At 40.4% G+C, this 69,222-nt stretch overlaps 1 protein-coding gene across 1 annotated transcript; it reads left to right on the top strand.

Moving 5' to 3' along the window:
* Positions 1 to 10,011: 10,011 nt before the first annotated feature.
* Positions 10,012 to 33,349, top strand: TMEM167A (transmembrane protein 167A). The gene is made up of 4 exons (XM_075726296.1): positions 10,012 to 10,057; positions 24,314 to 24,423; positions 29,769 to 29,803; positions 33,245 to 33,349. Exons 1-4 carry the CDS (start codon positions 10,055 to 10,057, stop codon positions 33,313 to 33,315), a joined length of 219 nt encoding a protein of 72 aa, XP_075582411.1. The 5' UTR covers positions 10,012 to 10,054; the 3' UTR covers positions 33,316 to 33,349.
* The last annotated feature ends 35,873 nt before the right edge of the window (positions 33,350 to 69,222 follow it).

The raw sequence follows: 69,222 nt of genomic DNA, 5'->3' as shown, positions 1-69,222 counted from the left end.
CTATATACTTCCCTGACTAAGGCAGAGGGAAAAAACCCTTCTCTCTAATACTGCCTTCAGAAGATTATGAAACCTAAGTCAAGTAGGTCTATTACCAAGACACACACAAGAATGCTTCAGCTAGTTCCTTGCCTCTTATCTCCAAAAATAATTATCTTCTATGACAGCAATGCCTAGCTTTCAGTGAAATTAACATTTCTGCCCAATATCCGTTATGCCTATGGCCACTGTGTGCTGTACACTGTAGATTAATGCTAAATTTCACAGCTGGAGAAATTTAATATAAGCCCATACAATACAGTTTGCTGCCTCCAACTACCATCTTAAGCTTCCCTCATTGGCTCAGTCAACACAAATCTCTCCTCAGGTTTTTGTGAAGTTTCCACCATAAGCTTGACACAGATGACAGCACTTGGAAAGCCCCATGCTCCCTCTTTCCTGTCCAGCTACTGTGCTGAAAAGGGTGGCCTCTAAGATCCTTTTGTAGACCTGTAAACAAACAATCCCTTTCATAATCATCTGAATCATTTTTAAAAACAAATGCAGCCTGTGATAGGATATATAGCCTCACTCTTCCTCCAATTGCATTAATTTTTCCATCCCAAGATCCCAAGCAATTTGGCTGACGTCTAGATCAAGAACACAAAAGTTCTCAGTCTCTGCATGCTTAAAATTACATGAGATCAGTGTCCCTTTTTTACTATTTATTTTACAGTCTCTGCTCTATCTGTCTGCTCTGTTGGAGGACACCCCTTCCCACAAAACTCACCAAGAAGTTTGCAAAGCAGATGCAGAAATATTCCAATAATTTTCCAAACTTTGGAAATTTGGACTATTTAATCAAAAATCTTTTCGTGAAATTACTAGTATGCCTCAGAAGACAGTAACACCAGAGGCCCCTGCTTAGGCACATGCACAATGAAATTTTTTTCAACTTGGAACTTTTCCTGTAAGATATGTTCTTTATGCTGATCAGATTTGACTGTGTTAGATTAGCAAACAACAATAATTTGTTTAGTAATTTTCTTCCAAATTTTGCTTTAGCTTGTGTCAACATGGTACCATACATAATCCAGTCTTTTATATCATGACATATCTTGGACAGCAATCCTTATTATTACATTATCTGATACTAAGTTCCACTAATAATCTTCAAATTCACAGCAGCCTTTTGCCACCTTTCCTTTTTTTATCTCATGTATAGAGACAAAGGAGGTGGGGAAGACTAAAATCCACAAAGACATCCCAATTACAATCAGTAGGAGGTGAAGGACACTGTTTTAACCCGGGAAAGGGACACAGCTCAGGTCAGCAGAGGCACCGGGGATGGAACTAGAGCAAACCCTACTTTCGGTGAAAAAAATTTCATTTCATGAACAATTTAATGGTATTTTACAATAGCCTTCTAAATTGGATTCTTTCTTGTTTATTGAAGTTAGTCCAGATCATAATTAAATGTGTATGCACATTATTGTATATGTTCCCCACAATAACAGCAAGCCCTACACACTTTTTGCCACATATAACAGTGAAGAAATCACAGCTGCATCCTACTAACCCGGGAGACATAAATAATGGTTTGAGAGCTTGAAAACCTCACCCTAAACTCCTAGTAATTCCCCCTACTCTTCAAGGATGTGTGGTGCTTTTTCATTTGGGACTCCAGAGCTCTGACATAACCCCTTAAAAACATTCTCCACCTACTGCTAAGCCCTAGGCGACAAGAGGTAAGGATTAAAATTTCTCATCTTCAAGTGGCAGTGAAAGATAGCACGGACATCAGAAATAGGCATTGAGACAAAACAGCAAGTGACCCTGTAAGGTTCGTTGCACATACATACGCATGTAATGTAATAAGGTGAAGCCAACATGCAGTATAGTAAACCATTTTAAATTATCTCATCCATACTGAAATGGAAGTTTATTGATCAAAACAGACCACTGTAAGCTACCCAGCATTCTTGCAAACCTGCTGGCAAGACAAGACACCAGCAGCAGCAACACTGGGACTGCGTATGTCAGAAGAGGGTCTAAGGTCACCTGTGTCACGTACAGCATAACTATTTCTACAGCAAGGCCATGACACTGGGTTTTTTTGTTTGTCTTTTTTGGTTTTTTACAACAAGCTGGAGTGCCTTGCTCAGTTGTGCAGTAACCCTGGTATCAGCCCATCAGTTGTATATGACTTCATCTTTTCTTTTTTTTTCTTTTTAAATAATACTTAATTGGAAAGCTTTGTTTTGCAAGTTGTAAGTGATGACTTAGATGTACTGGTTTTAGTCTAGATAAACTCTTGAAATCAATGGAATTTAAATACTGAGGCAATTAAGAAAATCCTTTATGCACCTTTGTATACCACAATAGTGTTTAAACTTGGCAGGTTCAGTTAAGTACTTCACCAACAGATACTTTACAATCATGCTGTAGATTCAAGATGCTCATTTTTTTTTCTGTTCATTTCACTATCAATGTCAAAATAACTCCTGAAGTGCTTGTAATGCCATAGCTTCGTATAGCAAGTCATTCTAAACACTGTATAACAGCAGACAAAAACGCTGAGCATATAAAGTAAAAGGCAAGTGCTTTCTCTCTACAGTCTGGACAATGTAGCCACCATCATCTGATCCAACAAATAAAGCCATCCCAGACTACAAACTCAGTATCTGTGTATCCCGCATCAAGTACAGCATAATAGCTGGCATATTCATTCCTCACAGTCTTTCAAGACTTTAGTCAACTCCTATAAAACAACAGCCTACACAATTCACAGAGTTTTATCATACTGATAGAGGACAGCAATTCACATGAAATCTGCCACGAAAAGCAGAAATTTTACGGTACAGGAATTCCCACTGTTATATGAACATTCCTTAACATACATCACCTGACACAGTAAGTTTCTGTAAAATGCATGGTTACAATACTAGGTTAAAGCAACCCTCCCAAGCACCTCTGATGTGGAGACTGAGGACTGAGTATTTATTCTTCCTCAGAATAGCTGCCATCTCCAAGCATTGTACAGCTATTGTGGTTCATCCTACTATAGTGAATATAGTGTGCACTTTTGCTAGGTGACAGAGAGAGGCAGGAAATGGAAAAAAGAAGGAGCCACACCTAAGTGTAGATAGCTTTTTTGCAAAACGGTATTAGCAAACAAAATGCAATGTTCTAATATCATCACCAGCATACAGAACACTACCTACTCACTGCATGTTTGCCTGAATAATGCATATCCCTCATGTTCCACCACCTCCTTATTCCAGTGGGAAAGCTAAATGAATTTGTAGCTGTAGCAACTATGCAAATACGTTTTTATGTATCCATGCTTGTAGTTGAAGATACTAGAAACAGAAGTGGATATGACATAAAAGCAAAAAAAGAGCATTATGAGCTTTTGCCAATCATTCAAACTACCACACCTCAGAAAAAAGCCCTGCATTTATATCTTATTTGCAAATGTTTTTTTCACCTCATATATACACATGCACTTTTGTTATGCACAAAACCTTGTTTATACAGATGTACCTGTCATGTCAGTCACCCACCTGTGATATTTTTTAACTATCTCCTCCAATCCTCCTACTTCCTAAGAAAGCTAAGAGACACAAGAGAAGCTAGATACCTAGTCTCCCATATGCCATGTTGACATTGTTTTTTTATATTCATCCTGCATTTGAAAACAACCTAGAAGCTTAATCTCTGAAGCCACATTTTTTACCTTTCATTATACACACAAATTCTTTGGTGTGCTCTTCTGCTTAAACACTCAATGGAACAGCATGCAATCTCCTCACTGGCAAATCACACTAGCAGAACATTTCTTAATACGTATGTACTACAAAGCACAGCCAATACCATTAAACCTCCTTAAAAAAAACCCAACAACACAGAAAACGAGATTCCTCATATGGTTTTATTTAGCTATTTGAATATTGCTATATAGATGAATAGCATTGTTTAAACTAATTTATTTTGAGATTTCAACAGACAAGAATGCATAACCAACCAATTCCTGTAGACACTACCAACCGAGCTATCTCAGCCACTTGTAGTTGGTTCTCCATGACAATATATTAATTAAGAGAAAAAAATACAATGGAAACTGGAGTACCACCATCAGAAATCTTACATTTCAATCAATATCCCACATGGATCACAGCTGCATCCCAAAAGACATTGTCATGCTAGGTACACTATCTTTTAAATGATGACACGAAAAGGCTCCCACAAGATCATTAATGACCAAATGGCATTTTCCCACAAAAGCGAAATGCATCTGAAAGCATTTTAATACAGCATGTAATCAATGAAAATTCTTCTTCTAATAGTTGAGACTGTTGGAAACTTCACTTGAAAATTAAATTGCTAGGGTAAAGAAAAAGCATTTTTGCAAAAATCTGTAATGGATTTCATATGTAAGCTTAACAGAAACTGTCGAAGTAGATAAAAGTATATAAAACTTATCATGTAGGGTATGTTTGCAAACAAACTACTGAACTAGAGAAAGCTAGCTGACCACCTGGAAGCAGGCTTGACTACAGCATGACTGAGAACTGACAGCTGCAGTCACAGAAATAGTTTTTTCAATTGCACTAACTAACCCACATTGAGAAACCAAAACTGAAACACAAAAGGAAAAGCAAATCACTTTTCTTTTTCCATCTCAGACGCACATAAACAAGTTAAAAAGTATTACTGCCTCTAAAATCTAGGGTCACAGTAACCGTTAGAGGTTGAACTGTTAGCTGGGTACTTATAACTTCTTTCACTTTAGAAATCTACCTTAATGTGACATCAAGCACTTTGACATCAGGTTATACTAGATAATAAGGCTGTTTTTAGAACTGTCTTTCTGCATTTTAATTGAATTCCATTTTTCATCTAAAACCTCAACACCTGAATAAAAGAAATTCATCCAGTGAATGTAATTCACTAACAAAATAGTAAGAAGTATCAACACGTTACGACAAAATGACCATGCATGTTGCTGATTACCTGTTAAATCAACAGATAAATTTGCAAATTAATGAACTTTCTTAGTTACTAGACTTACACAATCTCAAGAAAAATAAGAACAAATCTAAAGTCAATGTAACGTCTGCAATACACAGGCCAGAAAAACTAGTTATACAAGAAAACCCATCTTAAATTCTACATCTGCTTATGCTCAAAAACATTCAAGTCATTTTGGTGATTACGAATCTGAAACAATGATTTTACAGAGAACTCAAAATTATAGTTACCAAAGTTACTACTGCAGATGAAGTTGCTCTTTAGAAGATACTAACAGCATTATCTCCATCCTTTACTGGATGCAGGGGGAAACATAATGACAAATGCCAAGGAAAAGGCTTAAGTACTTAATGCCGCCTTTGCCTCAGTCTTTAATAGTCAGACCAGTTGTTCTCAGGGTACCCTGCCCCTTGAGATGGAAGACAGGGATGGGGAACAGAATGAAGCCCCCATAATCCAAGGGGAAATGGTTAGGGACCTGCTACACCACTCAGACACACATGAGCCTATGGGGCCGGATGGGATCCACCCAAGGGTGCTGAGGGAGATGGCGCAAGTGCTCACCAAGCCACTTTTGATCATTTACCAGCAGTCCTACCTAACCAGGAAGGTCCCAGTTGACTGGAGGTAAGCAAATGCGACACCCATTCACAGGAAGGACTGGAAGGAGGATCTGGGGAACTACAGGCCTGTCCGTCTGACCTCAGTGCCAGGGAAGGTTATGGAGGAGATCATCTTGAATGCCATGTGCAGGACAACCAGGTGATCGGGCCCAGGCAGCAAGGGGCCTATGCCTTTATGAAAGGCAGGTCCTGCTTGACCATCTGTGGTGGTACATCCCCCCCGCCCCCGGTTTTCTGTTCTGTTTTTTTCCCTTCAGTTCAGCTGCTTTACAATCTCAGGAATTCCAGGCCACAGCTTTTGTGTAGCGAGTTGGTCAGTCAAGCGCCCCTTAATTGTACCAGAAACTCCTCCATGGCTGGAGCAGAGAGCGGCCCTGTTCTTATCAAGATTCATATTATGGCTAACGAGGGGAACGAGAACAAACAGCTACCCCGGACAGCCTTGAAACAGGGCGGTATCATCGCTGCTGGAATTCCAGCAACAAGCCGACCCAAATTGTGGCTCGGATGGAAATTTCCTGGTGATTAAAGTCAATCATCTCACAATCCTATAAACGGCAGTCCTAAGTGAGGCCCTTTGAGCTCTCCTGGACTGCCGCGGGCCGCAGCAGCATCTCCCTCTGATCGAAATGTCTCTCGCAGTCAGCGAAACTTAGCAGATTCCGAAAGTCTGCTGCCACCAGAACTCCATTGCCGGAGATCGACAACGGAGCCTGGGCTGCTGATATTCTTCACTCCTCGAGACTCTGCTCTCGCCCATTGAGAAATGCCAAGGCATTAGATGTATTTCACTAAACCCGAGGGGAATTTTTAACAGGTATACTATTTTCATATATGCATTTATATTTGTGAGTGTGCATGCATGAATCAATTTAAGTAGCTTGTAGATGTATGATTTAATTTTAAAGGGAGTTTTATACTGCTGTATTATTCTTATAGCATTACTCTCCTAAACCGTTGACCAAGTCTGAGACTGAGAGTGGGCCCAGCCACACCCGGGCTCCTCTCTGAGAAGGCGTTTAGAGAGCAAGGGGGGCCATTCTGAACCTCGCGACTCAACGGGAGGGTACTCCTTATCCCCTACATACGATTTCTCTCTCTCTCTCTCATATAATCCAATTTCCTTTATATACTTTTCCTATGTACTAGATATACATATATGCATATATATACATTATCCTTACCCATATAAACCGTTGACCAAGTCTGAGACTAAGACTAGAACTAGCCGCACCTAGGCTCCTCTCTGAGAAGGAGCTAAGAAAGCAAAGGAGTCTAGTCTAAACCTCATGACTCAATGGGAGGGTCCCCCTTATTCCATATATACGCAATCCTTTTATGAATCATTCTAACTCAGTGTGATTTAATTCTCTTTTATGTGCTTCTATGTAGTAGTAGAGTGAACCTTGCCATCTTCGAATCTGTAACTAAGTCACTGTTTTGATCAATTTTGTCTAATCACCTTATTAATCATTGATGATTGAGTGCTATTAAAAATATTATAATCAAATTCTGCGATTTGCTACAAGTAAATTCTAACTGTTACTAAATCAAACTGTAAAGTCACTCATTCATAGTGAATTGACATAATCAGCAGGATTCACAAACCTGCATTCATGACACCATCCTGATCTCCTCCTATGACAAGGTGACCCGCTTAGTGGATGAGGGAAAGGCTGTGGATGTCATCTACCTGGACTTTAGTAAAGCCTTTGACACTGTCTCCCGCAGCATGCTCCTGGAGAAACTCGCTGCTCATGGGCATGCACTTTGTTGGGTACAAAAACTGGCTGGATGGCCAGACCCAAAGTATTGTGGTGAATGGAGTTAAATCCAGTTGGTGACCAGTCACAAGCAGTGTTCCCCAGAGCTGTTCTGGGGCCAGTTCTCTTTAATATCTTTATCAATGATCTGGACAAGGGGATCGAGTGCACCCTCAGTAAGTTTGCAGATGACACCAAGTTGGGTGGGAGCGTCGATCTGCTCGATGGTAGGATGGCCCTGCAGAGGGATCTGGACAGGCTGGATCGATGGGCCGAGGCCAACTGTATGAGGTTCAACAAGGCCAAGTGCCAGGTCCTGCACTTCGGGCAAAACAACCCCATGCAATGCTACAGGCTTGGGGAAGAGTCGCTGCAAAGCTGCCTGGGCAAAAAGGACCTGGGGGTGTTGGTAGACAGCTGGCTGAACATGAGCCAGCAGTGTGCCCAGGTGGCCAAGAAGGCCAACAGCATCCTGGCTTGTATCAGGAATGGTGTGGCCAGCAGAAGCAGGGAAGTGATTGTCCTCCTGTACTCAGCACTGGTGAGGCCGCACCTGGAATACTGTGTCCAGTTTTGGGCCCCTCACTACAAGAAAGACATTGAGGTGCTGGAGTGTGTTCAGAGAAAGGCAACAAAGCTGGTGAACGGTCTGGAGCACAGGTCTTATGAGGAGAGGCTGAGGGAACTGGGGTTGTTTAGTGTGGAGAAGAGGAAGCTGAGGGGAGACCTTACTGCTCTCTACAGCTACCTGAAAGGAGGTTGTAGTGAGGTGGGTGTTGGTCTCTTTTCCCAAGCAACAGGACAAGAGGAAATGGCCTCAAGTTGCGCCAGGATATTAGGAAAAATTTCTTCATGGAAAGGGTTGTCAAACACAGGAACAAGCTGCCCAGGGAAGTGGTTGAGTCCCCATCCATGGAGGTATTTAAAAGACATGTAGATGTGGTGCTTAGGGTCATGGTTTAGTGGTGGACTTGGCACTGTTAGGTTCATGGTTGGACTCGATCTTAAAGGTTTTTTTTCCAGCCTAAACAATTCTATAAGTGGCTTGCATATGTTTGTTTCAGTTGCCTTAAAGTACTTGGCTTTAGTAGAATACTGCCTTGATTCCACTATACAAACACGTTTTATACACACACTTATTGCACTGCAGCCTCCTACAGCAACTTCTGGAGGTGTGTCAAATGTTATCCCAGCTTCTTCTGGTAGGATGAAAAATTTGTTTCCCTTTACCAATGGAAAAAGCAAAACCTGTCCCACACGCAACAGACAAGCAAAACCAATTTGCCCCCAGTACTGAAAGATACAGAATGACAGAGACCTCAAAACAAAGCCATCATCTTTGAAAGGGTTAACATTTTTCAAGTTCTGTAAGATAAAGTGCACTTATAAAAGGAGGAACAGATTGTTCACAGAACTTCAGAACAGAGGTTTGTCACGACAGCAGCACCTAGACACCTTACTCTAAATACAAAATAATCATGATGAAGTTCTTCCACAGAAGCGGTCGGAATGCATGTAGTCTTCCCTTCCCTGAAGTCCCTCACAGGATCAAATGTAATTCCTTAAAAAAAAATTAATCTCCCGGTTTAAAAAACAAATGCCAAATCTTTTTCACGGCAAGCCAAAATGAAGGCCTATCACTCTCGTATGGCTTGATGGTAGAGCAGGCACTGTCAAAAGCAGCTGCCAAGTGCAAGAGTCACTGCAGATTTTAGTTGTACAGGGTTCTTTTATATGCAAGTATAATAGGCCAGCCACGTAGAACATTTAGCTCTTTTAATAATTTTGTGTCATTAGTTACAGGCCCTTGACTTTACAATAAAACGCAGCTTATTAAAAAATAGCCTCATTAAGCCGTTCTTTCCGTTTCCCGAGCAAGCGCCTCACCCCCGTGCCTCCGCAGGGACCGGAGGGCAAAGCTCCGCCCGGAGCGGCACCCCCGCGCCCTTCGGAAAACCGGCCCGCTCCCTGCCCCGCAGGCAAACCGAATTAAAAAACAACAACAACAACAACAACAACACCAAAACCACCGCTTTTCGCGGACAGGCAAGGCCTGTCCCGGGCCTGGCGCCGGCGGCAGCGTGGCCGCTGGGTGCCCGGGGAGCGGGGCCAGGCCCCACCACCCGCCCCGCGGGGCCTGCGGCTCACGCCGGCTCCGCTAAGGGCTCCGGCCCGCTCGCCCTCGCCTCCGCCGCACCGGGGCACGGGTAGCGGCTGACGGTCTCGCCCACTCCGGCCCCGCCGGCCGCCGCCCCGCTCACGGCGGAGGGGCGGGGCGGGGCGGGACGTGCTGACTGACTGACTGACCGACTGACCGACCGACCGACCGACCGACCGACAGACGGACAGACGGACAGACGGACGGACGGACGGACGGACCGACCTACCTACCTACCTACCTACCTCCTCCTGCACCGCCGCGCGCCGCTTCCGCCTGCCCGAAAAGGCCGCGCTCCCGGCGGCCGCGCGGCAGCCAATGAGAGTCGCGCTCGCCCTTCCGTCCCGCCTTCCTCCCGCCGCTCCTACCAATCGCGAGCCCCCGCATCGGAAGCTGGCGGTGCCGGCCGCGGTCCCGCCCATGCCCCCGAAGGCGGTGCCCCGCTTCCGCCCCGGCCCGGCCTGCCGGAAGTGTGATGTGGCCGGGAGCGGGTCGCCATGGTAAGCGGGGAGCGCCGGGCGGGTGGGGGGCCTCTCTCGCCGGCCCTGCTGGCCTCCGCGCCGCCCGGCCGTCCGCGCCTCTGCCGAGCGACGCTTCCCGGGCCCGCTAGCGCCTCAGAGCCGTCTCGCATCCCGTCCGGGCCTTTGAACCCCTTCAGAGGCCGAGGCTCTCGCCCCGCCGTGGGGCAGCGGGCCCGCGGGAACGGAGCCGTCTCAGTTCTACCGTAAGGCCGTGCTTAGCGGTTGGCTTCGCCGTGGCGCAAACCTGTCGTGCCTGCGCCCCCTCGGCGCCCTTCCGCCCTCAGCCCGGCACGTGTGCCCTCCGTGCCCGCGTGTTCCCGTGGGGCAGCAGGCCCCGCTCTGACCTGCGGCGCACTGCCTGTCAGCATAGCGTTTCTGTCTCTTCTCAGCTTCCGATTTAATGGGTGCGTTTTTTGACGTCTTGCTTCTTGAGCAGTAAGCTGAATCCTGACACTAACTGCTCTTCTCGTTTCCTAGAAATAGCGTCAGAGGCCTAGGTCTGTTTGCTAATGGATGTGTATGAATGGTGTATATAGAGTCGACCTAGAGGCTCATTAGCATTGCCATGTATGTTTTCTATGGGTTTTGCCTTTGTTTTCATACTATGTACAGAGAATATAAATGAAAGATTTGTATTTGGATTAGACTTAAAGCTGTGTTGTGAAATAATCTTTCCCAGCTAGGGTGAAGGTCTTTGTATGAGCATGACATGATTTTGAAATTAAAAGGAAAAACAAAGGAATAGCTAAGATAAGAAAAGGTTTCCCTGGACAAGTAAAGGTTTGTATGTAACTTTTACTTCAATACAGAATTATTTTAAGATGAGCATTTTCAAAATTTTTCTTAGAATCACAGAATGGTTTCAGTTGGAAGGGACCTATAAAGATCACCTGGTCTAACCCCCTGCCTTGGGCAGGGACATCTTCCACTGGATCAGATTGCTCAAAGCCCCATCCAACCTGATGTTGACAGGTTATCCATCACCAGTGATGTACACAATGCAACTTCCACTGAATCTTTTGGTATTTCCCACATATTTATTAAAAGATTAATGTCTCTTGAACTTTCGTATGGTTTAGTTCAAAAAAAGTTCCTAGGCTCCAGATCTTGTTACCAGAAGGAAATTGCTGGAACTTCCTCATCTGAGCATTCCTTGGCAGACCTTTTAGATGAACCTGTTCTAATGTGGCTTCAAGCAGGGAACAAAGGGTTTTGCTGATAAGAGGCATAAATTATCTCAGAAGATCTAAAACACACATAGAGAAGACAAGAGACGAATACCCCACCTCTAATCAGTGCCTTGAAAAGGTAGATAATGTGGAAATACAATGTCACCTTGCTGTTCTTCATAGTACTTAAAAGGACTTGAGCTTGTAGAAAAAAAAGCAAGAGAACCTTGATCAGTGAGAGATTTACATTGCTCAGTTTAGCACTGTTTATATCTTAGCAAAAAGGTTATGGGAAACGTAACAAGATCTTGTGGGAATTTTTTTTTCTACTTGTCTGTGTTGCTTGTTAGAGGTTACTCTGTATTCTTCAAGGAACCTGAAGTAAGATAGAATCTTTTAATGAGATTTTTCTCGTGATTTTATGTCAGAGGAGGTGAAAATAAGATTCCTCAGTCTTGTGGTGTTTGAATTTCCTCGGGGCAAACAATAACTCCCATGGCATCTCCAAGACTTTGAATTCTCCATGATGCTACCTCTGGTGTCATGGCTCTTTAGAAAAAATTGTTGTCTTGTGGGATGAGCAGTGATGGGCTATCGTTAATGACACTTTCTTTTGAGCTCATGCTTGACTGGGAGATAGGAAACAGCTGCTGTCTGTGTGTCCTCAAATGGAAGAGAGTAGAGCTACACCTCCAGTTTGTTCTCTTTTTCCAAAGAAAATGAACTGCAGCTGCAGCAAGCCACTAGCTCTGTGAATGGCATAGTTTTTGAAGCATGATTTCCAAAGGACTTTAGCCCTTGGAACTTTCCACCCCATTGTCTCCCTGGCTTCCTTACCACATCCTTACTAAGCAAGTCAAAACTTGTGCTGGGTGAATGGCCAGCTGCTGCCAAACAGAATACATACAAGCTGGCTTCTACCTGTCTTTTCCTTTATATGAAAGCACAACTTGTGTTTATTTTTTTCCTGTTCACTGCCAGTGGGTAGAAGAAAAAATACCATTCTAACTTAAACCAAATTTGAAAGTGGGTAGAAGCTGCTCAATGGATTAAAAAGTTACTGCAAACAGAAGGGATACAATATAATGACACAGCTGCTTAATTTACTTAGAAGCAGAATATGTATTGCTCACATATTTGTGACTTTCACAAATCATTGTATCAGTTTATGCTGTCAACTTCTGAAGTTATATATTTGAAAACTCAACAAAACTTTTCCTAGTGGGTTTAAAAAATTTGCCATATGCATGTGGTGTGGTGGGTGGAAAGAGTGAAGAAGCCTAATATAACATTAAAATTAATGATGAGCCTCTCACCTGCTGAAGGGTGGTCTTTCCTTTGTAGCAAAAATGTGCAACTGCAGCCAAATGTGAGTACACGCACAAAAAAATCTTGGTAGATATGTTTTGTGTCTGTAATTGCAATTTGGTGGTGAAGAAAATAAAGAATTGCAGAAAACTTCACAAAGATGGCTTTTCTCCTTCACCCTCTGGTTAGGACTGACCTCGAGCCCCAAATTACTGCTGAAAAATTGATTTGGGAACTTACTGTAAAGACAAACATTTCTGTCACAGTTTTTGTTGCTGCCTTAGAATGGTGTTTATAGAAGGAAGGGGAATTGCTCATATAACCAATTGTAGAAACATTTATTAGTAAATATTGATCCACACCAAGCTCTCAGATATAAACATACCAGAATCTGAGACACTGTTCTGCAGAACAGCTTTCAGGAGTCTTCAAGTACAAAGTTTTGTGTTTGGCTTATTCAAAGTTACAAGGAGGAATCACTCCTGATTAGAATTTGCTAATAGATCTGTTTTTATCATGGCCTAAAGGTAGATAGGATTAAAAACATCTCCTGGTTCATCTTTACAGTCTTAAGGTGTCTTTGTATTGCGAATTTATTTTGGAATAATGATGGACAGCTTTTTGCATGTCAGTATTACAATGCCATCAGGCACTGAATTTTTTGAATAAGAAACAATTAGAATTTCAGGGAGTTACAGCTGCAAATTTGTCATCTGGTAAAGCCTGTGCTAGCCAGGTAATCTGACTTTGCTGGGAATCTGAGGATTTTACGCTTACGCCAAAGCTGTAATGCAAGAAGGTGCTAGGACCTCCTTTGCCACCAATCGTGCAACAGCTCGTGTCCCTGCACTCAGTAGTGGTTGACCCCCATAGCAGCTCTGGGATGCCCCCAGCAGTGGGAGCAAACACTGCTAATTGGGGAGAAAGCAAGAAGGATCTGCTCTGTATGTACCTTTCCTCCCATCAGAATAACAAGCTTGTCAGAGCATGGAAAAGGAGAGAGGAAAGGAGGAATAGGAGACGCAGTGTGGCTAGGTAGGGAGAGCGAACTATGTAGTTTACTACACTAATATTGGTGCTTAGTAAATCTCATACTATCTCTAACTGCACTTGTAGATAGTAATGCTACTGTGGCGTAGGCATGTTGTGAGTTCAGTATAGATGCTTCTGTGTCAGTTTACAAGGAGATGTGAAAATATATCATCAGTATTTTGCTTCTGTGATTATAGAACAGAGGAAACTATTTCTTCTGCCTGCCATTGTAAGATGCACCTCTTGATCTGATTTGGGAAGAGTAGGATGCAATGAGTCTACTTTTACAAATTTTACCACATACCTGAACAGTCCAAGAATGACACCAGTTGTGAGAAGCCATTTCTTTGCTGAGTGTTGAGCAGTTCTTACTAAACATCTTTGGCATTCTGTCTACTATTAAACATCTTAATTTTATTCAGTAATAGCATGAGAAATGGGGATCATTTTTCCACAGGCCATTTGAGGTTAATAATCAGGTGATTATACATTGTAGATTTTCCACTCATGATCCAGACTCTTACGTTGAACAAACAAGGATGTTATAAAATAGTCAATGTCACAATTTAATTTTTTATTGGCTGCGGCATTAGACACTGTGCACATTCACTGTAATAACTACAGTGTTGAATATGGTTATGTGCTGATACACAGAGACTGGTGTTCAAACTCACCAGAAGTTTTCATTTTCAACTTTGTGACCAGGTAAAGAAGGTGGAAACAGCTGGCATCTTGCTAAAAGTGGTACCTGTCTTACAAATCCTAAGAATCCAAACCACACACCTGAACTCTGCCAAAACAAGAGACCTACAGAGGTGCTGTAGGCCAGCCCAGTGCCATGGGATATCAGAGACTTAGAGCTTTTCATTATTTCTTGAGTATGTTTTTTCCTGGTAGAGAAGTATTTATTTTTCATGTTTTAAAGAGATGATTCTACTATTAATGAACCAAAAAAAGAGGTATATAAACAGTATACATAAAATGTTTTTGTTGATTTTTTTTTTTTTTTTTTTTAATTCTTAGGTAAATTAACATGCAAGCTTTTTGTGCAGCCTTTAAAACGGGAAGAACATACTATCCCTTTATTGCATGCAGCAACTTCTTAGGCTTTTTGTAAGGTTGTTCAGGAATGTAGTTCAGCATTGAATTGCACAGGATTTATGTGGGGATAAGAGACATTCAGAGAAACAGAAGGCATGCGTTTTTTTCCTGTTGTGCTATGGAGCCAATCGCTAATTAGTTTTTGATTCTTGCTTGTGATTTTGGTATGACAGTAGAACTTTCACCAAAACATTATTTTCTTAAATTTATCAAACACCAGCAGATAGAATATTAGCAGTATCACAAATGTCAAAGTATTCAATACAACAAAGCAAAAATATTTCAGTGTCTTCATTTTGAAGAACTTTGACTTTCTTCCATGTCTATGTTCAAATTCCTGTAGCACCTTCTGGTACAAACTCAGGCTTTTTCCACGCTGCTTTTATTAGACTAAGGATGTCATATGATTCAAAATGTGCTGGCATGTTAGAATGACGCTTACCTCTTCCATTCACACACACAGTTTTTACTGTTTCTTATGATTCTCTGGTAAATTTGAGGTAAACAAAATGAGCGTTGTGGTGTGCAGCTTCAGAAGGGAGAGTTAGCTAATTTGGCAGGAACTATGCTGCCCAGTTATCAAAAACACAAGAATGGTACAAGTTTATGATTAGGCATACTTCTTTGATGAACAGCAAGAGAAGCCAGAACTTGCTCATTATGGGAGAAGATGTCTTTTTCTTTACATGGATAATTTTTCTCTTTCTGTTTGACTACACTCTAGAAATCTCTAATGTACAGATTTTTAGGCACAAGAGAGTGTCGTGGTGTAGCCCCAGCCAGCAACTAAGCACCACGCAGCCGCTCATTCACTCCCCCTACCCCGATGGGATGGGGGAGAGGATCAGAGGAGTAAGAGTGAGAAACACTCCTGGGTTGCGATAAGAACAGTTTAATAATTGAAATAAAGTAAAATAGTAATGATAATAATAACAATATAATAATGATGATAATAATAATAATAATGATATACAAAGTAAGTGATGCACAATGCAATTGCTCACCACCTGCCGACCGATACCCAGACAGTTCCCGAGCAGCGATCACTGCTCCCTGGCCAACCCCCTCCCCCCCCCAGTTTCTATACTGAGCATGATGCCATATGGTATAGAATAGACCTTTGGTCAGTTTGGATCAACTCTTCCGGCTGTGCCCCCTCCCAGTTTCTTGTGCACCTGGCAGAGCATGGGAAGCTGAAAAGTCCTTGACTAGCATAAGCAGTACTCAGCAACAACTAACAACATCAGTGTGTTATCAGCATTCTTCTCATCCTAAATCCAAAACACAGCACTGTGCCTGCTACTAGGAAGAAAATTAACTCTATCCCAGCCGACACCAGGACAGAGAGGCAAAAGAGCTACACATCAAGATTTATGTCCTTTTAGAGAGCTCTGTGGCAATGGCTGAATATCACCCACTCTGTTCATAGTTCCAGAAACTACCATTAGGTTCCCTGTTACTCTGGAGAACGTACTTAGCTTCAGCATCCAAAAAAGGATTATAGAAATTATTCCTATTATCCAATGGGGAAAGAGGAGAGAAAAAAAAAGAGAAAAAAAAAAAAAAGAGGAAAAAAAGTCTGTAAAATTGCAAACTATGGTATCTGCAAAGAAGACATGGAGGAAAAGATATCTGAAGCTTTTACTGCCACATCTAACATGTTTGTTGAGTAAATATATGGACATATACACCTATGTGTTACAGTAACCCTGATAAAAAAAGGTTTAATATCATAAATTTCACTTTGTGTTTTACTGTAAAATTTTTTTGGTGAAATGCTGCATCTGCTAGCTGCTTACACCAAAAGTTCGATTTTGAAACTATTGTCTAGGTTTTGGGGCAAAGAAGGAATTGAACTGAGCATAGAATTTCAACATCGTCATCTTGAGGTGTCATTTCAGTGTTGGTCTGTGGATTTGAATTGCAGTAAAAAACCAAAACCTGTTAAAGTCAGGAGAGCTTTTGTAGGAGAGGATGACTGTTTCCATCTGTTAATTCATTGTCTAATTGTTCAGAGAGATTGGTTATGTTTTAAGCAGATGTCTTAGTCTTCAGGTGACGGAAAAGCCTGCACGTTAGTTCCTGGGTGCTGTACTTGCCATTTAAATTAGACAACATACTTCTTCAAGAAAAGTCTAGGGGAAAGATTCCCTATTACTCTAACAGAGCCTTGGCCTAAATTTTATGAATGCAAAAATATATATTGTAGACAGAAATGTGAATGAGCATTAAATATTGTACTTAAATGTCTTGGAAGCTAAATACTGGGGTGAATGTGCAGTAAACTTAAAGTAAAAAACGTATTCATGTTGGAGCAACCAGTAGCTGCTAACTGGATGGTATTTGGATACTTATTTGTCCAAACTACTTTTGTCTCAACACCTCTTCCTTAGTTCTTCAGTGTAGTTTTGCCAATAATCACATCAAGCTTAACTGATTTGACAGTTCTGTATTTTTCTTACAGTTCTAATTAGCATACCTCTTTTACAAATGCTTATTTTCCATTCATTTTGATCAGATTACATTTGGCAGCAGTGGGAAAACATTATTTTGGAATAGGTTGGAAAATAATATAATTATATGTATGTTTTAATTTTTAGAAATTGCTGTGACCTTCAGGTTGGGAGTAGTCCTACATGTCTTAATTCCTATTATGTTTTTCAATATTATACTCCTAAAACCTAGATTTAGACCAGGAAAATAAGAATCGTGGTATCTAATGGAAGCCTTAGATAATAAGTATTTTCTCTTTCAGCTCTTTAAGGACCTCTTCATTAAAATCTCATAGATTGATTTCACTTTTCTGTGATAGGATTTGGAGCCTACATTACTATTTTAATGCAGGCTTTTACATTTCTATCAGCTCTTGCTTAACCACAGTTTAACTACAGTGTAAGCTCTTGCTCACATTTTAATATGAGAAAGGCAGCTAAACGATCAGATATTAGCATTTGTTTCTTTGGTTCCAGAGAACATAATCATCCATCAATTTTATAATATTGAGGAGGAAAAAAGAAAATAAAACTGTTCTAGAAAGACTGCCTATTTTGCAGCACATTACACAAATGTGATTGTCATTTCTTTAGAATATTGCAATAATTTATCTTTGCTCATATAAATTGATTATTATAACAGTAACTGTGGGGCAAAGTTTAACAACTTGCTGGCGCTACGGTGGGCTCTCTGTATAGCACACACAGATGAAATCATAGTCACGCTGCAATCAGAGATAGAGTAATCATTTTGTAGATACTGAAAGTCTAGGGAAGATTAAGCTTTGGTTTCGGTGTTAAGTCTGTTGAGATAAACTGCAAGAGCTTTTGTTTTAGGCTTTCTACCAACTCAGGGGGACAACAGTATGGGGTTTATGTTCTCCTGCATGTCTTTTTTCCCCTAGAACCGTGATATCAAGTGGTTTATTTTAAATGAAAGTATATGAGGCGAGGGGAAATTCATGAGGTCCTTCTATGACACATATAGTTGCATGAAAACTTAATGATGTAGTTTATTATAGTGCTACCCAAGGGTTGCATCATTAAATGGTTCATAATTCTGTGGTGCTGTCTGCAAAGACATGGAACAAAACAGTATCTGACTCACAGAATGTAAGAGTGGTGGAGCGAAGAAAAAGTACAGACATAGATACAAAGTCTTAGCTATGCCTGTTATTTTCACTGTAGAAAAAAGTTTAGGATCAGTGCATTTATTATGGCTATGTCTGCTGAGGCTGAATATACATTTACCAGTGATCACTAAAAATATAGGCAATCATCTGAGTGTGCCCTTCCTTTCAGCACATTGAATTAAATACTCTTACGAAGTGCAAGAGTTGTTGATAAGCAGGACTCCAAGCTGCTTTTTTTTTTTTTATCCTCTCCCCAGGTGTAGTAAATTTAATGCTGACTAAATTGCAAGAGTAACAACATTGTCTATAATCAGGTTGACAGGAGCTGTGCAAATGTTATAGCCCATCAGGATTCCCTTTCTCAGCCACGTAGGAAATTTTTCACTCTAAATCAACACTTACTGAAGTAAATTAGACTTTAGTTTATACTTTAGTATATTAAACTTTTATTACCACATACTAGTCCACAGATTTCTTTTTACTCCATCTGCAAGCTCCTCCTTCCCTCTCTCCTCAGCCCAGAAAAAGGAGCTGTTGCACGATCTCCTGCTCCTGTGTTGTAGCAGGCTCACCGATGGCATCTTCCAGAGGCAACTGGAGACCATTTCTTTCCTTAGAACTCCCTGTTTTGCCCCAGTATCCTCTGTGCTGACAGCTACACTGTTCAGATGCAGGCTCAGATGGGAATACATTCAAATGTCTCTAGCTGCAACGTTTGTCTTCTAACTACCATATATTGGCATGAGTATTTCTAATACATGCCACCACTGCTAATCTGAGCACAAGAAAACTTTCAAGAGTATTCATTCTTTATTTCTATGGTGTATTGTAGGGAATTATTTTTTTAGGATATGATATGATCAGGGAAATAATGTTGAGGTGTTTTTTTAAGGTCTAATTTGGGGAAGGATTTAAAAGAGCCTTTGGGCATATAGCTTTCAAAGCGAAAATTCATGGTCTTAAATTTCTAAAGACTTATGAAAAAACTTGCTCTTGCAAGTTCTGCTGAATACAATACCTCATTAGTGCTGCAGGTGATGTGATAGTGCTCCTCAGCTACCTGGAGACAGCACATGGGGGAGGGAGGGGGATAAAAAAGGGTAATTACTTAAGTAACACAGAATGTAACTAGCAAAGTGTTACTACCATGTCAGAAACGTGCCAAATGCAGATGTGGAAAATTTCAGCATATGTAATTAAAGCCAGAGCTTGCACTGTCTAAACAAGAATAAAATACCAGTGCTGATTCTTTTCTGCATTTGCAATCTGGGTCTTGGGAAGTTAGTTGTCTTTTCACCAGCCTGTGGACACAGTCTAAAAGATAGCATCAATTTTTCCATGTGCTGAAATTTCTTTATAATGGAAATGAGGCTCACAGGATCTACATTAAGCCAGTCAACATTTGAAAAATTCCAATTAATTACTTTTGGATCAGAGGAACCTAGTTTAACCAAATGAACTGCAACCCACCTACATTATGACATTTTCCAGATAGCTTGCTATGTGAATGCAGTGTTTTTTAAAAGGATTCTGAGTAACATGTGACTCTTATAGAAGCTTTTAATTACATCAGTTCAAGCAGCTGGATGTGAATCGCCCTTTTCTGTAAATTCAGCTGGGCCATAAGAATTACTTCAGATGTGAAATGTGAAGCCATCTACTTGAGAAATAAATTTTCATTTCCAGTTTAAAATTGCAATCAAATTTTAAAATATGCATGTCTGTCCTTTTAAAGTGACTATGTAGATAAATGTGTAATTCAGAACACATTTCAGTGGAATGGCATCTGTAATTACAGCGATGCCCTGTGCTGCATATCTGCGGAAACACATGAAGAGCCCAACAAAGAACAATTATATATTGCCCGTATTGATTGACTGATAACACATTTCATGCGTATACATTTACAATTCCTGCTTAAGAGGAAGCAAGTGTACCCTTCTGCCATTTTCGTATGTTGAAGTACCTGATCCTGCCAGCCTTCTTGGGAAGCAGCTGCAGGAGGAAGCTTGCAGGAATTCATGGGAACTGAGCTCTGGCAGGCACTGTGCTGTGAGATGTCGAGAGCAGCTGTCTCTCCCAGAGGACTGATCGAATTAATCCGTTGATAGGGAATATCTGGCTTTGCTGAGAGGGAGCCACTCCTGGATCCGGCCCTGTCACGTTCCTAGACCCACAGGAGCCAGGAAACACTGCCTCTCATAGGTTGTAGGAGTTGTTTCTGCTGGGGAATTGAGAGTTTCCTGGTTTCTGAAGGTGGCAAAAGCTTGTGCCTAGTACAAAGGCAAGATTCTACTGATAATGATGGGCAGTGTTTTGTTCTTTGTGAATAATCTGACCATTATTTATGACACAGTAGAACAGAAATGATGACTCAGCTAGCTAAGCTAAAATACTAAAGTAAACATGATTCAGAAAATGCTGCAGCTCGGGAGAAAAGCAGGTATCCTCACCTTGAGGATCTGAGGGCTGGCTTTGGGTGTTGGATCACTGCTCCACTTCTGTAACGTCCCCTCTCCATGTTCTCATCGCAGAAACCTTCCTGCACATCAGCTGCTGCATGTAGTTGCCGTTTACTCCTTACGTTTCTCCACAGCCTGCCTTCTGTCTGCATCCTATTAGTCACATTTTCACCCTGTCCCTTTTTTGTCTCTCAGGCTACTGTCACAAAAAGGGCATGAGGAGTGAGGGAACTGGCTTGGGAATTTTGCTCCTGGAAGAGGATGGCTGATGCAAGAAGGCTCCTGCTTCAGGCAGAAGTACAAGGGAGAGATCCACTCCAACAGCTAGTGCTGCCTTTGAGGGCATGCCCTTGAGGATCATAGAGTCATAGAATGCTTTGGGTTGGAAGGGACCTTTAGAGGTCATCTAGCCCAACCCCCCTGCAGTGAGCAGGGACATCTCTGACCAGACCAGGTTGCTCAGAGCCCCATCCAACCTGACCTGCAATGTTGCCAGGGATGGGGCCTCTACCACCTCTCTGGGAAACCTGTGCCAGTGCTTCACCACACTCATTGTAAAAAATTTCTTCCTTATATCCACTCTAAATCTATGCTTCTTTAGTTTAAATCCATTATTCCTTGTTCTGTCACAATAGGCCTTGCTAAAAAGATTGTCCCCATCCTTCCTATAGGCCCCCTTTAAGTACTGAAAGGTCGCAATAAGGTCTCCTCACAGCCTTCTCTTCTCCAGGCTGAACAATCCCAACTCTCTCAGCCTGGCCTCCTAGGAGAGGTGCTCCAGCCCTCAGATCATTGTTGTGGCCCTCCTCTGGACCCACTCCAACAGGTCCATGTCCTTCTTGTGCTGAGGGCCCCAGAGCTGGACGCAGCACTCCAGGTGGGGTCTCAGCAGAGCAGAGTAGAGGGGCAGAATCCCCTCCCTCGACCTGCTGGCCACGCTTCTTTGGATGCAGCCCAGGATTTGGTTGGCTTTCTGAGCTGCAAATGCACATTGTTGGCTCATGTCCAGCTTCTCACCCACCAGTACCCCCAAGTCCTTCTCCGCAGGGCTGCTCTCAATCCCTTCATCCCCCAGCCTGTACTGATATCGGGGGTTGCCCCAACCCAGGTGCAGGACCTTGCACTTGGCCTTGTTGAACCTCATGAGGTTCACACAGGCCCACCTCTCTAGCTTGTCCATGTCTCTTTGGATGACATCTCGTCCTTCTGGTGTGTCAACCGCACCACTCAGCTTGGTGTCATCTGCAAACTTGCTGCGGGTGCATGCAATCCCACTGTCTATGTCATTGATGAAGATGTTAAACAGCACTGGTCCCAGTATGGACCCCTGAGGGACTCCACTTGTCACCAGTCTCCATGTGGACATTGAGCCGTTGACCACGACCCTCTGGATGCGACCATCCACCCAATTCAGGATGCTGAAATCTCCCATACAGGCTGCAGAGGCAGGATTGTTCACTTGCTCCTTGAGCCTCTTTACACTGTTCCTTCTCAACGGGTGCCTCCCCAACCACAAGTAGCCTGTTGGACCCCGTTAGCTTAGACATTTTAATTAGTTTGTGTGTCTAGCCCTGTCTAATGCATGTATTCAGGCTGGCAGTTGTATTCATGTTCCAGTATTGCTTCATATGATTCACGGAGACTTCTACGTAAGCTAAGGTTATTTTGGGTTTTTTCTGTTACAGGGTTTTGTATCTTAGTATCTGAAGGGTCGTAGATATTCCAATGGCTTTGCTTCTACCAGACCTTCTCGGTTTTGTCTCTTAATTTGCTGTTAGTGCAATACTGAACTGAACTATTCTGATCTTCTTTTATAATTCTCCTTAACTATTTAGAGAAATTTGATTATCGGAGCTTCAGAACATTAGAATTTTGTGACATAAAAAGAAAGTGCACATAGATCAACAGAAACGTGCCTCAGATTGTGGAAATGGGAGTTCTGATGTGCTCTTAAATTGCACTGAGTTCTGCTTAAAGAAGGAAGCTGCAGTGTAATATGCCTTCATAAGTGCTAAGTATTTACACTAAAGTAAACAGTACTACTCAGCCTTCTGGCTTGAGCAGTGTGAAAAAATAAGAGGTATTTAGACACAAATTCATCAGAACTCCAGAACAAAGATTGAATTTATTGTATTTGCTTTGGCATTTTTTTGGAGTTCAGACTAAATAGGATTTGCAAATGAGGGTCGCTGAGCAAACAGAAAATAAGGCTGATGAAGTGAGCAATTGCCTAGTACACTACCTGGTGCTGTTACGTTGACCAAAATGTCAGCTGAGACATGCTAAGTTAAAAAACCCCGAAACGATAAAACTGCAGCTTCATGAAGCTGGATTATTTTCACATTGTAAGAAGAATCTTAAGTCTCAGATTTGGGACTAATTACTAGAAGCTACAAATGACAAGGACTAGCAGGCAAATATTGCTACTAAAAATTCCAATGAACCTATTGGAAAAAACAGTAAAATGTTTCTAGTGCATTATATATTGGAATGGTGATGTGGCACTTGCTGGAAATAAGCATCAGCCACCTTTCTTCCAGATTTTGTACTTGGTTATGAAGTTACAGCAGTCCCTACATTAATACCTTCTGTCCCCCCATAACGTTTATGCTTCTGTAAAAGATTGCTTCAGGTAAGCAATGATAGAGTTGTGTATAAGTTAATGATTAAAGAACACGCTGACTGCACAAGACTCAGACTTTAGTTAAAAAAAATGCTTGTGACATGCACTTACTGTATTTTTCTGATATTTTAAACTTCAGCAAGCAGCCAGATCTTGTAGCAGTTTCTCAGAAATTGTTTCTTATTGCCAATAGGTAGATTAGTTTGGCTATCAAACTATAGATTTTCACTTCTCCCTTCTAAGGCAATTCCTTCATTTGTCCAGCGTTTTCTATATAATCAGCACTTCTAAAAAAATTTATTTACAGGAAAGATGTTTTTAAATTAAAAATCCAAAGATTATTTGAAAATAAAATTAATGAGTTATCTTTTTGTATTTCAGGTGAGTTTAATTGTATATATTTTTACAACTCTGTTGAATTTTGGGTGTAGTCCTCATAAAGCAGTATATTGACAATCTTCCTGCATGTTTCTTGTTACACTCTGTCTTGGCTGCCACTGGTTTAGTTGTTGAATACTCTTCACCTCCACCTTCACCACCACCATCATATTCTATTGATGCAAACCGCAGTTACGCTTACTCCTGGCTGAGAGGGAACATCTGTTTTCTGCAGCTCTTAGCCTGCTGCTAATGGGTTTCCACAAACTGGCTTTGGAACAGGCGCCTGGGAGCAAAACTGTAAGGTTACCATTTTGCCTGCTATTTCTTTACCCTTCTTGGGATGGATTGAGAAGGAAAAACTCCGTTCTTCCACCATTGTGTGCAGTGGGCTGTTAAAAGAGTTTCTGGCTCACAAGTTTCATTTTTGTTTTTAATGGGTATTGTCTAGGGATTCACTTATTTTCTTCAGCTTATGCAGTGAGAGAAGTTTCGTACTGCAAAGATATAATTTTTCTCTCTGATTTTCTTCCATAGTCTGCCATCTTCAACTTTCAGAGTCTACTGACTGTAATCTTGCTGCTCATATGTACCTGTGCGTATATCAGATCCTTGGCTCCCAGCTTACTGGACAAAAACAAAACTGGGTATGTAGTCTGATCATTTTAAAAATATACAAGCTGTTTGGTTTTAACTGCAACATTTTACTCTTGGTGTCTTCTAATGATGTGTGATAATACAAATCCTATTTTGAAAAATTTCTCTTCTTTAAAGATAAAAATCTTCATTTTATACCCTACAGTAGAGGACAATAAGGTATTTACAAGAACATAGTTGCAATTTTTTAGTAAGAATTTATTAACTAACAAAGCCAGCCAATATTGCTGTATTAGTTGTTTTCCAGATTTGCAGCTTTCTCGTTAGAAGCTTGTTAAAGATACAGAAATGTTAAAGATACAGAAGGAAAACATTTTCCTACATGCAGCTATTGCTGTAATGATTTATTTTTGATTCTTAGGGTAGGTAAGAAAACATCAGCAGCAGAAGCTGGCTTTTTGTTTGTTTTCAGGATAAGCATTTTGGAGGTACAAGTTTGAAACACAGCTTTAGCAATAATCTGTAACTAAAAAAATTAAAAATACTGTTTTAAATAAGCAACACTATATGTATGGTCTCTTTAAGTAATTTTTCATATTCTCTAAGATGAAGAAATTTGTAGAAGATTTTTTGAAAGCTTCTACAAAACCTAACGTATTTTTTTTGTCCTTTGGTCACTCTAAATTAATCTCTCACTTTTCCTAAATCACATGTTTCTAGGTGACCAACATTTTTCTCCTTTGTGTTCCTTGTTCTCCTGGAATGTGCTTAATGTTGCGGGGGCAATACTGCTGCAAAACAGTTCTTCTCTATGCTGCTCAGCAGCACAGTCTTTGAGATGGTGGGAAATGGGGACAGCCACAGAGCTGAATCTGTGCCTCACTTAACAGTGTTAATACCCTTTCACCTTTTGGCTTACCAGTTTTCTTTGTGCTACAAAGAACGTGACTGCATGTTGGGTGCAATCAGCAGTATGCAGAACTGTGATTTAAATGCTGTGTTTTAAGTAATGACTGTGCAATTTTGACCTAGAAACCACTGAGGCTGTCCATAGTTTCAGGTAGACTCTTGTCACGCAGAACCTTGAGTGTTTGTCTTCTGAAACCCTTTGTTGTAATTAACATCTGGAATTGCTATTTTATCACACAAGTTTTTCTTTTAGCAGTGTAAGATACCCACAGTATGCTAGCTTTTTTCGATTTGGAGTTCTAATATGAAAATGTTCGTGTCCTTTCATATGAGGACATGAGGTTGCCACTGACATGAGAGATTTCTTTTGATAAAAGTAAAGATGGAAAGAAAGGATGACTTCATGAAGGACTGATGGGGGGAGGTGAGGGGAATTTGCATGTCTGCTAGTGGAAGATAACACAAGAGTCAATGAGGTATACACAGTAAGAAGTAAGAATATTTATTTTAGTGATTAAAATTTTAGTGCTGTTCTTGGCAAGGATTATTTCCTTTAATCTGGAGCTACTCTGTTTATTCTTGAGGCAAATCTGTCTGGAGTACAATAGAACTCTCTTCATAAAATGTTTTCAAAGGGTGCTGACACAGTGGAGGAGTTGGGCGTTTGATCTGTAGGTTTGTATTTATATAGATGTTGGACATACTATTTTATTTTTGCTTTACATATACTTATGTAGACTACTTTGTACTGGAGAATAAAATGTTGGCCTGGAAGCAATGAAATTTGTTTCCTGAATGGTAGATGTTTACATGGAGTTCATATGCTGTTAAACCCCTGTCCCTCTTCACTAACATATTCCATGCTCAAATGGAAATGTCTAGACATACTGGATAAAATAAATTCTAGTGATATTTCATTTTACCACAGAGATGATCTTACATCGTTATTGCTGCTCTAAATTAATAGCATAAAAAAGTAGCAATAAAATATTAAAGTGACAGGGACGAGAAATGTTGATAGTTATTCACTGTATTTCTAAGTGAGTGGTAACTTTGGTGAAGATTTAAATCTGTTGATAGTAAGTAAAGAAACATGTTTCTGTTGGTTGAAAGACTGTGTTTCAAAGTGATGTCACCCATCCTCATAACACTGTATTTCATCCTGTTGACTTCTGCCAAAATGTTGACATCCCGTTGACTTCTACCAAGCCAAACAAAATTTTAAACCTTCATTTTCCCTGACACATCTTGAGTGTTTCCATGTGCTTTGTCCTAAGCAACAGTGTTTAAGGCTGGGAAAGCAAGTGGAGATTTACTGTTTCATGCTAACTAGAGGAGAATGTGTACCACAACAAGATTCTCTCCTCCCTGCTAACCAGAAAGACGTGTTAGCTTATGTGCAGCAAAGATTTCCTTCGACTTGCTGTAAGTGTTGCAGTGGGGTGTCTCTCATGCACCCGCCTGCAGTGGCAGTGGAGTTGTCCTGATAAACACATGGCAGCTGCATTTTGCAGCATTCCCAGTCTAGCAGCCGAAGTCTAAAGCCCCACTAACCTTTCTTGTCTTTCTGGGTTTCATTTCTTTGCATTTTCTGTTCTCCAGACAACCAACACCACTTTCATGATCAGTGCTTTTAACATTAACACTGAAAGCCAGGAATATGCAGCAGCTCGTGCACATTTGACTTGCGGCTGCCAGAAAACAGCAGGTATGCAAGGCAGACTGACACGTTTCACCTGCATCAGAACAAGGATGAAGATGAACATAGAATCATAGAATCATAGAATCGTTTAGGTTGGAAAAGACCTTTAAGATCATCCAGTCCAACCATTAAACATGAAGGGGAGAATAAGGAACAGTGCAATTACTTTGAGTAGGTGCTTCAGGAGGAATTATTTTGGAGCAGATTCATTCAAGGCTGCATCGTTTCTGTAACAGTCAAACAGGTTTTGACCTGAAGAGGTGCACGTTGTGGACCTGAGGTGAACAGCAATGGAAAAATTCAGGAAAGCGGAAGGCCTGCACAGGCTTCTCTTCCATTGTGAGCTCCCCAGTTCATCCAGAGGCTGTGATTATAGCTGTTTAGAAGGTCCAGATTTCAATTTGCTAGGCGGACAAACAGGTGTACTGAGCTGTTCCAATAGCAGCACAAGCCTTTTAAAAAGGTACTGTTGTCATCCATTGGAAGGCTTGTCAGTCCTCATGGCAGTGGTGGCCTTAAGTTCATAAAATGTTAACTGCACTAAGTGTAGCTGATGAAACCCATATTCTAACTGTTTTTATACCTCCCACATCAGAAAGGAAAATTCATATTTTCACTAAAAAGGGGGTTTTCCAGGCCTAGGAACAATGTACAGTACTTCAGTTATAACTTTACATTGTTACACACAGTCAAAAAGGCCCTGAGAAGGCAACGAATTACCCTTGCTGAGATCATGAGGCAAATTCAACAGATTTATAGACTTCCTGAAGGAGTTAATATTCTTTTTGTCAGATAAGATTCTTCAAATGCGCACATGAAAAGGACGGTAATGCTTTATTTCTTTGAGTTGCTGGGCAAGTTTTTGAGAGATGGCAACATGAGATACTGGGATGTGGAAGTTTTTGTTTTGGTTTTGCAGCATGCAATCTATAAATCTTAATTTTACAGAGAGTAACAACAGTTGCAAGAGTCTTAAGTGCCATCCACACAGTACTATGGGGCTGTCTATTTTGCTCTGTAGGATTTACACATAAGTGCCTTTTTACCTGCATGCATCTTCAAAAAGTGCATAGATGTCTTCAGGTTATTTACTGTGTGACCTCTTAGCCTGGAAAAGTGTGATGGTCTACATGCAGGGATTATTACTTCTGCTTGTGGAGCTATATAAAAGCAGAAAAAATGAGGTTTGACTATACAGAAATACTTTTGGCTTGAGGTAAAACGATCTGAGGCACAAATGAAAAAAACTGTTTTCTAAAAATGAAAATGCTGGAATGCTGTTAGCAGTAAATTGGTCAGCAAGAGATGCATAGGTCAAAAAGCATTTCACTTTGAATTTGAAAACCTCAGTCACTTGCTGGCTCTTGGAACACTTGGTTCTCACCTGCCCAGCATCAGACCTTTGTTTCAGAAATAAAGGGGAACCTGCTAAAAGGAAAGAGGGATTAATGCTGAAGTAAACTGAAGACCATAAAAGAGGCCATAAAATATGAAGTAGCACAGAAATTCTTTTTTTAAAAGTGCAAGATATATTGACTGCTGAAGTATGCAGGAGCAAGTGGCCCAGAACTACCTGTCTGCTTTTAGGCAGGAAAAAATAGGCAATTGCTAGAGTCCAAGAAAGGAGGAAGACAGATAATCAAGCCATTGTGGGTATGGGTTCAGAGCACTGTGGGAAAGGACTTGGAGAGCTGCCATCACAGCAGGTAGTAGATACAACCCCACAAATAATGTAGACTGAAGTTACTGCTGATAAACATATCAGGAGAAGGAGGAAAAATAATTACTTTTTTTTTAAGTCCATAAATCTATAAATAGACAATATAGTTGAATCCAGATGTTTTTACTGCATTGCAACCAGTCATACCATGAAGGAAGCTTCCTGTAGACAGGCTTTCAACACAGTTTTGACCAACATTTGAAAGGCTGAAAGCTGGCTTCTAGTTCAGAATGCTTTAGTATTTCTTCCCCTCTTCCTCCTCGGATTCTAAAGCAGTCCTCGCTCTTGTTCCTCTTGAGCAGTCAGTATGAGATTATTTTAGTTACACAGAGAAGCTATAAGTTTGTGGTGTACATGCTTGTGCTCTGGATGTGCCCTGTGGATGTGCTCTGAATAGTTGAATCCTGCTTTTCTCCTTTGTTATTTCACTTGTGAGAATTAATGTCCTCGGCAAGCAGCATTAGAGAGATATGAGCAAGGTAAACCTTGGTAAAAAAAGTAAAAACAAACCTGAAGATTTGTTTTATTTATTTCAATGCAAGTATTCTATATCAGATTATACCTATGAGTGTGCTCTGCTAGAAAAGGCATTTTTAGCTATTATCACTAAGGGAAATACGAAAGAGAGACTACAAAGCATTAAATTTAAAGTAGTCGGGTTTATCATCTCTCACACCTGCAGGAAGACTCGCTTCAAAATCTTAACATAAAAAGCTTCCCATATACAATGACATGGAGGCCTGTTGGTATTTCCTACTCCAGTATTTTTCTAGTACTGTTTTTTCTCTTTACATAATATTCTGTCTGGGATACTTCAATGTAGAATTCTGGTTAAATCTTCAGATTTGGAACACAGACTGAGTAAATGCATCTTTGTTTTTCTTGCATGGAAAAAACCTTGCTAGACCTCTGTGCAGGTATCTGGTGTTTTCTGATGTCAAGAATAGTGTCAAGTTGGCAAACTGCAGTTTATTTGGTTTGTTTTAGCATACAAGAAAGAAAATCAGTTGACTTAAGTTATTTTATTAAACCAAGAGCCTAATGAATTTATTTTGTCTTTACAGACTGTTGGGAATATTCTGGAAATGCGCCAGGATTGGTAATTTTTTTTCTTTGAAATCTTTAAGACCAGTGTTTTTTTCTAGAGTAAGCATTTTTTGTCAGGATAATGTTTCCATGTAGCATGAAACCCATACTCATACATCATCCTAAAAAATGCAGGTTTTACCTTGATGAAACACAGTGAAGGGGTGGGGGCAGGGTGTGACTGTCTTACTTAGCATCATGGAAGCCTGCATTTTCTAAAGTCAGTTCATACATGTGGTGTTATATTTGCAAAAATCTTTTGCACTTTGTACTACATGAAATAACCAAGGGCATACTTGTTACTAACATACAAAGAAATCAGTGATGCATTAAAAACGTCTGTCTATTTGAAATTCTAATGGACTACTGACAGAAGCCAGATATTTACCTTATAGTAATAAAACAACATGGAATTCGTAATGCAGTAAGGTTCTGTTTAATCACAAACGTCTTTTTTTCTCTCCTTTCTTTAGTTAGCTTCTGTGCACTTTTGAATTACGCAAAACTGTTGATGTCAAGTGGCATCTATATAGAGGCTGATCAGCTCTATCTGATTTTAGACATTTTCCCATAACATTGATATTTATATTTATTTTAATATTTTAATCCTTCTGAATTTATTTTGGGAAGGAAATGGGAACATGCAATAGAAGTTCAGTCTTAGCATTAAGTTATATCCAAGACTTTTAAAAAATTACAAATCCATCATCAAAAGAGTGTACTTCAAATTGTATTGTTAATACAGAGCAGAAACACTGAACTTGTAATTCTAGGTCTTTCTACTTGTCATTGAACCTAAAGGAAAAATTTATGGCTCCCTTTTCTGCATTCTCAGGCTTTGAAAGGGACATGACACACATTTTTCAGTATATCAAAAAGCGTTGACACAAAAAAGAGTTTTTTGTGAAGACCTGTTGTTAAAATGATTGCAGATACCATCCTATTTAGATAATAGACATAGCAGAACACATAGCATACAATTTTAGTATTGTAATTGAAAGATACTGGCAAGGTATGGCAGCTGTCAGAAATTACTTTTGAGCTATTCCAGCAAAAAGAAATGTAAAAATTCAGCTGCATTAAGGTTTGTTCAAGGTTGAAGAGAACACCTTAACTTACCTTACCTTACCTTACCATCTTCTTTTTAGTTAATTAAGTGCAAGCATATTTTTTCTATTAGCTATGCAGCACAAACAATTTAAAAAACTATTTAAAAGAGTACACAAGAGGTTTATGAGGTCCCCATCAACTTGATAAAGTTAAGAACTGCAGTTTATCTGGACTATAGTCCTGCTTTCACATCACATACTAACATTAACATGTTTGTATTTGCTGCATCCAAGGTAATGCATTCACTCTTAGTGCTCCATTCTGAACTGCTTCCTTTTCTCTTTTTCATGTAAAACACTTAATTGCTTTTCAACTTACATGTAGAGTGGTCCAATTCAACTTTCTTTTAGACTGACAGATGAGGAGGTAGCATCTTAACATTCCTCCTGTGAGTTTCCTTACATAACAGTACCATATCCTCAGTATGGGAAATGGGCTTTGAAGATGATTCCTATCATTTTATTTGTGTTAATTACAAAGGCATATAGAAAGTGTAAAATGAATTTTAAATTTCATTTAAAAATGAAAATGCCTACTGGTTTCCTTACATTTAACTTGCCCAGTATCTTTAAACAACCTTTTCACATGTGCATAAGATTTTAATAACCAGCAAATGGTTACGTATTTACAAAGTTGTGCAAAATGATGTTTAATCCTGCCACATGGTGATTTCTCTTTCAAGAAAATTAAGAGCAGGAGAGTATAACCCATATGAAAATTGTAATACTCTAAACTGTAGGAGGTGGACTTCCTCAAAAATTTATTTTAAACAGATGTGAAACTGCAGATATTAATTCATTCAGTTATTTGAAGTTTAATTAAATATATACCAGATCATGACAACATCTTGTAATGTCACTGTGGCAGGCATTCCTGCTTATGGGAGGTGTCACAACAAGTATTTAATTTTTCTCTTGCTATGGAAAGTTTGTTCCTCCTGTATTTGAAGGTCCTGCTGGTAAAGGAGACTTTTTTTCCTAAGGATTACACCTTAATGTTAGACTTGGGAACCTTGGCAGGTTTTTTTCTTTAACATTTCTCTAAAAACTGCATCTCAGAAATAATAGTTTATACTAAGACAAAAGACCTCACACAGCAAAAGGAAATTGAACTTTGTTTAAAGAAAACAGCTCCAGCTCTGCCTCTATGCTTCTGAATGCATAAAAACAGGAATCTTCTCACTTTAAAGAGTCATTGCTGTGTTAACACTTCCTGACAGTTTTGTAGGCTGGAAGCACCATCCAGCGTAGGGGACTTTTTGCTCTCCAGAGGGAAGTCAGTGGATTCATGAAGAGTAATGCTTAAGCAGAAGAGTAAAAACGCCTGGCTAATTAAATGGAGGAAGTGCCCATGTAAATAGGTAGCAGTCTGATTAACATTACTAATATTCCCCTGATTGTGTTACAGTTCCCTACCTAAGATTCATTTTTTTCATAGTTTATTTGGTGAACAAGAGACCTCTGTAACGTTTTGTTCTCTACCAAATGGGTAGGAATAGATCTTTCTTGATTGTCTTTGCCACCAAATAGAAGTCTATTAATGGAGTAAACTTAACTGTCATCCATGGTCGGTCCTGGAAAACTGTAACACTAGTTTGAAAGAGTCAGAAGTAGAGGTGTCTGCGCAACTTCTGTAATCTGTTGACCATTTTTATCACTAACCTGAAAATCTGGGGACCAGACCCTTTCCACATGCTAACAGTGTTATGTCTCTCTAGCAAAGAAATAAGATGGGCATCGGGCCATGTGTGAGCTGCTGTGAGCTCCCCCAGCCATTTAGCTGGCTCCTACATGATACCATGCATAGAAGATGCATGCTGCATATAGCAGCTGTCATGACCAGACAGCCTTGAGGTACACCTCAGCCAACACAAAAAGCTTTTGAGCAGCGGTAGCCCTTAGCCAGAACTGGGAACAGAGCCAGTAAAAGGTTTGGTGTCTTGATCAGCTTTCCGATGGCTGCCTCCTGAGTCTCTTTGGCACTAAGAGATAGCAGCAGTATGTTTTGGGTTTTTTTTTCCTTTTTTAATGTTTTCCCAGAAACTGCATCTCAGAAAAGATGGTTTATAGAAAGATAGAAGTCCTTGCATTGACCTTTGCTTAAAGCAAACAGCTCCAACTCTGTCTTTATGTAGCAATATATCCTATCCTGCATCTTAGTTTTCCCACTCCCGTGCATGTTCTTCCTCAATACAGAACTGTAGTTGTAATAGCATTTCTCCAGCTAGAAATGTTGGATATTAATTTGTGTGTGCAATGGTATAATTACCATGTTAGGCTAGGAGCACCTTGTATCTGTTTCGTCATGCCTGAATTTTTGTTTGGGGTTTTTTGCCTCCCCTCAGGTGAACGGAAGAGCCCCTATGTGGCTGTGTGCTGTGTCGTGATGGCCTTCAGCATTCTGTTTGTACAGTAGCACCTGGAGAGCATCCCCTATGCCCTACTACCAAACAGCAGGAAAAGACGGGAAAGTGTCATGAAGTCTCCTCTCACACATTGGATTGCCTGTCTCTTAGCAGACACCCCACACATACCCCGGGAATGTACCATCATGTACAGTATTAGTGATCACAGTGTAACTAACTCCAGATAACATGTACTTATTAATGCCAAGTCAGTACTGACACTCCTGATGTAACTCTTGAAAGGGTGTCTGTTGCATATCTGACTTTCAGGGGAGTTTATTTTACACCATGCAGCTGAAAAGGCTTTTAATATTTTGTTTGATAGACCTATTTAATGAAGCTTAAAAATTATAAATCTAGCAATAGCTATAAGACCACTCTTACAAGAATAAAAAACATTGTGACTCTAGGATATGTTTACGAAAGTATTTTCAGTTCTTACTGTCTGAATGATTCCTGTCATTTTCTGATAGCTGTACTCGCATACTAAAAATATGACCTCTGGCCTAAGTTGCTTTCAGCTTCTGTTTTCTGAACTTGCAATTGCTCAAATAATCTATCAATATTTTTGTTGTTAAGATAAGGTATGAATAAAGGCAGGGACCATAATTGTAGCGGTGTCTGACTAGCTGCTGAGACAACACAGATGTGGGATTTGAGAACGTGGATGACTGCGTAAAATACCGTATGTATTCATTTTTAGAGAGCGAGGTCTCAGGTAGATCATTCCCCAACTTCTTCAGTATTGTGACAAAAAGATTCTAAAGGCTTTGCTGCTGTTGTTGCACGTAATACAAGGTTGCTAAATCAGCTAAGTGAACAGTTAGCTTAGAAGTCTGCAGATAAGAAAGTTGCATGTCCCAATATTCTAAAGGTTAAGCAACTAAATTAGATTACACTTAACAAAGATTAGATTACCTTTATTAATACTTGCCATTAGCTTTTACTCTATAATTTTGTAAACTTTCAGTAATCTAGTAACTTATTTTAATAGTGCCTGACAGGTGTGTTTACATCAGACAACTATATGACTTCATACTGACTGCATTTCAGAGACTAGTTTGTCAGCAGTATTTTTTCTTGTTCTCAAAAGGTATGTGATCCAAATGAGCTAAGTTGGCAATAAAACACCCTGAAAGGTATGTAACTGTTGTCATTCTTGTTTGAAAACTTGCTTCATAGATTACCCTTCATTTAGAAAGAAAGTGATTATTAGTTATTACCTTTGTATTATCTCACATATACCTGCATATCTAAATCACCATCAGAAGTACACATCCAAAACTCTTTTCTAATCTGCAGCCAGGAAAAAGACATTACTCCAATTTAGGCCAAATAAATACTCCTGGCTGTAAACCAGGCAGGTTCAGAGGGGTACAGAGCTGTATGATGATGACCGTACTGTGGACACATACAAGCCTTAAACTGTGCAGGAGATCTGGAGAAAGGCAGAATCTATTTCTGAAACTTTAAATGTGGATACTGCTCCAAACATAGCATCAAAGCAACTCATTTCTGGATTTCAAAGGTGCCATTCCTAGACTAGGGGGAGGGAAAGTCCTAAAGAGTCTTGGTTTTTGAGTGTCAGGTGTTTACATGTTCAAAATATGCAAAGAATCATCTGGTAACTTTTTATATTAAGCCATTGTATTCTAGTTTTTAGTATTAATAGGACTTTATTGTAAATAATGGTGTTTGTATGATATACACACATTTCCAATTAATCTAAAGCTGTCCTAGTTATCAGGTTAATTCACAATAATCTTTAGCTGTTTAGCTGTGACTAGGGATACCAGTAAAACAACACAAGGAATTTTTTAATTCTGAGAATCCAAAAACTGTTGACATGAAGGCATTGTATTGCAAAAGCCTTTCCCGTCCACAGCATTTTATCATAGAATCATAGAATCATTGAAGTTCAGCTAAACAGGCCTCTTCCTACTTGTCATTTGTTGTTCAAACTTTAAAATTTTTTCTTTTACAGCAGTTCTTCACTTTGTCCTAAATGCAGGTAGTTGATGGATACATTCTAGTTTGGGACTTTTTATTTTCCACTTTATATGACATTTACAGGATATTCATGACCTACTAGCTGCATGATTGCTCAACAGTGCTACTTTAGCAGCAAAGTAAATAACATGTTTCTCAGCAGCTGCTGGCAATACGTTAAATTAAGCAGCACTAGGCTGTATGCAAGCATTAGGAATTATTGTAGGCAGAGATAAGTGTCTTCTATGGTGGGGCTGCTCAACACTTGCCTCTAGTAAAAGTACCTGAAAATGGAATCTTTAAGCTGCTGAAACTTCATTTGTTTTGAAATGACTGCTTTAGGCAGGTGTTTGCCCTAGGATGAGTTCTTTGTTCTTCAAAATTTTGGCATTGAAGAGATTGATACCTCATCTCTTTTACTAAGATATGAAGAAAATACTGTTTTCCCATGTTAGAATCTTAAAGCCATTTTGCTTGCTTTGCTTTCTTTTTCTCATGTAAAACAGACATGAGAAACCAAGAATACCTTGACATTTGACCAAGGTATAAATGCTGTGAGAAGAAAGGGGAGAGTGTAATTTTGGGCACAGATGCTTGGTGAAGCTTTATGACAAATCATCTCAGCCTGAACTGTGTCATTTTCAAAGAATAATAAATAAGTTCCAATAGAGCTCTATCAGAAGAGGTGTCAGGGAAAATAGTCTTAGCTTGCACTCAGTCTTTGCGCTGAGTCCTAGACTGAGTAGAGAAATGAAGTGCTTATTACCAAATTATTTATGTGCTAATAGTAGCCTAAAATGGCAGATACACAATTGTAGGATTTGACATAAGCTGACAGAGTAGATAATGGCAATCACAAGTGGCTGAGGAGACAGCAGCAGGAGTTTCTGGCTGAAATACGGGAGCTTATGACCACAGCAAGTCTGTACGCCTTATTCCATGTAGAGGTGCTGGAAGGTGCACAGGGAGTGAATGGAAAAGTGATTAAATACGACTTACACTATAGTTCTGCCTGCTAATGTAGAAAAGTACTTCCTTGTTAGGACTTCATCCTTTTATCTGAACATTATGGATGGTGGCTCTAACATCAGGCAAGCTCCCCCATCTGTACTTGCTGCATACATTGCATGAAAGGTGAGGGTGGCGTAGGCTGTGGTTTTAAGTGCAGCTCAGAGGAGGGGTCTGATATTTTTCCCTGTAATGAGAGAACAATGAGAATGCAGGATTATGGAAGAGCATTTTCCAGTAAGACAGCATACCTTGGATCAAGATCATGCAACTTAAAAAATACCAAGTATTCTCCCTTCTAAGAGTTGGACAAGCAGAAGGAACAGTCATGGACCCTAAATCTTGTGTTTTGGCACATGATGGAGGCATGCTCTCTGCAGCATTTTACATTTGTGATTGCAACTCATACAGACGTATCTGAGCCTTCTTGTGGACTGACAGAATTACAGGCAAGAGTAGGAGACCATCTGCAAGCCCTTCTCTTCTCAGGCACCAACTGAACCGAGCTGTGTGCTGCCACAGCTGTATTGCTATTGCTTCACTAAAGGTATACCAAGTTAAAATGGCACAAATTTGCAATCTTGGAATAAAATGTGGCAATCTATTTACTGTATGCAAATCCAAATTTACTGCTTAACAATGCAATTAATAATTAATGTAATAAAACCTGAAACATGATGTGGTGTTCTTTGAATACACAGGATATTTTATACCCTTGCATATACATGCTGTGGATTAACGTCGTATTAACTTTCATCCACATCCGCACTCTAAATGGCCTGAAATTCAAAGCAGGGATTTGGGAAGACTAAATTGAAAAGCAGTAATAGCCATGTTGGGAAATGAGTAAAGCATGAGTAAGAGATGGGATCACCGTAAAGGTCTGATGTTCTGGAGAGACTGATAAGCAAATGGGCAGACATAGCTGGTGGAGGAGGAAACAAAAAGCAGAGTCCAGGGATGACTCGAAGATTTCATGTTCTTGGAACAATGTTATTGTTCTATGAATGTCCTTTCTACCTCGTTAACCACAGCCAGTGAGCAGTGGAAACATACTGTTGCCAAGAGGTGAAGTTGCAGTGTGGTAGAGGAAATAATTACTCTGCTTTGAGGCTTTTATTCTTTCAGTTCGTTCACCAGCTGAAACAATTAATGTTGCCTGTGAAGACAAGATATTATTCACAAATAAAGCAAACTGCAGTCATTCTCTACAGCCCCTAGAAGCAAGACAAATCATTAAACATACCGTCTTGCAATAGGCAGTTAGAAATACAGCAAGGTTTATTGTCACTTCCAGTATTGTGACTGGTGTTTTCCCACCACTGAATCCCCCAAAACATGCCTGGATCTCTGATTACTGCTTGCAGTTAAAGCCACCCTTTCCATCCTTCCCAGTGTCTCCCCAATAGATCAATAAGGATGACGGAAGCATAATGTCTCCAGTTCTATCCCATTGACATCAATGGTAGAGCCCACCATCTAATGCTTGGAAAGGCTCACCATGATCTAGTCATTCCTTCCCTCCTCCCTTTCATGTCATAACTAGTCTCTGAAGAAAAGAGAGGAAAACCAACATCTTCCTAATAGATTAAAATGCTGACCATGGTAAAAACCACTAGAAGCCAGGAAAGTGTGATCTAAACCTGCTTCTCATACTCATGCAGCGACTTTATATTATCTAGTCAAAACATTCCCAGTTAAGGAAGGTTTTCCAGCCTGGTTTTTTTTCCTGCCTTTTCTCTTGTTTTACTTGAACACTGTTAGTCATTCCAGGCACAGTTGATGAGTGTTTTCAACATATATTACAAGGCCCATACAGGTTCCACATGTATTTGATGGCACTTGGCTAGCTAGAAAAGTAGTTTTCCTTTAGCTCATGTAATGCAATGTAATCATCATGATGGGCATGAAAGATGCATCTACACATTGAAAAAAAGGTTTTGAACATGTGGCCTGAATTGTTTGCTTCACTACAGTTCTTATATTTTATAAATAATAACTTTTTTCATGATGCCTTGAGGTCATAAGCAAGGCAGAATGCGTGGAGAAACATAGTCATTCTCCAAGACCTGCTGACATTTGGAAAAAAACACCTGGTTTTGGGCAAGGAGGACCTTCTTCAGGTCCAAAATGGCAAATCTCACACAAAGAACTAACCTATACTCAGCTTTCAGTTTGTCAACTCTGTTTCAAACCTGAAGGGCTTGTGTGCCCAAAGGCACATCTATTGTTTTTTCAGTTTATCAGTATCTGGCAAGTTATAATGTATCTCCAGACAACTTTCACCTAAATTTTATGACCTCTTCTTTGGCAAGTAGACCACAGGTAGTGAGTAACCTCTCAGTTCACGACACACCCTTCTGTTTGGCTATTTGACAATTGGAGCCCAAGCTTTTCTGATGAAACATCAGTCAGGCTGAGTCTTCACTCAAGCTCCAGAGACTTCAGAAATAGCTTTTGGCACTGCAACTGACCCATTGCTTCCTACTGCAGAAGAATCAGTAGCTGTAGAAAGATTGTCAAATGCTTTGTTAATCTAAATCAGAAAGACCTTCCGAAAGAAGTATGTTACTAACTTGGAATTCTCACTGGCATGGGAGTGAAATGCCAGCATTTTCTCAAAGATCTGGGTATAAACATTTCCAGTGAGACAACTACTCCTGCCAGCTCCTGGTATGTCAATAAAGAAGGTAATTACTTAATGGGCTCCTCTGTCAAATGCAAAACTTTCTACGAGAGCATCTCATTGCATCACATCATTTCCGTTACTTGAAAGAGCTCTTTGGAAGCTGTACCGCAAGAAAATAAGTCTTCCCTTCAGCTCAGCTAAGTGAGTGGGAAGCAGTCAGTGTGTATCTCCAGCACAACCGTAAGCGTATCCAGCTGTGACATCATTTCAGTAAATTGCCATATTTGTGTTGACCAGTTCAGTTGTAGACCAATTCACCAATTTGTGTAGGCCTAATTAAACTCTGTGGCATGCCACTGATGTCTTCTTCAACACAATGTAAGCACATATAATCCAAGCACTCTGCACCAGGCTCTTTGACATCCTCTGCATCATCTATTTACATCATACATAAACTAGTCAGAGGAGCCCATCACATCACTTATACCACGTGACAGCATTTACTTTTGGCAAACTCAGTGATTAAAATACTGTATTTTCCCCTAAAGGAAGACAAGGAAGTTTTTAAAAGGGTAAAATTATATATGGTTTTATTTATTCTGAAAAAAATGACTTGTTTTAAAACACAAAAGACTTGTTGTTTTAAAGCAAAGTCAAGTCAGGTCAAAATGTAAAAGTACCCTTTTCAATTCTAAAGTCTTCACAGCTGGTCATTCCCATATGCAAAAACTTAAATAACCTTTCAGGGCTGTAGTAGAGCTAACAAAAAGTCCAACAAAATGATAGATGTATTTGGACATAAATGTCACACCCAGTGGAATTAAAAAGAAATAAATACTAATATAACAGTGTTGGCAAGCTGCTTTTTTGACTGTGTAGCACCACCAGCATATTTTACGTGTGTATCACAGTCATGAGTAAGCCAGACCAGACACACATTCACAGACCAGTTTTGATTTCCTATTAAGCTACATGCTTATTTTCCTTCTCCCACCCTTTTTGGCTAATAAAGGAAGCCAAGGAACCGCACTGATCTTCGTCTCTTTGGAACAAATGTTAACTCCAAATTCTCATGATTGATTCTCACAGACTGGTAAAACTTCAGGAGAGAGGAAAAAAATCCTTTCCTAGCAATAAACCATTCTTGGCATTTGTATTGTTTGTTATTTACTATGGAAATAAAATCCTGATACCAAACATGGCACTTAAAATTATCATCATCACTAGTGATGAGCCTGGGGCTAGAGGGCTCGAACTGGGTTCCTTGTTCAAGAGGAGTTTATGAGTGTGCAATAGTCCATGTATTCTTCCCCATACCACTTCCCTGCACAGAATGTGCATCTGCCTGCCAAGGAACAAGTTTTCACATCAATCTGATAATGTAATGATACCAAACCTTAAGAGACAAGAGGCATGGAAAAGATTTTCATCTCTGGATTCATGGTGACTTCTGGAAGTAATAAGAATTGTCTCTTCCTCTTCTCACAAAGAAGAACAAAAATCCAGCTGCATCAGGTCTGATATGTTGGTTTGACCATGCCACCATGTTCATACCCCTTCTGCCCAGATTTTCACTTTTACGGCCGTTTAAACTCTTTCCTTCCCCAGTGACACACAGAACGCTCTTCCTCCTTACTTTGTCCAGTAACAAACCCAGTAACACCGGGTTCAAAAGCAAACTTCCGCTAAACAACAGTCTTTCCTTGTGTGCAGGTCTTTATGCATGTGAAGTGGCTAACATTGGTCTATAAGACAGAAACCTGTTCTTCATTTCAAATCTGTCCATAAATAACTACTTTTGAAACTCCACCTACAGAGTGCCAGTTAACTAACTCATAATGACTTGGCAGCACCTGGTCATAGTTTGTTTACAGAAGACAGAGAAAACAGCCATGAGACCACAACACTTTGCATTTGGTTGAAACAACGTACTAAGTAGCTGCGCCAAACTATGCATATGTAAACCATAGCAGCTTTGTTAACCAGGGTATGTAGCATGGTGTTGAATATGGTGCAAGAATCTCTGCACAAAACTTAAGGCAGAGTTCTTCTGTGCCCTTTGGCACTGCAAGCTCCAGTCTTGTGTCTAAATTTCACCCCCCTGCAAGAAAAAAGGACAACTCAACTGGTAAGCCCCAAAACCTTGGGGGAACCTAAACACAGACATATTTACCCAGCCACACCTGAGCTGCTCAGTCCAGCTCTGCCAAGGAAAAGTGCCTCCTCTCTGAGAGCAGAAATACAGAATCAACTAAAAAGGGAGAAAGACCCAACTGGTTAAGCTCCCTTCATTGTTTCTTCCCATTTATCATCTATTTTCCACTCCTGTTTTTATCTGTTAGATTTTAAGATTGCCACACAATAGTGCAGCCTCTTCCTAGCACAACGTGCTGCAATGACAGAAAGCAAGGCACTTCATTCTTTCCCGTTTTTCCTTTTTGTACATTTGAGTTGATGATCTTGCTGGTTTGCAAACTTGATGGAATGATTTAGTCTGTGCTCACAAGAATCATAACAGTATAGGCTATTCCTTAAACTCATTCAGACCACTCATCACACATTTGGAAAATATGTTTTAAAGGAAAAGCAGGTCACAAACCACAAAAATGCTCCCTATGACAAGTTTACTGTATTTATTTGGTATGCCTTGGTGAGGGGCTGTGAATTGTGCATGCAGAAACAGATCTCATCGCTCCTTGTCATAATAAAGTACAATATAATACACAGACAAGTGCTCCAGTGCCATGATCTAATGGAACTTGGTCCTCTTCACTTCCATTACCGAATAATTCACTGTTCTTGGGGAGTCATTTATCAACTCCTTGCCAAGCTAGCCAATTGTGTCCTAACAAACCCAAAACCACCACCTGCCCTTTATCAGTCTCAGGGTTCAGACTCTAGATGGAGAAGTAGGAAAACAAAGAGCCTTTTAAGATCTGGTTTAGCACCATCATAAGCAGTATGTGACCATACAGTGCATATGTCTACTGTGGTCCATGTCTTGCAAACGTTGACCTAGCTATTTGTTTGGTTATGCTCCAGACTTCCCTAACTTTAGCATTTTCCTCTGCAACTCTTCCCCAAGCCGAAAGTCTGTGCTCAGTTAGGGACTAACAAACTCGTTTCAAAACCACCCCATCAATTCAAGATGAACAGTGCAAAACACATGGTGAGAAGGGGCAGGGATAGAGAAAAACAAAATACCCAGTGAAAATCAAGAGAAGATGTGAGAGCAAGCAGGAAAAAACAAGTGGCATTGACTAGATTTTTGTACTGCTTCAGTCATCCAAAGCATTTCATCATTTACCTTTGTCACGGTTTAACCCCAGCCAGCAGCTAAGCACCACGCAGCCGCTCGCTCACTCCCCCTGCCCTGGTGGGATGGGGGAGAGAATTGGAAGAGTAAGAGTGAGAAACACTCCTGGGTTGAGATAAGAACAGTTTAATAATTGAAATAAAGTAAAATAGTAGTGATAATAGTAACAATATAATAATAACAGTAGTAATAATATACAAAGCAAGTGATGCACAATGCAGTTGCTCACCACCCACCCACCGATACCCAGACAGTTCCCAAGCAGCCATTGCTGCTCCCCGGCCAACCCCCCCCCCAGTTTCTATGCTGAGCATGACGCCATACGGTATGGAATAGCCCTTTGGGCAGTTTGGGTCAGCTGTCCTGGCTGTGCCCCCTCCCAGCTTCTTGTGCACCTGGCAGAGCATGGGAAGCTGAAAAGTCCTTGCCTAGCATAAGCAGTACTCAGCAACAACTAAACCATCAGTGTGTTACCAGCATTCTTCTCATCCTAAATCCAAAACACAGCACTATGCCTGCTGCTAGGAAGAAAATTAACTCTATCCCAGCTGAAACCAGGACAACCTTGGACTTACCGAGCTGCAGGGTGAGCGCTGCAAGATGCCTTCCCGCAGGCTCTGCATGGCCAAAGGGTGGGACCAGTCCCCAGAGAGGAGGTGAGCACCCAAGGCTGAGGAAAATGAAGAACCCATGTCTCCCTTCTGGGTAAACACTCAAAGCAGTCAGTAAGCATGCCAACAGCATTTCTGAGTAAAAGTGATCAGCACAGATGGACTTCTCCAACCAGAGCTCACTACCTCATTCTCCAAACCACAGAAGAGCCACATGGGGCTGACTTCAGCACTCAGAGGATGTTATGCCCCAAACTCCAAGTCCCAAGCCTTCCTGGTTGCTTTCTTACATTTAGACATAGGACTTTCACGTAAGTCCCGCCACAGCCAGGACAGTAAACTCTGGATTACTCACAGAGAGATTTTATATCAGTAGCATGTGCTAGTTTTGAATACGCAGTTTGTGTGATTTGGGAGACAGTATTTCAGAATACTTTCAGCTCTGTGTGACATTTCATATGTTTAAAGCACAACTCCCATTGTTTTTATATATATATATATATATATATATATATATATACCTGAAGTCAGCCAACACTTCTGAAAAAAAATCAATGTTGGAAAGCAACATTAGTGAACACATGAGGAAAAATGAGAGTAAGTAACCTAATGCCACCCAGCACAGAAAGAGAAAATTCAATTCCATGTTTTTCGTACAGCTGCAGTGAGCATCAAGCTTAGCCTAACATATTCATTATACATCTTCCAACCTCCTCAGTGAAAGCAGCAAGGTCCCATCCCTATTTAACCAAATTCGTTCCTGGAACAGTTTCACCCCTAACACTGAAAGAGGCACAGGACCTCTGAGAAAATCCCTGTGTCAACACCGTGTGCCTGAGCCAGGTAGCAGCACATCATTTTCTCTGCCAGTACTGGGGAGGCCGCCTGAGGCCCAGGAATTGGACAAGGTTAAGTGGAATCTGCTTAGACAGTATTAAACTGGCAAAGATATACAATAGCAAACTCCAAATCTTAGCAGCACTCATGTTTGGACTTTCCTTTTATCCCTCTAAATTCAGTTCTAGAAGCTGCATTGTGGCATTTGGTCCTTGGAAGCAATTGAACAATTTCTATTGCCATTCCTCCTAATATGATATTTAAACATATCTGGATTTTTTTTTTTTTAACATGCAATCTCAAGTATTTTGAAGATAGAATAATTCAGTCTAAAAATACTCCTGGTTATAGCATACCATTCTGTTGATGGGGAAACTGGCATAGAGACAAATAGAGACCTCATCAAAGCAAATCAGCTCAGTTTTCAACAAATGGGTACATTGTTAAGCAATTCTACAACCCCATTTGAAATAACGAGACATCTTCACATGAAGCTTTTAGGAGTCAGCAAAAAAACTCTTCATCAAGTTACACGTGATCTTACTTTATTTTAGGAGGTTGTCTATAATAATGTCCTGAGTTCTCTTCCACCACTGAATTAATGCAATTAAACATAAGACCCTGCCTGTTCTTTTGTTGCAAGCTCCTCATCAGTTTCTCTACACTTAATGCATTTTCTTTTCATCATTCTGATGGCACAAAGGAGACAAAATGGTGCCAGAAAGAAAACTAAGTCCCCCAAATCCCCAGGTTGCAGATTCTAAGTCATGCATTTCCCCCATTGCCTGCCTGCTAGGATCAGGGAGGACCTCAAGCAGAGAGGGTAGTAAGGATAAGGTCCAGAGAGCACTAGCACTCTGGTGTAGCTCCTGGTACAAACTAGCACTAGGGTACTTCTTTAGCCAGCAGAGAGCAGCCTTTATGCTGCTTTAATTTATTGTCAACACCTGCTAGTCTCACCCTGGAGCAGGAAGCAGGGAACCTGGAAGGTTACTGTGCTTCAAGCCCCAGCATCCCCTTCATCTGTGTACTCACATGTCTGCAGGTGTGTGGAGCAATTCAGCTATCCACTAATCAAGCTTTAAACCTTTTTTTAGAGGAGGGCATAGACCTTTTCTCATTCCTCTATGTCAGAACACCCACTGGTTTTACAGGGAGTAACATCCAGCATTAAGCATGCAAAAAAGAGCTAGCAGCTCAGGACAGGAAAGGAACACCTTATCCAGCTCCAATCCTAGGAGAGCCAAGACTATTGATAGACATGAAGAATGTTCACTAAATTTTATTTAAATACATATAGAGAGAGGTATATTTGCTGAAGGAGCGGGATCTACTCAGAGGTCTTCTAGACAAGTGCTAGCTGATTTAAACTGTAGTCCAGACCTTAGACATTTAAAACAATAATAACTCAAAGTAGGATACCTTTAAGAAGGTATTTTATCACTTTATCACAGATTATAAATATAATTGTCAGGTACTGTACTATTCTGCTGTGCTACTAGTACAGAAGTTGGCCATTGCGACCTTCCAAGCTGTTATTTCTCCTATTGCACACCCACCTGGAACAAACTCGCTCAGGATGCCTGAATCAGCTTTACTTCCAAAACTTCTATTCCAACAGACTTGTTTTATTTTCTTGGAAAGCTTTCTTCTTAGAAATGAGACCCTTATTGACACTTTTTATCTCGTAAAAAGCATTAGTACTCCCTATTTCAAAATAAAATGTTCTTGTTTTAAAGGGAAAAGAAAACTTTTCCATTCAAAGTAAACATAAAGAATTATGTTTCTCATATAACATTCATGTCCACAAAATTTACAATTCACAAATGTGTATGATGTTACCGGATGATACTCATAGAGAATGACCATAAAAGTATGTCCAGCTGGATACTATCCCCTTCTAAAAGTGCTAACTAATCTTAGCTGTCCTTGTGATTTACAACAATACTAATGGAAGTAAGTTTAGCAACGTGCTCTGGCAAGCAAAAGCGTGTGGGCTAGGGAGAGAGAGAAATATCCTACACTGGAGGAAAAGTATGTATTTACTGAAGGGAAGAAGGAGCATGCAAACATAAAACACACACAAGTAGAATTACAGCACTCTGGTCCCTGGGTTTTCCCCTGTGTTTCTGGATATCCATTAATGAGTATATAAATTACATTCACTTGTAATGAAAATTAATCTAACAACTCTTGATATCTGAAATATCAAGACCCAAACAGGACCAAAATGGTTTTAAGTCATATCTTGGGTCCCTTCTTCAACTGATTTAAAAATTGTTATAACATCATTCATGTCAAAGGTGCAAATACACATATTCCTGCAGGATAACTCACTTAACACTATTTCTGCTAAGTCTAATAGAAATAGCATCTCACCTGAAGTTGTCACACCTGCTAGGCTATTTGCCCAGTATTTTCCTCCCTTTCTGATGGAAAACCAACAGCTGTTGAAGCATACAACATAGATATTCAATGTTGTTGCTTTTCTAGCTGTAACACTGAAGAAAGAATACTGGTTTTGTTTTTTCAGGGCTCAATATTCATTGACCATTGTTTCTTGCTCTTTTGTTTCCTGCTTGGTGGGCTTCTTTCCAGAAGCAGCCTGAAAAAGAGGGTCAAGGAAAACTGTGAGGCCACAAAGGAAATCAAACGGCATAATTACAAATGTCACAAACAGTAAATGAAAGTCTTTCCTTCCTCAGGCCCTTTACATTTCTAAAGGTTCGGGTGACTGAAATCCTAGGATTAATTAAATGTAAGACCAGTGAATTCTTCAGAAGTTAAGTAGATGTGTTTTTTCACCTTCTTAACTGTAAGAAAATTGAAGAGACTAGAAATAGGAGAATATTTCTCTTTCCTTTTACATCTGGTTGAAAAAGAGTACGTTTTTCTAGGCAAGCATGAAAATGGAGATGAAAGAGGAATTTTCCACTAAAAAGGGGACTTGATTATGGCTAGGGAAGGGGTAGGGAATAAATCAAACCAGGAAAAGTTGCTGCCAACCTGCACAAATGTTATGGCTAATTGTCAAAATTAAATCAAGTAGGAGAACAAATAACAGGGCTGCTTGTCTCTCATCAGTGTCTGTGGTAGTTAGCAGATGACAGAATAACACTCGTCTGGCTAAAACGACCAGCTTCTCTTTCACTGTGCATGAACTTGTGAACCATGACCTTTTCCTTGTCTGTGCACAGGACAGAAGTCCCTGTCACTGTACAGCAGCAGTGATCAGGGAAGACAGCAAAACTTAAGAGGAAAGGCCACTGTCCTAGCCAAAAAATCTCATTTCTGCTGCTCTATGATTTTAAACATAATCTTGAGAAAGTGCATGGCTCTCTTTGGTTCACCAGCCCCAGGCTTTTTGCAAATAGCAAATGGGCTACCACATTGTGCATAACTAGGAAAAAAAGGCAGATCTGCTTTTCATACAAAAGTCAGCTGGCCTTTGTTTACCAAATGTCCTTTTGTTACTAGAAGCTTTCATCACTTGCACTGGAATAATGAAGGACATGCAAACTACAGTGTAACCTTAGCAATCTATTCTCACAAAGAGCTCAAAAGTCAAGTCCCCAGCTGTCTCTCATAGAAATGCATGCAGAGAAGGATATGAATTATCATTTTATAGATGCTATAGAGATGCCTAAATTCTCACATTTTTAAAATAAAACAATGGTTAACAATGTGGCAAAAGAACCAGGTCTACAGGCTGGTTTGTAATTCCATGGACCATGATAAGGCTATTTGAACAATGCCTGCCCTCATGATTAGGTTTTAATTTTGTCAGGACCACATGGTAGCTGTGCCAAATCACTGTTCCAAGATGAAATGAAAACAATTATGTCAAGGAACGTCTTATGTCATATTGTGTTTACTTATAATAGACATTTATCTGGTGATCTGGGCATTAAAACAGTTTCAGTAATAAGAATTCATACAGATTTCCAAAGTACATAGTTCTTAAACCATTAGGTCTTCATTAGTTAAAACCATATCCAAACTGCTCTTTGGATTAAATGTCATTGTAGACTATGAACCGTACAACCCAGCACTCTTCATCAAATTACCGTGGATCCCAGCAAGAGAAGGACTCTACCCTTCATTAGGATTTCTCAGCAGTGCAAAACTGGTATAACTCCTCCATAAATTATATATTTAGGAAATATCTTAAAACCTCAAACATTTCCACCAGAAATGCAAATGCTGCCAATAACTTGAATTATGTTTCTTACCTGGATTAGTCACCTACATGTTTCTCTAAGATACTAGAATAAGGCCAACTGCACTTGTCGTTGAGGCAGATAGGAATAAGACTTAGAAGCCTTGTCATTGGTGCTTGTTCTCTAAAAAAATGTAGAGCACCGAGTCAAACACATAATTCTTGCTACAGAAGGAATATAATTAGCTTTCATGCTCCAAGCTTCTCTTCTTGGTCCAGGGAACAAGCTCCAAAGAGAGGACTCTAAAGTCTTGTTGCCCTCTTTCTCAGTGATCAGTACATGGCATAGGGAAATACTCTCCCAAGTGCACTAATACTGCATGTCTCCTGCTGATTGCTCATGAAAGGAAATTTTTCCAGCTGTGGATGATACAGAGAAACATATTGATTTTGTAGTTTAAGTTGCATCAACATTGTGTTTAGCACTACAAATTCAGGGTTTATTTCTCAGTATTATGACAATTTTGTGAAGAGAGTTGTTAGCATCACAGTCACATTTTGATGTGCCACAGCACCTGTGAAAATCCCAACCTGTATGCTCACTCTGGATCATTTGAAAAAGCATCTAGTAGATACTATTGTGTCTGGCTAGCCTGTGGCTCCAAAATTTTGGACCAACATAACCACTTTCCAACTTTTCCCCGTACCACCTCCATAGTCCTGTGGAACTGATAAATGTTCACTTTTTTCTGGTGAATATGGACCAGCTGCAAAACACTTACTATGACTGTATAGATTCAGTGATGTAGTCTTACAAGAGCCATCAATTGCATGTGTTGCCCCGTATGCAGTAGACTTCCACTTGTTTGCTCCTTACGAAGCAAATGCTGGGTTCATTGTAAAATCTGAGCTGCTTTGGTGTTTTTCATCCCTTCTGCTTGGTCTATTTATTATTTTTGTTCACAAAAAATGTGTTTAAAGATTACTGCCATTTTTGCAAATTCGTTTGATTCAAGATTTTGGAAAATTATTACCTAAGACCAGCTAGAAAATATAGATCAATATAACTGCAATAGACATTATGAAGGTCTTTTAAGCAGTAGAGGTCATCATGGGTTAAATATAAGGGGAGCAATTAATTGCCAAACATTGCCACGTTATAAGCCTCAGACATCCGAGCTATCTGCAGTGGACTGGTGGGTATGACACAGGACCTGTGCCTTCACAGAGCAACAGCCAGAAGATACATTCAGAGTTGCTGTGACCAGAACAAGACATGGACATTTAGGCAATGGAAACCACACAAGGTGTCTGAAGCCAGGGCAGGTTCTGATGAAACATCATTTATGATTAGAGGTGACATGAGCTAGACTTCTTCCTCTTCCCCATGGAAAAAGTTGCATTTCTGAAGTGGATTTTGTTCCAAAGTAGAACACCACACCAGGTAGGGAAAAATAAAAAAGATTAAAGATTAAAAAAATACTTCTTTATAACAGAATAATCTGAAACATTTTGAGCAGCTGAAGAGAAAGGACAGAGACCTGGCAATCTTGAATGAAGAGTGGATAAGCATGGAGAAGTCTTACAGAGTCAATGTTACAAGTGGGAAAGGGAACTTCAGTGGAAAGGTCACTTAACGTGTCGGTGAACCTAACAGTCAGGAAAAATAAATCCACTGCCATTAAACCTTAGTTTCACTTTGATTAACCAAGGCAGAGTGCCTTGATAACTAGCACGCCATAAGAAACAAGGTCCAAGTCCTAAGGAGAAGGACAGCAGCAGCAGGAAGGCACAGCATTGTGTTCTGTATCTTGGTACACCATACAGCCTAAAAAGACTTCCAAAAATATAAATACATGAAGAACTCCCAGAAACCTGTTACACATTTGAAAGTAATTTTTCATAAATGCTAGCGCCTGAAGTCTGGGGTCTGCAGGAAAATTGAGGTCAGACTTTTCACTCCAACTACAATCTATAGACCTGCATTTTGGGAGGAAAACAACAGAAATGAAAATGACAGCTAAAATGCCAGGATTTCTTGAACAGCAAATCCGTATTTGAGCACAAAAAAAGCTGCACTGATTTATGCTGCTGACTCTCTCTCATAAGTACTGCTGACATAAAAGACTCCCCATCGAAGAGTGCCTAACAGCCCCCTTCCTCCCTGCAGCACAAAACTGGCAGGAAATTCCAGCTACCCAAGAATTTGAACTCCTGAAATGAAAGCTACCATTCAGAACAAGTTGTGCAAGGAAAACAGAGGTGAAGTTTAGCGTGGAGGCAATATCTGCAACACAAAATCTTTCAGATTTACGTTGGTGGGATTTTGGTATAGGACAACCAAAGTTCACACCTGGGTTTCTGACATATTTTGTTAAATCTAAACGTATTAGTATTTTTGGTGTGAAACCATAGGTTTGATTCTGATTTCATATCTACTATACCATAAATCTAGCAGAGGCATTTCTGATGCAGGGAGATACAATAAGACTGGGGTCACACTGTATTTGAAGAAAATTCCAGCATACTTCATACTTTTTTCTTTCCTTTTTTAAAGACAGACTTGCACAAGGTAAGATGGATGTTGTAATGATTTATGAACATCCACACAGCAAAGACTGGAAAGAAAACCCTTGTATAACAAACCTTCAGATAATCCTGAACCCTAGAATTTAAGACTTCTCTATTGCCAGTATTTGCCTGGCCATTTTTTATAATAGTAGGTTATTTTGTCAATTCTTTTCCTACAGTAAATCTTTTTTCAAATGATATGCAGGGGAACACATTCTGGAGTGTAAATCACTATAACAAGCTTCAGGATATGAAGCTTCAGGAGGGGTACATCATTTAACTGCTGGCTGGGGAGAAGTCTGAGGAGGTATTTTTATGCCCATGCAAGGTAAAGTGGAAAACTGTTACAATGTATGGCCAGAGATATATACATTCTAAAACCTTTCAGATTTATTTTGGGAAGGATTTTTGCCAAAACAATGTAAATTCATGCCAAGGATAATGTCAGATGACAAATATACCAACACGGCAAATCCGTTTACAAGGTAGATGAACCCTTATTCATATGCTCAACTTCACTGTTGTTCTTAACTAGTATGATAGCTACATGTACCCACTCTTTTTTATTCATCTTGTCTAGTTTGTCAGCCCCTTCAGCTTTAAAATCACAAAAGATGGTTTGTGGTTTTTTCCATGAACTTACTGAAATTGCAACTTATCTCTACTTTCTTGCTGCCTCTATCTATCCATCTTATTAGAGTATTCCCCAAGCTGCTTCAAAAATAAAGTGGTAAAAATGTACAGAGTAATGAATCAAATGTAAACAAAGGTATCTATAGTCTGAAGCTGCCTTATGATATTCTTAGACTGTTTATTATGAACCATATTATTCTCCTGGTGAAGAAAATGAATGACCACTCTATCTAAAAGACAATTTGGAAGCAGAGCCAGGTACTAGACTTTAATCACCATTTCTACAGTCTCCTTTCAATACAGTCTTTTAGTAGGTGCACAATAATCCCCTGAGTCAGTAAATAAATTAATTTTTATTACATTTATAGACAATGTGAGATGGAAAAAAAGAATTTGAAAAATTTATATATAGAATATTTAAATTGTCTGGCATATATAACTACAGTCTAATGTCAACTGTTAATGGCATGAGCTAAGACAGAAGTTCTTGGATTTCTTAGTCATGTATTGAGCAATTATTAATTAGTGATAAATGTTAGTGGAGACAACTAGCACAAAAATCCTAATTGAATGTTTTCCAAGCAACAGATGTTTTTTTAACATCTTGTTGGAGAAGGATGTCTCAGTAACACGCATTATTATTGTGGCCATCTTGTCAACTGGACTGCTGTCATGAGGTGAGGTTGAGAAGAGCCCATATTAGATCTAAGTCAAGATTTAACCTTTTCCTAGGCAAGATCTAATATATACTTTTAAGTAAAACTGTCTGTTAATTCAGACACCCATGAACTCATGCTAGCATAGGTAACTGCATGACATTTTTCACTCAAAAAATGTGAATCAAATTTAGATTTCTTAAAATGGCTGAAATTAAATCATACTCTGTCATGATTTAGCTTATTATCATGAACAGATTTAAACAGGCTTTAAAACATAAAATTCCAATATTCCAAACATAACATAATAGCAAACGAAAATGCCTTCTTTAAAGAGAAAACTGCTTTTCTAGTTTCCAGAAAAAGTCCTAAAGGAGATTTAGCTGAAACTTTATTTGCACTGTCAAAAAGTCTTTCACAGGACCTATCGTAAGAGGCTACTGGTAAAACCCCTGTGGGCTCAAGGTGAAAGGCATAATACAGCCGTAGGTCAGGACCTACCTGTGAGATGGAGAAACACGAGTGTCCGCAACCACAATTTATAGGATTAACAGCGCAGTTCTTAGGAGCCTTGTGCTAGAAGGGTCAGGCAGAAGATAAAATACAATTATTTACCTTAGTTAAGGCTAGGGATGCCTGTAAAGGATTTCAGAAGGCCCAAATGCACGTGCAATAAAAGGCATGCTGGGAGGCATTATCTGAAATACTCATAAACCTCATCAGCAAGTTTCAAGATACAGGTCAGAGATCAATTCTTTCCAGATCTTCCTTGCTCCATGTAGGAAGTACATCCACAACACTAGTCATTCTCTTACTCCGCAGCTCTTAAAAGGTACCAAACCCTATAAGTGAACATTAGCATATATGTGATGCACAAGAGTGAAAGAAGGTTACATTTTGGCAGTCATTTTCATGGTATATTTGGGTTATTCTGAGCAGCTCTAACTTGATTCTCACCCAGCAATAACAGGTATTTACATTTTCCTTTAGTCAGTCTAGATAACTTGCTCTTTTGGGCGAGCTGTTTTTCCTGTTCTTGGCTCCAGCTCTCCCCTTAGTTAGTATTGTAATGTTCAGCAAAAGAAATCCAGCTGGTTGAATGAAGACTCTACATAATTTAAATGGGAAACTTGCAGCATGCCAGTTTTTCATCTAAACAACATGTGCATTTAAGTCTGGGTAACAAAAGCTCCTATGATTTCATTTATAGGCACTTCTGACAAAAGATACTGCAAATGTGATACTGCAAAATGTTAACAGATCTAGAATCATAGAATCATAGAATCATAGAATCATCTAGGTTGGAAAAGACCTTTAAGATCATCTAGTCCAACCATTAACCTACACTACCAAGCCCACTCTAGACTAATCAAGGGTAGACCAGACTAAACCATATCCCGAAGTGCCACATCTACCCGTTTTTTAAACGCCTCCAGGGATGGTGACTCCACCACCTCTCTGGGCAGCCTGTTCCAATGCCTGACCACCCTTTCCGTAAAGAAATTTTTCCTAATTTCCAGCCTAAACCTCCCCTGGCGCAGCTTGAGCCCATTTCCTCTTGTCCTATCGCTAGCTACTTGGGAGAAGAGACCAACACCCACCTCACCACAACCTCCTTTCAGGTAGTTGTAGAGAGCGATAAGGTCTCCCCTCAGCCTCCTCTTTTCCAGGCTAAACAACCCCAGTTCCCTCAGCCGCTCCTCATAAGACTTGTTCTCCAGACCCTTCAACAGCTTCGTTGCCCGCCTCTGAACACGCTCCAGCACCTCAATGTCTTTCTTGTACTGAGGGGCCCAAAACTGCACACAGTATTCCAGGTGCGGCCTCACCAGCGCCGAGTACAGGGGGACAATCACCTCCCTGCTCCTGCTGGCCACAGCATTCCTGATACAAGCCAGGATGCTGTTGGCCTTCTTGGCCACCTGGGCACACTGCTGGCTCATGTTCAGCCGGCTATCTACTAACACCCCCAGGTCCTTTTCGGCCAGGCAGCTTTCCAGCCACTCTTCCCCAAGCCTGTAGCGTTGCATGGGGTTGTTGTGACCGAAGTGCAGGACCCGGCACTTGGCCTTGTTGAACCTCATACAGTTGGCCACGGCCCATCGATCCAGTCTGTCCAGGTCCCTCTGCAGGGCCATCCTACCCTCGAGCAGATCGACACTCCCACCCAATTTGGTGTCGTCTGCAAACTTACTGAGGGTGCACTCGATCCCCTCATCCAGATCATTGATAAAGATATTGAACAGGACTGGCCCTAAAACAGAGCCCTACATCTATTTTATCTCAAAGTAGTCTAAGGCTTATATATATAAGCCTAAAACTAGGGGCATCCAATTGTTAGCATCTGAGAGACCTAGAAGTCTGCTGGTCTTTCAAATACCTTCCTCAGAAAGAAATGGAGTTAAAAACTAGAAGAGTTTATCACCTTGACTTGAAGCTGAGCTATACTTTATACCACACATCAGAGGTCAAAGCCTCCTGCATCTAGGAAATTTCTTTTTGCAAAACAAGTCCCTCAAGTCCTCTTTGAGTTTTCAAACACTTTATTGGCATAAAAGGACCAGAACAAAGATGGCCATTTTGCACTTTTTAACCAGCTGAAGTTTTGCCCCAAAATATTCTGTCATGTGAGCCAAAACATGCGTGTAATATTTCACCTGGGAGGTTCTTAATATTTTGTACAATATGTAACACCTAAGTGGTAATTTCTAAAAATTGTTCCCTGAACAGAAACTTTATTTCATCTTTTCTTGCTGTTTTAGATAATACATACAACAGCTTCTTGAGGGTTTGTTGGTTTTTTTTTGGTCATTCTTGCTTTGTCTTCTTTTTCTTCCATAGCGTAATAATGCTGGACAAGAAATATAGAGATAAGGCTAAAATTACATTATTTCTTCTTCATCTAGATTGTGTGTTGTATTAGAATATAACATAGCAGTAGAAAATGTCTTCAAATTAGGTTTTAGAAAGTTAAAAATAAAATTTTGTCTTCAGCGGGATTTTTCAAAAGATTGTAATGGAATTAGAAGATTCCCACTGAAATTTTATAGAATGTAGTCCCAGTCACATTTATGTTTGGAAAATCCCTGCCTCTGTCTCAAAATGTACTATACAATTTCTTGTTACTATAATACAGTAAAAACACAAACAGGTGAGCTAGCAGGACTACTCTTGCTGATTTGCAAGAGGCCAGCTCTGATCCTGGTTGTCTCAGAAGACAATTTGCTTTTTTTTTGTTCTTCAGTAAAATGCTCATGATTTTGAAGTTACATTCATGGATTGTGAAGAATCATTCCAATGCCACAATCCAAAAACCAAATTCTACTCTGTGGCATCCCCAGTGGGAGGTGCTCTTGTTTGTAGATGGTTGGCATTAGTCAAGACAAACAAATTAATCTTCTCCTTTCTAATCCACAGTTCATCCTCCACAACACCTGTTTTCTTCTACCATTTTACCTGAGCCTGAGTAGAAACTATTTTGAACATTCAAACATTAGCAGTCCCTTTCAGGCTGGTAGGACGTTCATGCGGCCACTTTGTTTCTAAAGTGTAAAATCCTGGACTGAGGGAAGGATAGGCATTTTCACAGAAAGAGTCAGGGTTTTGCCCAAAATGTGTCACATCTGTCAATGTTCAATTTTTTGAAGGTATGTAGTATTTAGAATTTTCTATGACATTTCTTCCTCCCTTTCCCACATGGATTCCCAACAGCTCACTCTCTTTGCTACTAGATATGCCTGCTGTGAGTTAGTTATGATCAGTGAGATAATACAAAAGGTATTTTGTTCTGATTCAGTCAGCATGCAAATGCTTTCTGGCACAAACATTACTGTGAGTGAGAAGTGGGAATTTTATTTTCCATGAATTCTCTGTTGGTGAATTTTGGACTAGGTAATCCAAGAATAAATGGGACAGTAGCTTGATTGGAACAAAGTCACTAAAACTGAGCAAAAATGTGCAGTGTTAGACTGGCTCTTCTACTAAAATCTCTAAGCTTTTTGTATTTATGCATATAACTGGGTTCAACGTGGCCGTATAGCACTCCACTGCTTCCATTAACCTTCTTGGCATGGGCAGGCATTACCTCTACAGATCATTAGCCACACACTAGTATCCTCTACAGGCTTCTAGACAAATCTAGTAGTGTTAGCTAATTTAGTTCACAGAGAATGTGATCTTTAATTTCTTACAGGTCCAAATGGTCACTAAAATGGGAGACAATTCTTTCCAGATCTTCATGTCACTCTTGGACTCCTCAGTACCAATGTATTTTCCAGTTCTGGAAACACCCAACACGTGTTCGTGTGACAAGAGGCTACCTTGGCAACTTGCTTCTATTTCCCAACACCATACCTCCCTTAGCACTGCAATTCTGGGAAAAGCTGTGAGTGGGAATGGCTCACTGGACAAGTGAGGCTGTCAAGGAAGGAGGTGGAAGGAATGGGAAAGTTTGAGGTAAATGAGCTAATCACAAGGCAGAGACAGAATATTTTCCAGGATAAGTGTCAGATCTTTTATTCTAAGGAAAACTTCTTATTCATAGTCAGAAGAAAGTGAATCTTTACCAACATCAGATGAGATCTTAACACGAGGAAGCTCCAAGCACCTAAAGAACATCAATTCTGAATGGTAAAGAAAATACTTAGAGATTCAGTATTCCTACAAAGCAAGACTGATAATGTCTGCAAAATAAAAATGCCCCCCAAATTCCCCAACAGTCCAGTGGCGTGTCACTGTGTCACTTGCTTTATTTTTTAAATTTTTTTTATTTTTAATAAAAATTAATAAAATATTATTAATAATATAAAATAATAAATCTAACATGATAATAATTTTTTTTTGTTAAAAAATAAAAACCATCCACCTTTCTTTAGGGAAAACACATCAGTATTACATGGATTTCCTATTTATTTACTTTGAAAAGTTGTAATACAGTGAAGATGTATTGGTACTTTTTCTTCTTACAGGAAATGCTGATACTCACTCATTAGAGTATTTGTTCTCGTTAGAGACTCTCTTACTAAGCAGAATACAGAAAATGAGTATGTGCCATCTTTCCCATTCTCAGCTGTTGGTATGCAAAGAGATATGGTAGCGGGAGGAGAGTGAACTGGAAATCTTAACTGTTACACTGACATTCATAGCCATGTGATTTCTGCAGAATATAGGAAATAATTATTTATTTATACTCCAGGCTTATCACAGAAAATTTTTTTTTTTTCAATTTATCCAGAATAAGATACAGTCTTCAGGCAAAGACATACATTGGCTAAGAAAAAAGAAAAATGTGCTTTTTGTTTTGTTTTTGGAAGAATTAAAACAAGGACTTCCCTGTTGCTGGCAGTGGTGTCATGTGCAATAATCTGGTCATTGTAAAGCCATATCTGGTCCTAATTCCCAACCCAAGCCCAGATGTTTTCAAGGCATGTTCCCTTGCAAGTCTGCTTTGCTAGAGAACAATAATGCAGGGATTTCAGCTTCCATGTTTTGGCACCTCATCATGGTTGTTAGAGAATGGTGAGAGGGATTTGAGAACTGTAATGCTGCCAAAGGCAGCTATAGTGGCCAAGGGGGGATTTACTGGAAGGTTGAAGTCACGGCTGCAAATTTAGCCCTAAGTGGGGCTGGGGCAGCTGTGCCTGACCCAGGGTCAGCGGGTCCGTCTCCCAGGGCATCCCATGAAGGCATGGCAGGATCTGGCAACCCTCCAGCTAGCGGTCTGCAACACACGGCCACTTTCACACAGATCAGGTTGTGGGAGACTCATGCCTCCAGCAAAGCCCCAGGAATTTGGAAGAGCTGGACTTACTGATGGGGCAGAAGATGTGAACATTACAAGCAAGCCACTGTGCTGTGCATCAGCCCCTCATCCCAAAAAGTTCTTGACAGTTGGCTTCATGGCTCTTTTCCCCATGATGTCTGAACAGGTGACCCTGGGCAGCTGGCAGCCGGGGGGGCACAGCCTCCAGAAGACCTCCAGTCCCTGCTTCTGGCTGAATAAATTGTGTTCTCCTTTCTTCTGCCTCTCGATGTCTAGCATGGCTTACAAGAACAGCAAGGCAGGGATGACTAATCTCACTGTTATGCATGAGCCCTGTGTGAGCAGCAAGGAGCATGCATTCAGACCTCCTTTATTAAAAAAAATGGTTATCACAAGCTCCCCCTGTATCACCCCAGAGGTGCCTCATCTCCTCTCCAGCCACGACTCTCCTCCTTTCTTTCATACTCTTGCAGAGATCAGCCTTACTGCTAGCCCCAGCTTCCAGCACCCCCTGTGCATTTTACACTGTGTCCCCCTAAACAGTGTGCCACCTCACCTCCCGTAGAAATGGATGAGGGTGCAGGATTTCTCCTGACACAAAACCAGTGTCTTTTGCACATTGTGATGGTGGTCATGTCAAGTCCCTAAAAAGGCATACAGATAAGCAGAAGACTTATTTTTCTGCTTTTGTTTCACATACACCTGTAGAGTGTATTGTGAATTAGGATTGACCTTCCTGTGAATATTTTCATCTGTAAGGATGGTGTAGTGATTCCCACCAAATAAATTATAGCTTAGGGACACCTTCCCCCACAACTGGGAAAATGCTGCTCTTCAGTCTGTACAATATATTTAGGTTCCCATACTGCATCAGCAAAACAAATGATTTTCAGAAATCATCCATATGAAATCTTTATTTGAGTAAAACAAGAATCAGGCATAAAAATAAATCACTTCTCATCACATCTTTCACAGGAAGGAACCCAACTGTTGATGAGTTATTTGGACTGTGAAGTCTCCAGAAAAAAATAGGACAATGCTGAAATGCATGTGGCTCCTTTCCTAGTGATAGAAACAATTTACCAATATCCCCCAAAGCCTGAATCGCAGGGCTGTAAAGCACATGAAAAAAGTTGCAAAAAAGGATAAATATACTTGGTGTTGGTACATACCATGAAGGCATGTATCCTGTTGGTCAAATATGTGCACAAATACCAGTCATTTTGAAAGATCTCAGTTGTGACATAATGTCTCAAGCATGAAGAGTAGGGGACTTACCTGAGATTTAGTAGGTCTACATGAAATCAGGTACACACAGGCTTGCTCTGCCTTCTCTCCAAAATAAAATCAGCTTGTTTGCTAAGCAGAATTTATAGCTGAACTATAGATACTGTTACCATATACAGTCACAAGGATTTATTGTAGCAACAATGGACATAGCCCACTCCTGTCTTGCTGTAAGACATACCTATAAGAATACTGCTGTTCAAAGCATGTAAATAGGGAAATCATTGAGTGCTGCCATGAAGTTTGTCAGCCTCTGACCAAAGGCTTTATAGGTGCTAGAAAGAGACTAAGTGTAGTGACTGTGATTTGTCATTAAAGCTAAATGCTCAAACTTGTCTCTTTTATTTTTTTTTCTGTTGCACTGCAGTAAAAAACTTGAAGTCCTATTCTACTGAGCAGCTTACAGAAAACATTTTAAAGTACCAGAAAAATAACACGTTAGAGAGCTATTAATGAGAGCTTAATAGCATAAGGATTTGCAAACCTCTCATGTCCAGCTCTAGATCTATCTGCTAACTGCTGCTGTTACTCCGCTGTCATTTCTACTTTAAGCTCAACTTCAGTGTAGTGAAGGAGAGAGGTGTTTATTTCCCTCCAGAATAAGTGGTAGCACCTGCAAAAGTCTCTCTGAGATAACACATCACCAACTCTCCTATATAACAGGTCTCTCCTTCCACATTCAAATGATGCTTCTTCCAGTGATCAGAGCCGTGAATAAGAGGTTCATCAAGCATGAAGTAAGGCACATCAGTGCACTACTCTGGTCTTTGTGCCATCTGTAGAAGCCTTCTGCTCAGCTGCAAGCAGTGTACCAGCTCTGCCAGGCCAGCCTGGCGCTCTGCCTTTCCAGCTGGGCACTGCGATTGCACATTGCAGCTGCTCCTTCAAGTAGCAGCAATCACAGAAATGAGGGAAGTGTCTCATCCTTAGGCCATGGTGAGGTGTAAGGAAAAAAATAAGTTACTTGCATCTGGATCCTCATTAGACATACATTTGAGTGATCCTGATTTAGATCATGAGAAATTTCACATCAGGTCCTGACCATGTTCATACATATACAGTAACATTTCAGTAAGTGTGTGAATTGAGCTATGCAAATCTTCTGTAAAAGCAGAAATTCCTACCAAATACTCTGACATATGAGATTTTTAATATAAATAATTTCTTATAAAATAAAAACTGTTATTTTGGGTCACTCATAGCTGATAGATTAAGTTCTTGGTGGAAAGATTGTCCCTTTAGGATCAGTTACTGGGGAGGAAAGAAAAAGAAAAAAACGCCACAAACCAAAATAATTTAATCATCAAAAGAAATAAAGAGAAACACAATCGGTCCACAAAAGGTACGTGAGCATGCTCTAGGAATCACGGACTGTAATTCAGGTCTGGCCTGACCTAAGCTTACACTGATACCTTCTCAACATCCACAAAACCAGCCTATGCCACCCTTTGTGACTAGCTGGGCACATACAAGCACAAGCCTTGGGGGACTACGAATTTCCTTCCTGCTACAAACTTCTTTAAGCATGTTTCTAGTTTCCTTGTGTTCTGCTACTCCATCTCTCTTCACCCTCTTTTCCACTACCATGGATGAACTGCCTTGCATTACTCCAGTCTCATGCAGGATGTCAAGCCAGCACACAGAAGACACCCAGGTCTCCTCATGGGTATGGAATGAAATTTATAATATAAACTTGTATAGCATGCACACACAGGCAATCATTGAGAATAACATCATGGACAAACAAGCTATTTCCTAGCCTTGCTGGGCACTGCAGCCCACCTTCTGCAGTTGCTTCAGCTTTTATGGCTGTTGTTTTCCCTCCCCTGCTCTTATGGTTGGTTTTTTCCCCCTAATCGACACTAGAGAGAGAACAACTCTTGCTCTGTGAGCTTCCGCACTCCTGCACTCCGTCACAGCACTCAGGCAGCCCCTTGTCAGCAGGGTGCCAGAGAGCCTCACAGGCATTAACTTATTAATCCTCACACCACCCCAACGATATGGGCAGCTATTATTATCCCCATTTTACTGGGGGGGCAGGGGGGAACGGAAACTCTTTGAGATTAAGCATCTCAGCCCAGGGTCAAGCAGGAAGCATGGCCAGGCTGGTCGCTTACTCTCTTGTTTCTAGGTCCTCCTGAAAGAGCTGACAATGCCTCCTCGCAGCTGGGAAAAACTAATTTTGTTTGATAGTCAGTACGTACACCAATGCAGCAGCAGGCAGACCTGCAGATATTTTAATGTAAGCATTAAATTTATTTGAGAAAATCAGGGAGAGCATCATCCAGTGCACAAGGCATAGAAACAGGCATCTTCAGGTCAGGAAACAAAAAAATCATTGGGTCTCAGCAGACTAATTTTGGGCAGATTGTTTATTTTGCCTTGGCTCACTTTGGCGATGATGTTCACCATCAGTAGAAAGCCATACCATGTTAGGTGCTTCGTCTGTTGGGACAGCGAGGCTGTGCCCTTGAAACATCCTTGGTGCAGACGGGAAGTGAGCAGCCAAGAATGCATCTTAGGATGTCGCTCCCACTTCGCGCACCCTGCACCGTCAGGGTTGCTCTACCTTTCTCCTGCACAACCAACTGCTAACTAAAATCACTCCGGCTAAAACCACACCAGGTGAAAGCTCCTATCACATCACAGAAGAGAGAAGCATTGAACAGAAATGTGAGAAAGTGTAGTTCTGAGGGCTGGAGAGAGGTGGTCAAACCCCACTTATTTATGGAAATCAAATAGCTCAATTTATTTCTACCTGCATTTTTTCCAACTGTAAAGCAGTCACGATGGCTGCATGTGTTTGTGGCTGTTGCAGAGACTTGCTTTTCCACAACAGGATATTCAAGAAGTTTAGATTTTATTCTGCCTCAAAATGAAAATAAAATATTGAAACCTCTTTTTTTTGTTGTTGTTGCAAAGTGAAATCTGTGGTTTATAGCCATGCCTAAAAACAAGTAACAAGTTTTCAAGCTAATTGCAAATATAAAATTAAGGCACCTTAGTATGACTATATTTGAAAAAGCAGGCAGACATTTAATCTTTCTTGAAAGACTTCAGCAAAGACATTTGCCCTCTCCACCCGGATAGTTTGATGCAGTCCAGATGTTTACTGTATAATGGGTGTGTACCTTCTGTCTCTGATGAAGAAACCAGCCTAGACATCCTTGAGTTCCTTTCCTTGTACAGCTTAAGAGGATTTAAACCTGTTTTATCCTAGTCTGTCTACTCACATTATTGTTAGAGATGGACAAATCACAATAGGATTGAAAGGCTGGCTTAGGTCACTACTGAAAGTTTTGTTGCCTAGGCAAACTCAGCCAAAACATTCATGTATTCAAAGGTTTTTAGCCTGCAAGAATGTAACAAACCCACAGTTTTTAATTTCTTATTTTGCAAAAAATATTCAGAGAGCAGCCTTTCTTACATGTTTTGGTGCTTAGTCTGGGTTTTTATTCCAAAGCAGAAAGCAAGAAGTACACAGCAATGACAAAAAAAAAAAAAAATTAAAATCTGAATCAAACATTTGCCACTTTGAGGAAGCTTATGTTTTGGACTGAGATGCGAGATAAGTCACACTTAGAATCATAGAATCATAGAATTGTTTAGGTTGGAAAAGACCTTTAAGATCATCCACTCCAACCATTAACCTAACATTAACAAGTCCACCACTAAACCAATTAAGGGTAGAGTAGCAATTTCATGTTTCCTGGCTTTGTGGATGGATTATTTATAATGAAAGTAAAAACTAGGAATCATTAAGATTGGAAAGGACCTCTAAGATCATCAGTCCAATCATCAACCCAACACCACCATGCCCACTAAACCATGTCCCAAAGTGCCACATCTACCCGCTTTTTGAACGCTGCCAGGGATGGGGACTCCACCACCTGTCTGGACAGCCTGTTCCAATGCTTGACCACTCTTTCCATGAAGAAATTTTTTCTAATATCCAATCTAAACCTCCCCTGGCACAGCTTGAGCCCATTTCCTCTTGTCCTATCGCTAACTATTTGGGAGAAGAGACCAACACCCACCTCACTACAACCTCCTGTCAGGTAGTTGTAGAGAGCGATAACGTCTCCCCTCAGCCTCCTCTTCTCTAGGCTAAACAACCCCAGTTCCCTCAGCCGCTCCTCATAAGACCTGTGCTCCAGACCCTTCACCAGCCTTGTTGCCCTTCTCTGGACATGCTCCAGCACCTCAATGTCTTTCTTGTACTGAGGGGCCCAAAACTGGACACAGTATTCCAGGTGCGTCCTCACCAGCGCCAAGTACAGGGGCACAATCACCTCCCTGCTCCTGCTGGCCTCACTATTCCTGATACAAGCCAGGATGCTGTTGGCCTTCTTGGCCACCTGGGCACACTGCTGGCTCATGTTCAGCTGGCTGTCTACCAACACCCCCAGGTCCTTTTTAGCCAGGCAGCTTTCCAGCCATTCTTCCCCAAGCCTGTAGCGTTGCATGGGGTTGTTGTGCCCCAAGTGCAGGACCTGGCACTTGGCCTTGTTGAACCTCATACATTATGAAGTATATGCTATTTCAAGGTAAGAACATTCCTAACAGTGGTTACCAGAGTGTATCAAACATGCTGTAAATCTGCACCTCAAGTCCCCCAGAATTGTTCATATGCTCATACCTCTGGCGTTAAATACGTTTAGCCTGGAGAAGAGGAGGCTGAGGGGAGACCTTATCGCTCTCTACAACTACCTGAAAGGAGGTTGTAGTGAGGTGGGTGTTGGTCTCTTCTCCCAAGTAGTTAGCGATAGGACGAGAGGAAATGGGCTTAAGCTGCGCCAGGGGAGGTTTAGGTTGGAAATTAGGAAAAATTTGTTTACAGAAAGGGTAGTCAAGCATTGGAACAGGCTGCCCAGAGAGATGGTGGAGTCCCCATCCCTGGAAGTGTTCAAAAAACGGGTAGATGTGGCACTTTGGGACATGGTTTAGTCTAGTCTACCCTTGATTGGCTTAGAGTAGACTTGGTAGTGTAGGTTAATGGTTGGACTGGATGATCTTAAATGTCTTTTTCAACCTAAACGATTCTATGATTCTATGATTCTAAAGTATTCTGCAAATTTCTTACTATATCAGCATTAGATTGAATCCATTGCGTAACTCCATAAATCAAGCATTTGTATTTGACTGAAGAGAGACAGTATTTATGTCACCATACTCACTCTGTAAATTGAAAATGGTGGAATGATAAGAAAACCAAAACTTTCTAATTCAGCTAGTAATTAGCATAGCTAATTGCTGTTTCCCTTACAGACAGATGGTAACTTGTGGTTTCGATCAAAACCAAGGAAATACACAAATAAACGGAAAGCTCCAATATTAAAATAGATTTAGGCTACCCTCTAGGTTAGTTATGCAGAACAAAGGTGGTATCTGGTATGTATTAGCAAATCCAGGAAGATGCATCATGATAAAGCTACCAAATCATTAGTGATAATCTTACTGTCACTGCTAACACTGTCAGCTGTAGTAGTAAGAACCTGCAGAAATCTATGCAAAAGCAGACAAACCTCCAAGTTACATTTTTATAATTAAGAAACCATTCATGTAGGAAAGGAGGAAGAGCAAAACAATTCATAAATTATTTGCTTGGCATTTCATAAAGCCTGTAGAATGCCAGTGACTGAATTATCACACATATAAGCAAGATAAGGAAATAAACCAGAGCAGGGTAGACAAATTTATTCCTAGTGTCACTCAACACTCTTGAAATGGTTTAATGAAGGATAAATGCATGCTGTTCTGACTGTATTGTGGAGCAGAAAGACCAACCCCTCCCCCTTTATTAATTCTGGTGTTATCACACTAGTAATGAAGGGGGAAACTAGAGAAAGGGTAGTGGATAATAGCAGGCACATTCATGTAAGTGAATGCACTTGTAAGGCCACTCTCTATCATATTTGAAAGCTTGTGGAAATTGAGAGGTGCCTCATGAGTGGCGAATGGCACACCTTGCACCTGTCTTCAAAAAAGACCAGAAGGACTATGTGGAAAGATATAAGATGGTCAGCCTTTGGTCCATGGGGAAATCACAGTCCAAGTCATCTCACATTTCTGGGCACAGGAAGGAGAAGGTGGACATTTGGAACAGCCAGCATGGACTTACCATGAGCAAATCACACCTGACCAGCCTGATTGAATTCTGCAGTAAAATGACTGGCTTTGTTGACAAGGAGAGAGCAATTGGATGCCTTTTACCTAGAATATTCCATGTAGTTTTGGCTCCCCTTGGCACAAGACACTGATCAGCTGGAACAGATCCAGCAGATGGCCACCAAGATGGTCAGTGGCTGGGATACTCGCTGAGATGAGGGATCTGGGACTGTTCAGCCTGGGGAAGGGACAGTTTCCAGGGAACTTAAAAGCAGCTCCTCAACACCCACAAGGAGGTTATCTAGAGGACTGAGACAGCTTCTTCACAGTGTTGGCAGGACGAGAGACAACAGATGCAAATTTAAACAGGAGAGGTTCAGCCTGAAATAAGGAGAAACATCTTCCCTGTGAAGGCAGTCAAGCATTGGAACAGGTTGCCTGAAGCATCCATGCCATCTCCAGCCTTGGAGGTTTTCAAGACCTGTCTGGAAAAAGCCCTGAGCAAACTAGTCTGACCTCAGAGCTGGCCCTTCTTTGGGCAGGAGGTTGTTCTAGAGGTCCCTTCCTGCCTGAATAATTAGCCTTTGATCCTATGAATTCTCCAGCCCTCTTCAGGAGACTGACTTCCATACAGAAACACAGTGTAAGGTCCTGAAGCAGCCAGGCTTTCTGTGGAAAATGAGATATAGTAGAATCTCACCTTCAGTACATCTCAAGACATTTGCCAATGAGGAATAGGTCACAAGAGATTACTGAGAGGATCTCAATTCAATTTTTTTTTAAATTATAGCCATTGTACAAAAACTGGAAGACAGTTGTACCTCGCTTCCACCACTACCCTTAATTTCTGTCTTAAAGATATTGCACACAGGTGAAGAATGGGTTGTCCCAGCTGAGCACTACTAGGAACAAATAAGTTGAAGTAAGCACAATATCCCCTTACAGCTGTCATCATAGTAATATTGGCCATTGAAGGGAACCTGGAAATGAATATAAAAAGGAAAAATGCTCAATTTCACTGTGCAAGTGGAACAGATGAATATCCTCTACTGGGTCCAGATATTACCTGATGATAAGAAACGGAAGCACACAGAGCCTCCTTCCCCAGCTTCCCTATTCTTAAGGCCACTATGGACAGGCTGAAGGAAGCTGACACTGAAAGAATTATTTCCAGAGTGCTCTAACATAAGTCCTGCTGAAAGTCCCCCCTGATTACTCTGCTTGTCATAACCATCCCCATTGCAGAACCTGCCCTTCTCCCAGACACATGTTCAAAGTATGTGTATGTGAGGAAGGGGGAAGCAAGAACCAGCATGCAGCAGCTGGTTGTATTCATTTTAGGGGAATCCCCAACCAGCTGTTACCATCAACTTTCCATTGACAATGGCCAGAAAAAATAGTGCAGGGGCCAGGATATATTAAAGTGTTAACTGTAGGCTGTTATCTATGCTCTGTAATTATGAGTGCTATAGAAACTTGTATGCTTTTCTCCATCACACTGCTGTTCTCCCATGCCAATATGTACATAGCAGATTTTTGGTTTTTAATCTTAAGCATGTCATTGCTTACTTGCTCTCTTGAAAGTCAGCTGCTGGGGTGGGAAACTAAGACAACCAGATGTTGTACTTCTCATGCTGAGGAAGTGAAATTAGAGATCATCTTCCTAAGTTTTTATGGAAGAAAGTTCAGAAATATGAGGAAAGCTATACTTTTAACCTTGCACAGTTTAACCACTGAATCCAGTAGTTCATAATCACTGGTATAAAAAGAAAAGGAATAAATGGTGTAGAGGGACAGAGGGAGGGAGGGAGGGGGAGAACAGGAAGAAAATGGGGTGAAGATCACCATTCTCAGTCATGGCTTGAAAATGTATTATCTTCTTCATGTAGGCTAGGTAAATCTCTACTACTTAAAAATTGCTGATTTACAAGTCTAACAATGTTTACATTTAGACCAAAGATTTCTACGTCTGAATTTCAAGAGCTGATACTACAAGGCAGCCCCTGCTAAAACGGATACATGTCTTTTATTGCAAAATGTCCACATGTTGTGGCTGGCATCTTAAATACACGTAAGTACAAAAATCCTAGCAATTTTCCTTCAGACTTTATTTTTTAAGGCATATCTGACAGTCTTCAAAAGGGCTATTGCAGTATCAAGTCAGAGGGAAGGCAGGGGTAGGAGGGTTAGGCAAGCAGCCTAGAGTAGGAAGGTTTCATATGTCGCCAGCTCTCAGCACTAAGTGCTGCATGAAGGAATATTCATACCATGGCCCTATTTAGTTTCTCAATGTTATCACAAATGGGAAATGAAAGAGTTTTTTCTCACAATAGAATACATTTGCTGGCTTGCACCCATATTCTTTTAATTTCATTTGAGCAACAAATCTGTTTCTCATTTAACTGCAACTTCTTTCTCATCTATATGTTACTTTTTTGTGTTGTATTATGAGTGAATTCGTATTTATAGGTGAACACTGGCTCCAACCATAACTCCAAATTCAAATGCCATTCAACTCTGGGACTGTTTAGATTTAAACTTTAGCCCAGATCTAAAGTTTTTCATTTGACTTCTGTCTTTGAAATAGCACAAATCAAATCCCTAGAGCTAAAGACCTCTGGACTGTTAAGGGGTTGAAATATGGATCAATATCAAATTCACAGCTTGAGCTCATTTCTTGGAGGTAGTGGTGAGATCCAGGCATGAAGCTTCATGTATGTTTTCTATCACTCTTTTGCTAATGTCCTCAATGTTAATTCACCTGCCACCTTTTCAGTTCAGATATGCATATTCAGGTCTTTCTCAGCCTTCCAATTCAAATCCCCACCACAGATGCTCCAAAAAGAAAATCCAAAAGTGACCCTATATTGGAACATCAGCATCAGCAGTCACATTGTTTCATGGGAATAGAGGCAACAGAGCAAGCCGGAAAAATCCAAAGAGCACTTGTTTACTACGTCATTGGTCATGTGTCCTTCACACTGCACAGGAAGGCAGTCACTATGAAGTTAAAAGGTCCAAACACACCCCCGGTAACATGCAACACCCGATGAGTGTACAACACAACCGCTCTGGGTCTGCTCTTAATTCTTCTGGAACAGCTCAAGGAACAGCATGGGAGAGGTCTCAAGCTACTGAAAGGGGTCGTTTTCATGCACAGCAGGAATGGCAGGATATTTAACCAAACTAAAACAAGAACTGGGCAAACAGAGGGCAGCTTTTTTGAGCTTCCAAATCACTGCCTGCCTTACTAATTATAGAAAACTTAATTTTTTTCTTCTCCAAAATAGCACAACAGTAACTGTTAAAAATGCATATACTAGAAAGATAACAATCTATGGTTTCTTCTGTTTACTTTACTTTTTAAACACTCCATGCCACTTTTTCTAAAAAATATAATCTATTTTCAACAGATGATCCCCTAAAGGATGTTCCTGCTGGGGAAAAAAAAAAAAAAAAAAGGCTTATGAGGCTGTTTTTATCCCCTGGTGATGTAATTATGAAACATCAGCCCAAGGGAAAATTGTCAAAGGGAATGACAGGCAGAAATACTCTTTGCATCCCAGGGAAAATGCAAGAAGTTTTAATGCCAAATGATGGCATTTCTTGTTTTCTTCATTAGAGAAAACATGTTTCCCCTTGCATTACCAAAAAAATTATTTTCTGTACCTAGAAATATAGATTCACTTAGTTAGTGGCCTGAACTGATTTAGGCAATGAAGAAGCCCTTTTTACAGCAGTTCTGCTGCTTGGTGTACCAGCCTCAGGTTTTCCTTGTCTCTACCTACATAGAGTTGTGGAATTTTTACTCCTTAAGCATGCTGAAATGGTTTTAATCAGGCACTTCTAAAAAAAAAGACAATAAACATTAGTTTTCCAAGCTTGCATGCAATTTTTTTTTTTTCTTAAGATTACGGGGAAAATACTGGAACATTTTTCACTTTTTTTTTTTTCCAGTGCATGGGAAAAAAGGGAATAAATTCTCTCTTCCCATTATGGCAAAAAAAGCAAGGAAAAAATGTTTGGATGTTTCCACATACCATTTTTTTGGCTAAATATTAATTACACTTATTTTTCAGACAGCTCTCCTATGGCACTTGCCTGTAAGTTTGACCATAAGATGCCATTACATAGAACTCCCAGTTTCTCCCTCTACCACTCTGCTTTGCTTCACCTAAGCATGGACTGTTTTACAAGAAAGTGCCTCTGCAGCTAACAACCAGCATGAACAAGAATACCTGGCTGGGACTGCTGACCTGCCTCTGCATCTACTCAGTTTTTGATTCCTCTCCACTTTTGAAAGGAAATGCAATCACAAGGTAGATATTCTCATCTTTCCATGACCTAAAATTA

Source organism: Pelecanus crispus, chromosome Z (genome assembly GCF_030463565.1).
Source record: "Pelecanus crispus isolate bPelCri1 chromosome Z, bPelCri1.pri, whole genome shotgun sequence".
In the NCBI taxonomy this organism is placed as follows: Eukaryota; Metazoa; Chordata; class Aves; order Pelecaniformes; family Pelecanidae; genus Pelecanus; species Pelecanus crispus.
The sequence above is the reverse complement of the archived record's forward strand: the minus strand, read 5'-3'. Positions and strand labels throughout refer to the sequence as shown.

Bases quoted from the DNA above. Each gene is read 5' to 3' on its own strand.
- TMEM167A (XM_075726296.1), top strand. The intron at 24,424-29,768 runs GTATGTAGTCTG...TTGTCTTTACAG, and splicing joins CTGGACAAAAACAAAACTGG to ACTGTTGGGAATATTCTGGA. The intron at 29,804-33,244 runs GTAATTTTTTTT...GCCTCCCCTCAG, and splicing joins CTGGAAATGCGCCAGGATTG to GTGAACGGAAGAGCCCCTAT.